General features: G+C 36.2%; 1 protein-coding gene and 1 long non-coding RNA gene across 6 annotated transcripts; one reads left to right on the forward strand and one right to left on the reverse strand.

The window, feature by feature from the left end:
- Positions 1 to 27,837: 27,837 nt before the first annotated feature.
- LOC146934850 (RNA demethylase ALKBH9B-like) lies at positions 27,838 to 37,446 on the reverse strand. Of its 4 annotated transcripts, XM_085750097.1 has the most exons (7): positions 37,335 to 37,436; positions 37,209 to 37,264; positions 36,023 to 37,122; positions 34,380 to 34,465; positions 33,930 to 34,240; positions 33,706 to 33,777; positions 27,838 to 28,110 (listed from the first exon to the last, which is right to left on the reverse strand). In XM_085750097.1, the coding sequence occupies exons 4-7, from the start codon at positions 34,434 to 34,436 to the stop codon at positions 28,107 to 28,109; spliced, it is 444 nt and encodes a 147-aa protein (XP_085606223.1). In that variant the 5' UTR covers positions 34,437 to 34,465; positions 36,023 to 37,122; positions 37,209 to 37,264; positions 37,335 to 37,436; the 3' UTR covers positions 27,838 to 28,106. The 4 variants fall into 4 exon arrangements, with proteins under 4 accessions (XP_085606223.1, XP_085606226.1, XP_085606225.1 ...); XM_085750100.1 differs by lacking the exons at positions 27,838 to 28,110; positions 33,706 to 33,777; positions 33,930 to 34,240; positions 34,380 to 34,465 and having other exon boundaries at positions 36,023 to 36,095; positions 36,919 to 37,122; positions 37,335 to 37,446; XM_085750099.1 differs by lacking the exons at positions 27,838 to 28,110; positions 33,706 to 33,777; positions 33,930 to 34,240; positions 34,380 to 34,465 and having other exon boundaries at positions 36,023 to 36,150; positions 36,919 to 37,122; positions 37,335 to 37,446.
- Positions 31,528 to 33,038, forward strand: LOC146934851 (uncharacterized). Of its 2 annotated transcripts, XR_015030056.1 has the most exons (4): positions 31,528 to 31,668; positions 31,746 to 31,818; positions 32,299 to 32,382; positions 32,807 to 33,038. It is a non-coding gene; the product is annotated as an uncharacterized LOC146934851 (long non-coding RNA). The 2 variants fall into 2 exon arrangements; XR_015030055.1 differs by having other exon boundaries at positions 32,299 to 33,038.
- Positions 37,447 to 72,089: the final 34,643 nt, after the last annotated feature.

Raw genomic sequence — 72,089 nt, forward strand, 5'->3', positions numbered from 1 at the left:
GTCGTAGTTATGTTGTTTACCTATCCAACGAATTGTCACATGCTAAGATTCAATGCAAATCGGCCACATTATGGCCTTCCTACTAAAAAAGGGTCGAAAACGAGTAATGTCCCAAATTAACGAGGAGATTTTCTTAACCTCCATTTTGGCTGAATTTTTAGAGAATGCAAAAATATCCCATTGAAGTCGTAGTTATGTTGTTTACCTATCCAACGAATTGTCACATGCTAAGATTCATTGCAAATCGGCCACATTATGGCCTTCCTAGTAAAAATGGGTCGAAAACGAGTAATGTCCTAAATTAACGAGGATATTTTCTTAACCTCCATTTTGGCCGAATTTTTACAGAATGCAAAAATATCCCATGGAAGTCGTAGTTATGTTGTTTACCTATCCAACGAATTGTCACATGCTAAGATTCAATACAAATCGGCCACTTTATGGCCTTCCTAGTAAAAATGGGTCGAAAACGAGTAATGTCCTAAATTAACGAGGAGATTTTCTTAACCTCCATTTTGGCTGAATTTTTATAGAATGCAAAAATATCTCATGGAAGTCGTAGTTATGTTGTTTACCTATCAAATGAATTGTCACACGCTAAGATTCAATGCAAATCGGCCACATTATGGCCTTCCTACTAAAAAAGGGTCGAAAACGAGTAATGTCCCAAATTAACGAGGAGATTTTCTTAACCTCCATTTTGGCTGAATTTTTAGAGAATGCAAAAATATCCCATGGAAGTCGTAGTTATGTTGTTTACCTATCCAATGAATTGTCACACGCTAAGATTCAATGCAAATCGGCCACATTATGGCCTTCCTACTAAAAAAGGGTCGAAAACGAGTAATGTCCCAAATTAACGAGGCGATTTTCTTAACCTCCATTTTGGCTTAATTTTAGAGAATGCAAAAATATCCCATGGAAGTCGTAGTTATGTTGTTTACCTATCCAACGAATTGTCACATGCTAAGATTCAATGCAAATCGGCCACATTATGGCCTTCCTACTAAAAAAGGGTCGAAAACGAGTAATGTCCTAAATTAACGAGGAGATTTTCTTAACCTCCATTTTGGCCGAATTTTTACAGAATGCAAAAATATCCCATGGAAGTCGTAGTTATGTTGTTTACCTATCCAACGAATTGTCACATGCTAAGATTCAATACAAATCGGCCACTTTATGGCCTTCCTAGTAAAAATGGGTCGAAAACGAGTAATGTCCCAAATTAACGAGGAGATTTTCTTAACCTCCATTTTGGCTGAATTTTTAGAGAATGCAAAAATATCCCATGGAAGTCGTAGTTATGTTGTTTACCTATCCAACGAATTGTCACATGCTAAGATTCAATGCAAATCGGCCACATTATGGCCTTCCTACTAAAAAAGGGTCGAAAACGAGTAATGTCCCAAATTAACGAGGAGATTTTCTTAACCTCCATTTTGGCTGAATTTTTAGAGAATGCAAAAATATCCCATGGAAGTCGTAGTTACGTTGTTTACCTATCCAACGAATTGTCACACGCTAAGATTCAATGCAAATCGGCCACATTATGGCCTTCCTACTAAAAAAAGGGTCGAAAACGAGTAATGTCCCAAATTAACGAGGAGATTTTCTTAACCTCCATTTTGGCTGAATTTTTAGAGAATGCAAAAATATCCCATGGAAGTCGTAGTTATGTTGTTTACCTATCCAACAAATTGTCACACGCTAAGATTCAATGCAAATCGTCCACATTATGGCCTTCCTACTAAAAAAGGGTCGAAAACGAGTAATGTCCCAAATTAACGAGGCGATTTTCTTAACCTCCATTTTGGCTTAATTTTAGAGAATGCAAAAATATCCCATGGAAGTCGTAGTTATGTTGTTTACCTATCCAACGAATTGTCACATGCTAAGATTCAATGCAAATCGGCCACATTATGGCCTTCCTACTAAAAAAGGGTCGAAAACGAGTAATGTCCTAAATTAACGAGGAGATTTTCTTAACCTCCATTTTGGCCGAATTTTTACAGAATGCAAAAATATCCCATGGAAGTCGTAGTTATGTTGTTTACCTATCCAACGAATTGTCACATGCTAAGATTCAATACAAATCGGCCACTTTATGGCCTTCCTAGTAAAAATGGGTCGAAAACGAGTAATGTCCTAAATTAACGAGGAGATTTTCTTAACCTCCATTGTGGCTGAATTTTTATAGAATGCAAAAATATCCCATGGAAGTCGTAGTTATGTTGTTTACCTATCCAACGAATTGTCACACGCAAAGATTCAATGCAAATCGGCCACATTATGGCCTTCCTACTAAAAAAGGGTCGAAAACGAGTAATGTCCCAAATTAACGAGGAGATTTTCTTAACCTCCATTTTGGCTGAATTTTTAGAGAATGCAAAAATATCCCATGGAAGTCGTAGTTATGTTGTTTACCTATCCAACGAATTGTCACACGCTAAGATTCAATGCAAATCGGCCACATTATGGCCTTCCTACTAAAAAAGGGTCGAAAACGAGTAATGTCCCAAATTAACGAGGAGATTTTCTTAACCTCCATTTTGGCTGAATTTTTAGAGAATGCAAAAATATCCCATGGAAGTCGTAGTTATGTTGTTTACCTATCCAACGAATTGTCACACGCTAAGATTCAATGCAAATCGGCCACATTATGGCCTTCCTACTAAAAAAGGGTCGAAAACGAGTAATGTCCCAAATTAACGAGGCGATTTTCTTAACCTCCATTTTGGCTTAATTTTAGAGAATGCAAAAATATCCCATGGAAGTCGTAGTTATGTTGTTTACCTATCCAACGAATTGTCATATGCTAAGATTCAATACAAATCGGCCACTTTATGGCCTTCCTAGTAAAAATGGGTCGAAAACGAGTAATGTCCTAAATTAACGACGAGATTTTCTAAACCTCCATTCTGGCCGAATCTTTAGAGAATGCAAAAATATCCCATGGAAGTCGTAGTTATGTTGTTTACCTATCCAACGAATTGTCATATGCTAAGATTCAATACAAATCGGCCACTTTATGGCCTTCCTAGTAAAAATGGGTCGAAAACGAGTAATGTCCTAAATTAACGACGAGATTTTCTTAACCTCCATTCTGGCCGAATCTTTAGAGAATGCAAAAATATCCCATGGAAGTCGTAGTTATGTTGTTTACCTATCCAACGAATTGTCACATGCTAAGATTCAATACAAATCGGCCACTTTATGGCCTTCCTAGTAAAAATGGGTCGAAAACGAGTAATGTCCTAAATTAACGAGGAGATTTTCTTAACCTCCATTTTGGCCGAATTTTTACAGAATGCAAAAATATCCCATGGAAGTCGTAGTTATGTTGTTTACCTATCCAACGAATTGTCACACGCTAAGATTCAATGCAAATCGGCCACATTATGGCCTTCCTACTAAAAAAGGGTCGAAAACGAGTAATGTCCCAAATTAACGAGGAGATTTTCTTAACCTCCATTTTGGCTGAATTTTTAGAGAATGCAAAAATATCCCATGGAAGTCGTAGTTATGTTGTTTACCTATCCAACGAATTGTCACACGCTAAGATTCAATGCAAATCGGCCACATTATGGCCTTCCTACTAAAAAAGGGTCGAAAACGAGTAATGTCCCAAATTAACGAGGCGATTTTCTTAACCTCCATTTTGGCTTAATTTTAGAGAATGCAAAAATATCCCATGGAAGTCGTAGTTATGTTGTTTACCTATCCAACGAATTGTCATATGCTAAGATTCAATACAAATCGGCCACTTTATGGCCTTCCTAGTAAAAATGGGTCGAAAACGAGTAATGTCCTAAATTAACGACGAGATTTTCTAAACCTCCATTCTGGCCGAATCTTTAGAGAATGCAAAAATATCCCATGGAAGTCGTAGTTATGTTGTTTACCTATCCAATGAATTGTCACACGCTAAGATTCAATGCAAATCGGCCACATTATGGCCTTCCTACTAAAAAAGGGTCGAAAACGAGTAATGTCCTAAATTAACGAGGAGATTTTCTTAACCTCCATTTTGGCCGAATTTTTACAGAATACAAAAATATCCCATGGAAGTCGTAGTTATGTTGTTTACCTATCCAACGAATTGTCACATGCTAAGATTCAATACAAATCGGCCACTTTATGGCCTTCCTAGTAAAAATGGGTCGAAAACGAGTAATGTCCTAAATTAACGAGGAGATTTTCTTAACCTCCATTGTGGCTGAATTTTTATAGAATGCAAAAATATCCCATGGAAGTCGTAGTTATGTTGTTTACCTATCCAACGAATTGTCACACGCAAAGATTCAATGCAAATCGGCCACATTATGGCCTTCCTACTAAAAAAGGGTCGAAAACGAGTAATGTCCCAAATTAACGAGGAGATTTTCTTAACCTCCATTTTGGCTGAATTTTTAGAGAATGCAAAAATATCCCATGGAAGTCGTAGTTATGTTGTTTACCTATCCAACGAATTGTCACACGCTAAGATTCAATGCAAATCGGCCACATTATGGCCTTCCTACTAAAAAAGGGTCGAAAACGAGTAATGTCCCAAATTAACGAGGCGATTTTCTTAACCTCCATTTTGGCTTAATTTTAGAGAATGCAAAAATATCCCATGGAAGTCGTAGTTATGTTGTTTACCTATCCAACGAATTGTCATATGCTAAGATTCAATACAAATCGGCCACTTTATGGCCTTCCTAGTAAAAATGGGTCGAAAACGAGTAATGTCCTAAATTAACGACGAGATTTTCTAAACCTCCATTCTGGCCGAATCTTTAGAGAATGCAAAAATATCCCATGGAAGTCGTAGTTATGTTGTTTACCTATCCAACGAATTGTCACATGCTAAGATTCAATGCAAATCGGCCACATTATGGCCTTCCTACTAAAAAAGGGTCGAAAACGAGTAATGTCCTAAATTAACGAGGAGATTTTCTTAACCTCCATTGTGGCCGAATTTTTACAGAATGCAAAAATATCCCATGGAAGTCGTAGTTATGTTGTTTACCTATCCAACGAATTGTCATATGCTAAGATTCAATACAAATCGGCCACTTTATGGCCTTCCTAGTAAAAATGGGTCGAAAACGAGTAATGTCCTAAATTAACGACGAGATTTTCTTAACCTCCATTCTGGCCGAATCTTTAGAGAATGCAAAAATATCCCATGGAAGTCGTAGTTATGTTGTTTACCTATCCAACGAATTGTCACATGCTAAGATTCAATACAAATCGGCCACTTTATGGCCTTCCTAGTAAAAATGGGTCGAAAACGAGTAATGTCCTAAATTAACGAGGAGATTTTCTTAACCTCCATTTTGGCCGAATTTTTACAGAATGCAAAAATATCCCATGGAAGTCGTAGTTATGTTGTTTACCTATCCAACGAATTGTCACACGCTAAGATTCAATGCAAATCGGCCACATTATGGCCTTCCTACTAAAAAAGGGTCGAAAACGAGTAATGTCCCAAATTAACGAGGAGATTTTCTTAACCTCCATTTTGGCTGAATTTTTAGAGAATGCAAAAATATCCCATGGAAGTCGTAGTTATGTTGTTTACCTATCCAACGAATTGTCACACGCTAAGATTCAATGCAAATCGGCCACATTATGGCCTTCCTACTAAAAAAGGGTCGAAAACGAGTAATGTCCCAAATTAACGAGGCGATTTTCTTAACCTCCATTTTGGCTTAATTTTAGAGAATGCAAAAATATCCCATGGAAGTCGTAGTTATGTTGTTTACCTATCCAACGAATTGTCATATGCTAAGATTCAATACAAATCGGCCACTTTATGGCCTTCCTAGTAAAAATGGGTCGAAAACGAGTAATGTCCTAAATTAACGACGAGATTTTCTAAACCTCCATTCTGGCCGAATCTTTAGAGAATGCAAAAATATCCCATGGAAGTCGTAGTTATGTTGTTTACCTATCCAACGAATTGTCACATGCTAAGATTCAATGCAAATCGGCCACATTATGGCCTTCCTACTAAAAAAGGGTCGAAAACGAGTAATGTCCTAAATTAACGAGGAGATTTTCTTAACCTCCAATTTGGCCGAATTTTTACAGAATGCAAAAATATCCCATGGAAGTCGTAGTTATGTTGTTTACCTATCCAACGAATTGTCACATGCTAAGATTCAATACAAATCGGCCACTTTATGGCCTTCCTAGTAAAAATGGGTCGAAAACGAGTAATGTCCTAAATTAACGAGGAGATTTTCTTAACCTCCATTGTGGCTGAATTTTTATAGAATGCAAAAATATCCCATGGAAGTCGTAGTTATGTTGTTTACCTATCCAACGAATTGTCACACGCAAAGATTCAATGCAAATCGGCCACATTATGGCCTTCCTACTAAAAAAGGGTCGAAAACGAGTAATGTCCCAAATTAACGAGGAGATTTTCTTAACCTCCATTTTGGCTGAATTTTTAGAGAATGCAAAAATATCCCATGGAAGTCGTAGTTATGTTGTTTACCTATCCAACGAATTGTCACACGCTAAGATTCAATGCAAATCGGCCACATTATGGCCTTCCTACTAAAAAAGGGTCGAAAACGAGTAATGTCCCAAATTAACGAGGAGATTTTCTTAACCTCCATTTTGGCTGAATTTTTAGAGAATGCAAAAATATCCCATGGAAGTCGTAGTTATGTTGTTTACCTATCCAACGAATTGTCACACGCTAAGATTCAATGCAAATCGGCCACATTATGGCCTTCCTACTAAAAAAGGGTCGAAAACGAGTAATGTCCCAAATTAACGAGGCGATTTTCTTAACCTCCATTTTGGCTTAATTTTAGAGAATGCAAAAATATCCCATGGAAGTCGTAGTTATGTTGTTTACCTATCCAACGAATTGTCATATGCTAAGATTCAATACAAATCGGCCACTTTATGGCCTTCCTAGTAAAAATGGGTCGAAAACGAGTAATGTCCTAAATTAACGACGAGATTTTCTTAACCTCCATTCTGGCCGAATCTTTAGAGAATGCAAAAATATCCCATGGAAGTCGTAGTTATGTTGTTTACCTATCCAACGAATTGTCACATGCTAAGATTCAATGCAAATCGGCCACATTATGGCCTTCCTACTAAAAAAGGGTCGAAAACGAGTAATGTCCTAAATTAACGAGGAGATTTTCTTAACCTCCATTTTGGCCGAATTTTTACAGAATGCAAAAATATCCCATGGAAGTCGTAGTTATGTTGTTTACCTATCCAACGAATTGTCACATGCTAAGATTCAATACAAATCGGCCACTTTATGGCCTTCCTAGTAAAAATGGGTCGAAAACGAGTAATGTCCTAAATTAACGAGGAGATTTTCTTAACCTCCATTGTGGCTGAATTTTTATAGAATGCAAAAATATCCCATGGAAGTCGTAGTTATGTTGTTTACCTATCCAACGAATTGTCACACGCTAAGATTCAATGCAAATCGGCCACATTATGGCCTTCCTACTAAAAAAGGGTCGAAAACGAGTAATGTCCCAAATTAACGAGGAGATTTTCTTAACCTCCATTTTGGCTGAATTTTTAGAGAATGCAAAAATATCCCATGGAAGTCGTAGTTATGTTGTTTACCTATCCAACGAATTGTCACATGCTAAGATTCAATGCAAATCGGCCACATTATGGCCTTCCTACTAAAAAAGGGTCGAAAACGAGTAATGTCCCAAATTAACGAGGAGATTTTCTTAACCTCCATTTTGGCTGAATTTTTAGAGAATGCAAAAATATCCCATGGAAGTCGTAGTTATGTTGTTTACCTATCCAACGAATTGTCACACGCTAAGATTCAATGCAAATCGGCCACATTATGGCCTTCCTACTAAAAAAGGGTCGAAAACGAGTAATGTCCCAAATTAACGAGGAGATTTTCTTAACCTCCATTTTGGCTGAATTTTTAGAGAATGCAAAAATATCCCATGGAAGTCGTAGTTATGTTGTTTACCTATCCAACGAATTGTCACACGCTAAGATTCAATGCAAATCGGCCACATTATGGCCTTCCTACTAAAAAAGGGTCGAAAACGAGTAATGTCCCAAATTAACGAGGCGATTTTCTTAACCTCCATTTTGGCTTAATTTTAGAGAATGCAAAAATATCCCATGGAAGTCGTAGTTATGTTGTTTACCTATCCAACGAATTGTCATATGCTAAGATTCAATACAAATCGGCCACATTATGGCCTTCCTACTAAAAAAGGGTCGAAAACGAGTAATGTCCCAAATTAACGAGGAGATTTTCTTAACCTCCATTTTGGCTGAATTTTTAGAGAATGCAAAAATATCCCATGGAAGTCGTAGTTATGTTGTTTACCTATCCAACGAATTGTCACATGCTAAGATTCAATGCAAATCGGCCACATTATGGCCTTCCTACTAAAAAAGGGTCGAAAACGAGTAATGTCCCAAATTAACGAGGAGATTTTCTTAACCTCCATTTTGGCTGAATTTTTAGAGAATGCAAAAATATCCCATGGAAGTCGTAGTTATGTTGTTTACCTATCCAACGAATTGTCACACGCTAAGATTCAATGCAAATCGGCCACATTATGGCCTTCCTACTAAAAAAGGGTCGAAAACGAGTAATGTCCCAAATTAACGAGGAGATTTTCTTAACCTCCATTTTGGCTGAATTTTTAGAGAATGCAAAAATATCCCATGGAAGTCGTAGTTATGTTGTTTACCTATCCAACGAATTGTCACACGCTAAGATTCAATGCAAATCGGCCACATTATGGCCTTCCTACTAAAAAAGGGTCGAAAACGAGTAATGTCCCAAATTAACGAGGCGATTTTCTTAACCTCCATTTTGGCTTAATTTTAGAGAATGCAAAAATATCCCATGGAAGTCGTAGTTATGTTGTTTACCTATCCAACAAATTGTCATATGCTAAGATTCAATACAAATCGGCCACTTTATGGCCTTCCTAGTAAAAATGGGTCGAAAACGAGTAATGTCCTAAATTAACGACGAGATTTTCTTAACCTCCATTCTGGCCGAATCTTTAGAGAATGCAAAAATATCCCTTGGAAGTCGTAGTTATGTTGTTTACCTATCCAACGAATTGTCACATGCTAAGATTCAATGCAAATCGGCCACATTATGGCCTTCCTACTAAAAAAGGGTCGAAAACGAGTAATGTCCTAAATTAACGAGGAGATTTTCTTAACCTCCATTTTGGCCGAATTTTTACAGAATGCAAAAATATCCCATGGAAGTCGTAGTTATGTTGTTTACCTATCCAACGAATTGTCACATGCTAAGATTCAATACAAATCGGCCACTTTATGGCCTTCCTAGTAAAAATGGGTCGAAAACGAGTAATGTCCTAAATTAACGAGGAGATTTTCTTAACCTCCATTGTGGCTGAATTTTTATAGAATGCAAAAATATCCCATGGAAGTCGTAGTTATGTTGTTTACCTATCCAACGAATTGTCACACGCAAAGATTCAATGCAAATCGGCCACATTATGGCCTTCCTACTAAAAAAGGGTCGAAAACGAGTAATGTCCCAAATTAACGAGGAGATTTTCTTAACCTCCATTTTGGCTGAATTTTTAGAGAATGCAAAAATATCCCATGGAAGTCGTAGTTATGTTGTTTACCTATCCAACGAATTGTCACACGCTAAGATTCAATGCAAATCGGCCACATTATGGCCTTCCTACTAAAAAAGGGTCGAAAACGAGTAATGTCCCAAATTAACGAGGAGATTTTCTTAACCTCCATTTTGGCTGAATTTTTAGAGAATGCAAAAATATCCCATGGAAGTCGTAGTTATGTTGTTTACCTATCCAACGAATTGTCACACGCTAAGATTCAATGCAAATCGGCCACATTATGGCCTTCCTACTAAAAAAGGGTCGAAAACGAGTAATGTCCCAAATTAACGAGGCGATTTTCTTAACCTCCATTTTGGCTTAATTTTAGAGAATGCAAAAATATCCCATGGAAGTCGTAGTTATGTTGTTTACCTATCCAACGAATTGTCATATGCTAAGATTCAATACAAATCGGCCACTTTATGGCCTTCCTAGTAAAAATGGGTCGAAAACGAGTAATGTCCTAAATTAACGACGAGATTTTCTTAACCTCCATTCTGGCCGAATCTTTAGAGAATGCAAAAATATCCCATGGAAGTCGTAGTTATGTTGTTTACCTATCCAACGAATTATCACATGCTAAGATTCAATGCAAATCGGCCACATTATGGCCTTCCTACTAAAAAAGGGTCGAAAACGAGTAATGTCCTAAATTAACGAGGAGATTTTCTTAACCTCCATTTTGGCCGAATTTTTACAGAATGCAAAAATATCCCATGGAAGTCGTAGTTATGTTGTTTACCTATCCAACGAATTGTCACATGCTAAGATTCAATACAAATCGGCCACTTTATGGCCTTCCTAGTAAAAATGGGTCGAAAACGAGTAATGTCCTAAATTAACGAGGAGATTTTCTTAACCTCCATTGTGGCTGAATTTTTATAGAATGCAAAAATATCCCATGGAAGTCGTAGTTATGTTGTTTACCTATCCAACGAATTGTCACACGCTAAGATTCAATGCAAATCGGCCACATTATGGCCTTCCTACTAAAAAAGGGTCGAAAACGAGTAATGTCCCAAATTAACGAGGAGATTTTCTTAACCTCCATTTTGGCTGAATTTTTAGAGAATGAAAAATATCCCATGGAAGTCGTAGTTATGTTGTTTACCTATCCAACGAATTGTCACATGCTAAGATTCAATGCAAATCGGCCACATTATGGCCTTCCTACTAAAAAAGGGTCGAAAACGAGTAATGTCCCAAATTAACGAGGAGATTTTCTTAACCTCCATTTTGGCTGAATTTTTAGAGAATGCAAAAATATCCCATTGAAGTCGTAGTTATGTTGTTTACCTATCCAACGAATTGTCACATGCTAAGATTCATTGCAAATCGGCCACATTATGGCCTTCCTAGTAAAAATGGGTCGAAAACGAGTAATGTCCTAAATTAACGAGGAGATTTTCTTAACCTCCATTTTGGCCGAATTTTTACAGAATGCAAAAATATCCCATGGAAGTCGTAGTTATGTTGTTTACCTATCCAACGAATTGTCACATGCTAAGATTCAATACAAATCGGCCACTTTATGGCCTTCCTAGTAAAAATGGGTCGAAAACGAGTAATGTCCTAAATTAACGAGGAGATTTTCTTAACCTCCATTTTGGCTGAATTTTTATAGAATGCAAAAATATCTCATGGAAGTCGTAGTTATGTTGTTTACCTATCCAACGAATTGTCACACGCTAAGATTCAATGCAAATCGGCCACATTATGGCCTTCCTACTAAAAAAGGGTCGAAAACGAGTAATGTCCCAAATTAACGAGGAGATTTTCTTAACCTCCATTTTGGCTGAATTTTTAGAGAATGCAAAAATATCCCATGGAAGTCGTAGTTATGTTGTTTACCTATCCAACGAATTGTCACACGCTAAGATTCAATGCAAATCGGCCACATTATGGCCTTCCTACTAAAAAAGGGTCGAAAACGAGTAATGTCCCAAATTAACGAGGCGATTTTCTTAACCTCCATTTTGGCTTAATTTTAGAGAATGCAAAAATATCCCATGGAAGTCGTAGTTATGTTGTTTACCTATCCAACGAATTGTCACATGCTAAGATTCAATGCAAATCGGCCACATTATGGCCTTCCTACTAAAAAAGGGTCGAAAACGAGTAATGTCCTAAATTAACGAGGAGATTTTCTTAACCTCCATTTTGGCCGAATTTTTACAGAATGCAAAAATATCCCATGGAAGTCGTAGTTATGTTGTTTACCTATCCAACGAATTGTCACATGCTAAGATTCAATACAAATCGGCCACTTTATGGCCTTCCTAGTAAAAATGGGTCGAAAACGAGTAATGTCCCAAATTAACGAGGAGATTTTCTTAACCTCCATTTTGGCTGAATTTTTAGAGAATGCAAAAATATCCCATGGAAGTCGTAGTTATGTTGTTTACCTATCCAACGAATTGTCACATGCTAAGATTCAATGCAAATCGGCCACATTATGGCCTTCCTACTAAAAAAGGGTCGAAAACGAGTAATGTCCCAAATTAACGAGGAGATTTTCTTAACCTCCATTTTGGCTGAATTTTTAGAGAATGCAAAAATATCCCATTGAAGTCGTAGTTATGTTGTTTACCTATCCAACGAATTGTCACATGCTAAGATTCATTGCAAATCGGCCACATTATGGCCTTCCTAGTAAAAATGGGTCGAAAACGAGTAATGTCCTAAATTAACGAGGAGATTTTCTTAACCTCCATTTTGGCCGAATTTTTAAAGAATGCAAAAATATCCCATGGAAGTCGTAGTTATGTTGTTTACCTATCCAACGAATTGTCACATGCTAAGATTCAATACAAAACGGCCACTTTATGGCCTTCCTAGTAAAAATGGGTCGAAAACGAGTAATGTCCCAAATTAACGAGGAGATTTTCTTAACCTCCATTTTGGCTGAATTTTTATAGAATGCAAAAATATTCCATGGAAGTCGTAGTTATGTTGTTTACCTATCCAACGAATTGTCACACGCTAAGATTCAATGCAAATCAGCCACATTATGGCCTTCCTACTAAAAAAGGGTCGAAAACGAGTAATGTCCCAAATTAACGAGGAGATTTTCTTAACCTCCATTTTGGCTGAATTTTTAGAGAATGCAAAAATATCCCATGGAAGTCGTAGTTATGTTGTTTACCTATCCAACGAATTGTCACACGCTAAGATTCAATGCAAATCGGCCACATTATGGCCTTCCTACTAAAAAAGGGTCGAAAACGAGTAATGTCCCAAATTAACGAGGCGATTTTCTTAACCTCCATTTCGGCTTAATTTTAAAGAATGCAAAAATATCCCATGGAAGTCGTAGTTATGTTGTTTACCAATCCAACGAATTGTGATATGCTAAGATTCAATACAAATCGGCCACTTTATGGCCTTCCTAGTAAAAATGGGTCGAAAACGAGTAATGTCCTAAATTAACGAGGAGATTTTCTTAACCTCCATTTTGGCCGAATTTTTAAAGAATGCAAAAATATCCCATGGAAGTCGTAGTTATGTTGTTTACCTATCCAACGAATTGTCACATGCTAAGATTCATTGCAAATCGGCCACATTATGGCCTTCCTAGTAAAAATGGGTCGAAAACGAGTAATGTCCTAAATTAACGAGGAGATTTTCTTAACCTCCATTTTGGCCGAATTTTTAAAGAATGCAAAAATATCCCATGGAAGTCGTAGTTATGTTGTTTACCTATCCAACGAATTGTCACATGCTAAGATTCAATACAAAACGGCCACTTTATGGCCTTCCTAGTAAAAATGGGTCGAAAACGAGTAATGTCCCAAATTAACGAGGAGATTTTCTTAACCTCCATTTTGGCTGAATTTTTATAGAATGCAAAAATATCCCATGGAAGTCGTAGTTATGTTGTTTACCTATCCAACGAATTGTCACACGCTAAGATTCAATGCAAATCAGCCACATTATGGCCTTCCTACTAAAAAAGGGTCGAAAACGAGTAATGTCCCAAATTAACGAGGAGATTTTCTTAACCTCCATTTTGGCTGAATTTTTAGAGAATGCAAAAATATCCCATGGAAGTCGTAGTTATGTTGTTTACCTATCCAACGAATTGTCACACGCTAAGATTCAATGCAAATCGGCCACATTATGGCCTTCCTACTAAAAAAGGGTCGAAAACGAGTAATGTCCCAAATTAACGAGGCGATTTTCTTAACCTCCATTTTGGCTTAATTTTAAAGAATGCAAAAATATCCCATGGAAGTCGTAGTTATGTTGTTTACCAATCCAACGAATTGTGATATGCTAAGATTCAATACAAATCGGCCACTTTATGGCCTTCCTAGTAAAAAGGGGTCGAAAACGAGTAATGTCCTAAATTAACGACGAGATTTTCTTAACCTCCATTCTGGCCGAATCTTTAGTGAATGCAAAAATATCCCATGGAAGTCGTAGTTATGTTGTTTACCTATCCAACAAATTGTCACATGCTAAGATTCAATGCAAATCGGCCACATTATGGCCTTCCTACTAAAAAAGGGTCGAAAACGAGTAATGTCCTAAATTAACGAGGAGATTTTCTTAACCTCCATTTTGGCCGAATTTTTACAGAATGCAAAAATATCCCATGGAAGTCGTAGTTATGTTGTTTACCTATCCAACGAATTGTCACATGCTAAGATTCAATGCAAATCGGCCACATTATGGCCTTCCTACTAAAAAAGGGTCGAAAACGAGTAATGTCCCAAATTAACGAGGAGATTTTCTTAACCTCCATTTTGGCTGAATTTTTAGAGAATGCAAAAATATCCCATTGAAGTCGTAGTTATGTTGTTTACCTATCCAACGAATTGTCACATGCTAAGATTCATTGCAAATCGGCCACATTATGGCCTTCCTAGTAAAAATGGGTCGAAAACGAGTAATGTCCTAAATTAACGAGGAGATTTTCTTAACCTCCATTTTGGCCGAATTTTTAAAGAATGCAAAAATATCCCATGGAAGTCGTAGTTATGTTGTTTACCTATCCAACGAATTGTCACATGCTAAGATTCAATACAAAACGGCCACTTTATGGCCTTCCTAGTAAAAATGGGTCGAAAACGAGTAATGTCCCAAATTAACGAGGAGATTTTCTTAACCTCCATTTTGGCTGAATTTTTATAGAATGCAAAAATATCCCATGGAAGTCGTAGTTATGTTGTTTACCTATCCAACGAATTGTCACACGCTAAGATTCAATGCAAATCAGCCACATTATGGCCTTCCTACTAAAAAAGGGTCGAAAACGAGTAATGTCCCAAATTAACGAGGAGATTTTCTTAACCTCCATTTTGGCTGAATTTTTAGAGAATGCAAAAATATCCCATGGAAGTCGTAGTTATGTTGTTTACCTATCCAACGAATTGTCACACGCTAAGATTCAATGCAAATCGGCCACATTATGGCCTTCCTACTAAAAAAGGGTCGAAAACGAGTAATGTCCCAAATTAACGAGGCGATTTTCTTAACCTCCATTTTGGCTTAATTTTAAAGAATGCAAAAATATCCCATGGAAGTCGTAGTTATGTTGTTTACCAATCCAACGAATTGTGATATGCTAAGATTCAATACAAATCGGCCACTTTATGGCCTTCCTAGTAAAAAGGGGTCGAAAACGAGTAATGTCCTAAATTAACGACGAGATTTTCTTAACCTCCATTCTGGCCGAATCTTTAGTGAATGCAAAAATATCCCATGGAAGTCGTAGTTATGTTGTTTACCTATCCAACAAATTGTCACATGCTAAGATTCAATGCAAATCGGCCACATTATGGCCTTCCTACTAAAAAAGGGTCGAAAACGAGTAATGTCCTAAATTAACGAGGAGATTTTCTTAACCTCCATTTTGGCCGAATTTTTACAGAATGCAAAAATATCCCATGGAAGTCGTAGTTATGTTGTTTACCTATCCAACGAATTGTCACATGCTAAGATTCAATGCAAATCGGCCACATTATGGCCTTCCTACTAAAAAAGGGTCGAAAACGAGTAATGTCCCAAATTAACGAGGAGATTTTCTTAACCTCCATTTTGGCTGAATTTTTAGAGAATGCAAAAATATCCCATTGAAGTCGTAGTTATGTTGTTTACCTATCCAACGAATTGTCACATGCTAAGATTCATTGCAAATCGGCCACATTATGGCCTTCCTAGTAAAAATGGGTCGAAAACGAGTAATGTCCTAAATTAACGAGGAGATTTTCTTAACCTCCATTTTGGCCGAATTTTTAAAGAATGCAAAAATATCCCATGGAAGTCGTAGTTATGTTGTTTACCTATCCAACGAATTGTCACATGCTAAGATTCAATACAAAACGGCCACTTTATGGCCTTCCTAGTAAAAATGGGTCGAAAACGAGTAATGTCCCAAATTAACGAGGAGATTTTCTTAACCTCCATTTTGGCTGAATTTTTATAGAATGCAAAAATATCCCATGGAAGTCGTAGTTATGTTGTTTACCTATCCAACGAATTGTCACACGCTAAGATTCAATGCAAATCAGCCACATTATGGCCTTCCTACTAAAAAAGGGTCGAAAACGAGTAATGTCCCAAATTAACGAGGAGATTTTCTTAACCTCCATTTTGGCTGAATTTTTAGAGAATGCAAAAATATCCCATGGAAGTCGTAGTTATGTTGTTTACCTATCCAACGAATTGTCACACGCTAAGATTCAATGCAAATCGGCCACATTATGGCCTTCCTACTAAAAAAGGGTCGAAAACGAGTAATGTCCCAAATTAACGAGGCGATTTTCTTAACCTCCATTTTGGCTTAATTTTAAAGAATGCAAAAATATCCCATGGAAGTCGTAGTTATGTTGTTTACCAATCCAACGAATTGTGATATGCTAAGATTCAATACAAATCGGCCACTTTATGGCCTTCCTAGTAAAAATGGGTCGAAAACGAGTAATGTCCTAAATTAACGACGAGATTTTCTTAACCTCCATTCTGGCCGAATCTTTAGTGAATGCAAAAATATCCCATGGAAGTCGTAGTTATGTTGTTTACCTATCCAACAAATTGTCACATGCTAAGATTCAATGCAAATCGGCCACATTATGGCCTTCCTACTAAAAAAGGGTCGAAAACGAGTAATGTCCTAAATTAACGAGGAGATTTTCTTAACCTCCATTTTGGCCGAATTTTTACAGAATGCAAAAATATCCCATGGAAGTCGTAGTTATGTTGTTTACCTATCCAACGAATTGTCACATGCTAATATTCAATACAAATCGGCCACTTTATGGCCTTCCTAGTAAAAATGGGTCGAAAATGAGTAATGTCCTAAATTAACGAGGAGATTTTCTTAACCTCCATTTTGGCTGAATTTTTAGAGAATGCAAAAATATCCCATGGAAGTCATAGTTATGTTGTTTACCTATCCAACGAATTGTCACATGCTAAGATTCAATGCAAATCGGCCACATTATGGCCTTCCTACTAAAAAAGGGTCGAAAACGAGTAATGTCCCAAATTAACGAGGAGATTTTCTTAACCTCCATTTTGGCTGAATTTTTAGAGAATGCAAAAAAATCCCATTGAAGTCGTAGTTATGTTGTTTACCTATCCAACGAATTGTCACATGCTAAGATTCATTGCAAATCGGCCACATTATGGCCTTCCTAGTAAAAATGGGTCGAAAACGAGTAATGTCCTAAATTAACGAGGAGATTTTCTTAACCTCCATTTTGGCCAAATTTTTACAGAATGCAAAAATATCCCATGGAAGTCGTAGTTATGTTGTTTACCTATCCAACGAATTGTCACATGCTAAGATTCAATACAAATCGGCCACTTTATGGCCTTCCTAGTAAAAATGGGTCGAAAACGAGTAATGTCCTAAATTAACGAGGAGATTTTCTTAACCTCCATTTTGGCTGAATTTTTATAGAATGCAAAAATATCCCATGGAAGTCGTAGTTATGTTGTTTACCTATCCAACGAATTGTCACACGCTAAGATTCAATGCAAATCGGCCACATTATGGCCTTCCTACTAAAAAAGGGTCGAAAACGAGTAATGTCCCAAATTAACGAGGAGATTTTCTTAACCTCCATTTTGGCTGAATTTTTAGAGAATGCAAAAATATCCCATGGAAGTCGTAGTTATGTTGTTTACCTATCCAACGAATTGTCACACGCTAAGATTCAATGCAAATCGGCCACATTATGGCCTTCCTACTAATAAAGGGTCGAAAACGAGTAATGTCCCAAATTAACGAGGAGATTTTCTTAACCTCCATTTTGGCTGAATTTTTAGAGAATGCAAAAATATCCCATGGAAGTCGTAGTTATGTTGTTTACCTATCCAACGAATTGTCACACGCTAAGATTCAATGCAAATCGGCCACATTATGGCCTTCCTACTAAAAAAGGGTCGAAAACAAGTAATGTCCCAAATTAACGAGGAGATTTTCTTAACCTCCATTTTGGCTGAATTTTTAGAGAATGCAAAAATATCCCATGGAAGTCGTAGTTATGTTGTTTACCTATCCAACGAATTGTCAAACGCTAAGATTCAATGCAAATCGGCCACATTATGGCCTTCCTACTAAAAAAGGGTCGAAAACGAGTAATGTCCCAAATTAACGAGGAGATTTTCTTAACCTCCATTTTGGCTGAATTTTTAGAGAATGCAAAAATATCCCATGGAAGTTGTAGTTATGTTGTTTACCTATCTAACGAATTGTCACAGGCTAAGATTCATTGCAAATCGGCCACATTATGGCCTTCCTAGTAAAAATGGGTCGAAAACGAGTAATGTCCTAAATTAACGAGGAGATTTTCTTAACCTCCATTTTGGCCGAATTTTTACAGAATGCAAAAATATCCCATGGAAGTCGTAGTTATGTTGTTTACCTATCCAACGAATTGTCACATGCTAAGATTCAATACAAATCGGCCACTTTATGGCCTTCCTAGTAAAAATGGGTCGAAAACGAGTAATGTCCTAAATTAACGAGGAGATTTTCTTAACCTCCATTTTGGCTGAATTTTTAGAGAATGCAAAAATATCCCATGGAAGTCATAGTTATGTTGTTTACCTATCCAACGAATTGTCACAGGCAAAGATTCAATGCAAATCGGCCACATTATGGCCTTCCTACTAAAAAAGGGTCGAAAACGAGTAATGTCCCAAATTAACGAGGAGATTTTCTTAACCTCCATTTTGGCTGAATTTTTAGAGAATGCAAAAATATCCCATGGAAGTCGTAGTTATGTTGTTTACCTATCCAACGAATTGTCACACGCTAAGATTCAATGCAAATCGGCCACATTATGGCCTTCCTACTAAAAAAGGGTCGAAAACGAGTAATGTCCCAAATTAACGAGGAGATTTTCTTAACCTCCATTTTGGCTGAATTTTTAGAGAATGCAAAAATATCCCATGGAAGTCGTAGTTATGTTGTTTACGTATCCAACAAATTGTCACATGCTAAGATTCAATGCAAATCGGCCACATTATGGCCTTCCTACTAAAAAAGGGTCGAAAACGAGTAATGTCCTAAATTAACGAGGAGATTTTCTTAACCTCCATTTTGGCCGAATTTTTACAGAATGCAAAAATATCCCATGGAAGTCGTAGTTATGTTGTTTACCTATCCAACGAATTGTCACATGCTAAGATTCAATACAAATCGGCCACTTTATGGCCTTCCTAGTAAAAATGGGTCAAAAACGAGTAATGTCCTAAATTAACGAGGAGATTTTCTTAACCTCCATTTTGGCTGAATTTTTAGAGAATGCAAAAATATCCCATGGAAGTCATAGTTATGTTGTTTACCTATCCAACGAATTGTCACATGCTAAGATTCAATACAAATCGGCCACTTTATGGCCTTCCTAGTAAAAATGGGTCGAAAACGAGTAATGTCCTAAATTAACGAGGAGATTTTCTTAACCTCCATTTTGGCTGAATTTTTATAGAATGCAAAAATATCCCATGGAAGTCGTAGTTATGTTGTTTACCTATCCAACGAATTGTCACACGCTAAGATTCAATGCAAATCGGCCACATTATGGCCTTCCTACTAAAAAAGGGTCGAAAACGAGTAATGTCCCAAATTAACGAGGAGATTTTCTTAACCTCCATTTTGGCTGAATTTTTAGAGAATGCAAAAATATCCCATGGAAGTCGTAGTTATGTTGTTTACCTATCCAACGAATTGTCACACGCTAAGATTCAATGCAAATCGGCCACATTATGGCCTTCCTACTAATAAAGGGTCGAAAACGAGTAATGTCCCAAATTAACGAGGAGATTTTCTTAACCTCCATTTTGGCTGAATTTTTAGAGAATGCAAAAATATCCCATGGAAGTCGTAGTTATGTTGTTTACCTATCCAACGAATTGTCACACGCTAAGATTCAATGCAAATCGGCCACATTATGGCCTTCCTACTAAAAAAGGGTCGAAAACAAGTAATGTCCCAAATTAACGAGGAGATTTTCTTAACCTCCATTTTGGCTGAATTTTTAGAGAATGCAAAAATATCCCATGGAAGTCGTAGTTATGTTGTTTACCTATCCAACGAATTGTCAAACGCTAAGATTCAATGCAAATCGGCCACATTATGGCCTTCCTACTAAAAAAGGGTCGAAAACGAGTAATGTCCCAAATTAACGAGGAGATTTTCTTAACCTCCATTTTGGCTGAATTTTTAGAGAATGCAAAAATATCCCATGGAAGTTGTAGTTATGTTGTTTACCTATCTAACGAATTGTCACAGGCTAAGATTCATTGCAAATCGGCCACATTATGGCCTTCCTAGTAAAAATGGGTCGAAAACGAGTAATGTCCTAAATTAACGAGGAGATTTTCTTAACCTCCATTTTGGCCGAATTTTTACAGAATGCAAAAATATCCCATGGAAGTCGTAGTTATGTTGTTTACCTATCCAACGAATTGTCACATGCTAAGATTCAATACAAATCGGCCACTTTATGGCCTTCCTAGTAAAAATGGGTCGAAAACGAGTAATGTCCTAAATTAACGAGGAGATTTTCTTAACCTCCATTTTGGCTGAATTTTTAGAGAATGCAAAAATATCCCATGGAAGTCATAGTTATGTTGTTTACCTATCCAACGAATTGTCACAGGCAAAGATTCAATGCAAATCGGCCACATTATGGCCTTCCTACTAAAAAAGGGTCGAAAACGAGTAATGTCCCAAATTAACGAGGAGATTTTCTTAACCTCCATTTTGGCTGAATTTTTAGAGAATGCAAAAATATCCCATGGAAGTCGTAGTTATGTTGTTTACCTATCCAACGAATTGTCACACGCTAAGATTCAATGCAAATCGGCCACATTATGGCCTTCCTACTAAAAAAGGGTCGAAAACGAGTAATGTCCCAAATTAACGAGGAGATTTTCTTAACCTCCATTTTGGCTGAATTTTTAGAGAATGCAAAAATATCCCATGGAAGTCGTAGTTATGTTGTTTACCTATCCAACAAATTGTCACATGCTAAGATTCAATGCAAATCGGCCACATTATGGCCTTCCTACTAAAAAAGGGTCGAAAACGAGTAATGTCCTAAATTAACGAGGAGATTTTCTTAACCTCCATTTTGGCCGAATTTTTACAGAATGCAAAAATATCCCATGGAAGTCGTAGTTATGTTGTTTACCTATCCAACGAATTGTCACATGCTAAGATTCAATACAAATCGGCCACTTTATGGCCTTCCTAGTAAAAATGGGTCAAAAACGAGTAATGTCCTAAATTAACGAGGAGATTTTCTTAACCTCCATTTTGGCTGAATTTTTAGAGAATGCAAAAATATCCCATGGAAGTCATAGTTATGTTGTTTACCTATCCAACGAATTGTCACATGCTAAGATTCAATGCAAATCGGCCACATTATGGCCTTCCTACTAAAAAAGGGTCGAAAACGAGTAATGTCCCAAATTAACGAGGAGATTTTCTTAACCTCCATTTTGGCTGAATTTTTAGAGAATGCAAAAATATCCCATTGAAGTCGTAGTTATGTTGTTTACCTATCCAACGAATTGTCACATGCTAAGATTCATTGCAAATCGGCCACATTATGGCCTTCCTAGTAAAAATGGGTCGAAAACGAGTAATGTCCTAAATTAACGAGGAGATTTTCTTAACCTCCATTTTGGCCAAATTTTTACAGAATGCAAAAATATCCCATGGAAGTCGTAGTTATGTTGTTTACCTATCCAACGAATTGTCACATGCTAAGATTCAATACAAATCGGCCACTTTATGGCCTTCCTAGTAAAAATGGGTCGAAAACGAGTAATGTCCTAAATTAACGAGGAGATTTTCTTAACCTCCATTTTGGCTGAATTTTTATAGAATGCAAAAATATCCCATGGAAGTCGTAGTTATGTTGTTTACCTATCCAACGAATTGTCACACGCTAAGATTCAATGCAAATCGGCCACATTATGGCCTTCCTACTAAAAAAGGGTCGAAAACGAGTAATGTCCCAAATTAACGAGGAGATTTTCTTAACCTCCATTTTGGCTGAATTTTTAGAGAATGCAAAAATATCCCATGGAAGTCGTAGTTATGTTGTTTACCTATCCAACGAATTGTCACACGCTAAGATTCAATGCAAATCGGCCACATTATGGCCTTCCTACTAATAAAGGGTCGAAAACGAGTAATGTCCCAAATTAACGAGGAGATTTTCTTAACCTCCATTTTGGCTGAATTTTTAGAGAATGCAAAAATATCCCATGGAAGTCGTAGTTATGTTGTTTACCTATCCAACGAATTGTCACACGCTAAGATTCAATGCAAATCGGCCACATTATGGCCTTCCTACTAAAAAAGGGTCGAAAACAAGTAATGTCCCAAATTAACGAGGAGATTTTCTTAACCTCCATTTTGGCTGAATTTTTAGAGAATGCAAAAATATCCCATGGAAGTCGTAGTTATGTTGTTTACCTATCCAACGAATTGTCAAACGCTAAGATTCAATGCAAATCGGCCACATTATTGCCTTCCTACTAAAAAAGGGTCGAAAACGAGTAATGTCCCAAATTAACGAGGAGATTTTCTTAACCTCCATTTTGGCTGAATTTTTAGAGAATGCAAAAATATCCCATGGAAGTTGTAGTTATGTTGTTTACCTATCTAACGAATTGTCACAGGCTAAGATTCATTGCAAATCGGCCACATTATGGCCTTCCTAGTAAAAATGGGTCGAAAACGAGTAATGTCCTAAATTAACGAGGAGATTTTCTTAACCTCCATTTTGGCCGAATTTTTACATAATGCAAAAATATCCCATGGAAGTCGTAGTTATGTTGTTTACCTATCCAACGAATTGTCACATGCTAAGATTCAATACAAATCGGCCACTTTATGGCCTTCCTAGTAAAAATGGGTCGAAAACGAGTAATGTCCTAAATTAACGAGGAGATTTTCTTAACCTCCATTTTGGCCGAATTTTTACAGAATGCAAAAATATCCCATGGAAGTCGTAGTTATGTTGTTTACCTATCCAACGAATTGTCACATGCTAAGATTCAATACAAATCGGCCACTTTATGGCCTTCCTAGTAAAAATGGGTCGAAAACGAGTAATGTCCTAAATTAACGAGGAGATTTTCTTAACCTCCATTTTGGCTGAATTTTTAGAGAATGCAAAAATATCCCATGGAAGTCATAGTTATGTTGTTTACCTATCCAACGAATTGTCACAGGCAAAGATTCAATGCAAATCGGCCACATTATGGCCTTCCTACTAAAAAAGGGTCGAAAACGAGTAATGTCCCAAATTAACGAGGAGATTTTCTTAACCTCCATTTTGGCTGAATTTTTAGAGAATGCAAAAATATCCCATGGAAGTCGTAGTTATGTTGTTTACCTATCCAACGAATTGTCACACGCTAAGATTCAATGCAAATCGGCCACATTATGGCCTTCCTACTAAAAAAGGGTCGAAAACGAGTAATGTCCCAAATTAACGAGGAGATTTTCTTAACCTCCATTTTGGCTGAATTTTTAGAGAATGCAAAAATATCCCATGGAAGTCGTAGTTATGTTGTTTACCTATCCAACAAATTGTCACATGCTAAGATTCAATGCAAATCGGCCACATTATGGCCTTCCTACTAAAAAAGGGTCGAAAACGAGTAATGTCCTAAATTAACGAGGAGATTTTCTTAACCTCCATTTTGGCCGAATTTTTACAGAATGCAAAAATATCCCATGGAAGTCGTAGTTATGTTGTTTACCTATCCAACGAATTGTCACATGCTAAGATTCAATACAAATCGGCCACTTTATGGCCTTCCTAGTAAAAATGGGTCAAAAACGAGTAATGTCCTAAATTAACGAGGAGATTTTCTTAACCTCCATTTTGGCTGAATTTTTAGAGAATGCAAAAATATCCCATGGAAGTCATAGTTATGTTGTTTACCTATCCAACGAATTGTCACATGCTAAGATTCAATGCAAATCGGCCACATTATGGCCTTCCTACTAAAAAAGGGTCGAAAACGAGTAATGTCCCAAATTAACGAGGAGATTTTCTTAACCTCCATTTTGGCTGAATTTTTAGAGAATGCAAAAATATCCCATTGAAGTCGTAGTTATGTTGTTTACCTATCCAACGAATTGTCACATGCTAAGATTCATTGCAAATCGGCCACATTATGGCCTTCCTAGTAAAAATGGGTCGAAAACGAGTAATGTCCTAAATTAACGAGGAGATTTTCTTAACCTCCATTTTGGCCAAATTTTTACAGAATGCAAAAATATCCCATGGAAGTCGTAGTTATGTTGTTTACCTATCCAACGAATTGTCACATGCTAAGATTCAATACAAATCGGCCACTTTATGGCCTTCCTAGTAAAAATGGGTCGAAAACGAGTAATGTCCTAAATTAACGAGGAGATTTTCTTAACCTCCATTTTGGCTGAATTTTTATAGAATGCAAAAATATCCCATGGAAGTCGTAGTTATGTTGTTTACCTATCCAACGAATTGTCACACGCTAAGATTCAATGCAAATCGGCCACATTATGGCCTTCCTACTAAAAAAGGGTCGAAAACGAGTAATGTCCCAAATTAACGAGGAGATTTTCTTAACCTCCATTTTGGCTGAATTTTTAGAGAATGCAAAAATATCCCATGGAAGTCGTAGTTATGTTGTTTACCTATCCAACGAATTGTCACACGCTAAGATTCAATGCAAATCGGCCACATTATGGCCTTCCTACTAATAAAGGGTCGAAAACGAGTAATGTCCCAAATTAACGAGGAGATTTTCTTAACCTCCATTTTGGCTGAATTTTTAGAGAATGCAAAAATATCCCATGGAAGTCGTAGTTATGTTGTTTACCTATCCAACGAATTGTCACACGCTAAGATTCAATGCAAATCGGCCACATTATGGCCTTCCTACTAAAAAAGGGTCGAAAACAAGTAATGTCCCAAATTAACGAGGAGATTTTCTTAACCTCCATTTTGGCTGAATTTTTAGAGAATGCAAAAATATCCCATGGAAGTCGTAGTTATGTTGTTTACCTATCCAACGAATTGTCAAACGCTAAGATTCAATGCAAATCGGCCACATTATGGCCTTCCTACTAAAAAAGGGTCGAAAACGAGTAATGTCCCAAATTAACGAGGAGATTTTCTTAACCTCCATTTTGGCTGAATTTTTAGAGAATGCAAAAATATCCCATGGAAGTTGTAGTTATGTTGTTTACCTATCTAACGAATTGTCACAGGCTAAGATTCATTGCAAATCGGCCACATTATGGCCTTCCTAGTAAAAATGGGTCGAAAACGAGTAATGTCCTAAATTAACGAGGAGATTTTCTTAACCTCCATTTTGGCCGAATTTTTACAGAATGCAAAAATATCCCATGGAAGTCGTAGTTATGTTGTTTACCTATCCAACGAATTGTCACATGCTAAGATTCAATACAAATCGGCCACTTTATGGCCTTCCTAGTAAAAATGGGTCGAAAACGAGTAATGTCCTAAATTAACGAGGAGATTTTCTTAACCTCCATTTTGGCTGAATTTTTAGAGAATGCAAAAATATCCCATGGAAGTCATAGTTATGTTGTTTACCTATCCAACGAATTGTCACAGGCAAAGATTCAATGCAAATCGGCCACATTATGGCCTTCCTACTAAAAAAGGGTCGAAAACGAGTAATGTCCCAAATTAACGAGGAGATTTTCTTAACCTCCATTTTGGCTGAATTTTTAGAGAATGCAAAAATATCCCATGGAAGTCGTAGTTATGTTGTTTACCTATCCAACGAATTGTCACACGCTAAGATTCAATGCAAATCGGCCACATTATGGCCTTCCTACTAAAAAAGGGTCGAAAACGAGTAATGTCCCAAATTAACGAGGAGATTTTCTTAACCTCCATTTTGGCTGAATTTTTAGAGAATGCAAAAATATCCCATGGAAGTCGTAGTTATGTTGTTTACCTATCCAACAAATTGTCACATGCTAAGATTCAATGCAAATCGGCCACATTATGGCCTTCCTGCTAAAAAAGGGTCGAAAACGAGTAATGTCCTAAATTAACGAGGAGATTTTCTTAACCTCCATTTTGGCCGAATTTTTACAGAATGCAAAAATATCCCATGGAAGTCGTAGTTATGTTGTTTACCTATCCAACGAATTGTCACATGCTAAGATTCAATACAAATCGGCCACTTTATGGCCTTCCTAGTAAAAATGGGTCAAAAACGAGTAATGTCCTAAATTAACGAGGAGATTTTCTTAACCTCCATTTTGGCTGAATTTTTAGAGAATGCAAAAATATCCCATGGAAGTCATAGTTATGTTGTTTACCTATCCAACGAATTGTCACATGCTAAGATTCAATGCAAATCGGCCACATTATGGCCTTCCTACTAAAAAAGGGTCGAAAACGAGTAATGTCCCAAATTAACGAGGAGATTTTCTTAACCTCCATTTTGGCTGAATTTTAGAGAATGCAAAAATATCCCATTGAAGTCGTAGTTATGTTGTTTACCTATCCAACGAATTGTCACATGCTAAGATTCATTGCAAATCGGCCACATTATGGCCTTCCTAGTAAAAATGGGTCGAAAACGAGTAATGTCCTAAATTAACGAGGAGATTTTCTTAACCTCCATTTTGGCCAAATTTTTACAGAATGCAAAAATATCCCATGGAAGTCGTAGTTATGTTGTTTACCTATCCAACGAATTGTCACATGCTAAGATTCAATACAAATCGGCCACTTTATGGCCTTCCTAGTAAAAATGGGTCGAAAACGAGTAATGTCCTAAATTAACGAGGAGATTTTCTTAACCTCCATTTTGGCTGAATTTTTATAGAATGCAAAAATATCCCATGGAAGTCGTAGTTATGTTGTTTACCTATCCAACGAATTGTCACACGCTAAGATTCAATGCAAATCGGCCACATTATGGCCTTCCTACTAAAAAAGGGTCGAAAACGAGTAATGTCCCAAATTAACGAGGAGATTTTCTTAACCTCCATTTTGGCTGAATTTTTAGAGAATGCAAAAATATCCCATGGAAGTCGTAGTTATGTTGTTTACCTATCCAACGAATTGTCACATGCTAAGATTCAATGCAAATCGGCCACATTATGGCCTTCCTACTAATAAAGGGTCGAAAACGAGTAATGTCCCAAATTAACGAGGAGATTTTCTTAACCTCCATTTTGACTGAATTTTTAGAGAATGCAAAAATATCCCATGGAAGTCGTAGTTATGTTGTTTACCTATCCAACGAATTGTCACACGCTAAGATTCAATGCAAATCGGCCACATTATGGCCTTCCTACTAAAAAAGGGTCGAAACACTACTACAGAAATTATTTTTTACATCAGTTGAAAATGACTTTTTACATCAGTTTGTAACCGATGTAAACTGATATGATGTGGTAAGTCCACATCCTTTCACATCAGGTTGCGACTGATGTGAAATCTTGAATTTCTACATCAGGTCCACTTGCACTGATGTAATAGACGCACTTTGAAATTTAACCCTACGGTTTTCACATCAGTTATACGTGGGGGACTGAAGTTAAATATGTATATTTCACATCAGTTTTCAAAATCACTGAAGTGAAATATTTTTTTATTTTTTTTTCTAATTTTTTTTAAATAGCTTATCAAATAAGCTTGACCCCTGCTTTTTTTTTTTATAGTAATAAATGAAAACAAATTATGGATAATTTTAATGCAAAAAAAAATTATATTATCTAATTGGATATTACATAATCAATCCTCAATTTTCCACTTCAATATTCCAATCTATAAAAGAGGCATATGAATACAATATAGCTAGAAATAATCCAATACAGAAATTTCAAACAAAAAAAAATCCACAGCAGAATCATCATTGTAAATACGCTAAAGTTCAGCTGCAAAAAGCATCTCATCTCATCTCAGTCGTAAGCATCAGCAATGTCTCATCTCAGAGCCACATCATAATCAATTTTCAGCTACAAAAAACAATCAATTGAAAAAGTTATCTCAACTGCAGAAACGCGCTTTTTTTTTTGAATCAGCAAAATATTATTACCAACAAGCCCGTGCGAGAAGCACTAATAAGCTCGGGTGGAAAAAAAACATAAATACAAGGGGAAATCGGTTGCCATCATTACCGGCTCGAACAAAAACCCCTTAAAAACCACCCCAAAACTAAAGAACACATGACTGGTCCTAAAAAGGCTACCTGCAGCAGCTAGATTGCATGCTGTCAAATAATCGACACATTTACGCAGTTTTGTATATCTGTGATTGTTGGACAAAAAATTCAACCGTTTAGATTTTTTCAAGCTCGATATTTTCATTGCAATTTGAATTGAAAATTTGAACAATTCAATCTCGATCCAACAGTCATAAATATTCGCCACTGCGTGAATGTGTCAAAATGTTTGACTGCAAGCAATCTGATTTCAATTTCTATTTTTTTTTTGACTATGATGAGCATGACATGTATAGAAACCATTTTTAAGCATAAACACCATAACTTTGATTAAAACAATCTACAATAATGTGGTTAATATCAACCAAATTACATAGTTTAAATATAACAAATAAAGTGAATCTATATCAAGAAAAGTACTTGCAAACAATATATCAAACTTGTAATGATCAACAGTATGTATAACAGTTTATTGTACTAAACAACATTCTTCAATTCATCCTTTCACAAACAAGCAATTTCAAAATGATTAGATTCCACTACAAGTCTCAACCCAAGCAATTCTAGCAGTGCTAAAAACACTGACCTCACAACCAAGTATTTATCACCTCAAAAATGAATATTTTTAGGTATAAAGCATCAACCTGAAAAAATAGAAGTCAATATATAACCCAGCTACATTCTAGCTTGGTACTAAAAAAATGAGAAATACAAGTTCTCACTCAGTTTAATATACACCACACTACACCATTTTTGACTTTACGCAACGAAACATTGGACAACGGCTCAAAAAGCGTGGCCTAAGCGTTTATAGGCGACGATTTTGTATGCGTTGATAAGTTGTTACAGGTTGTTCAGTAGGCAGAAAAATACCGTTGTCTATTCGTTTTATGCCACGGTTCGATTCGCGTGGGAGTTACCCAACCGTTGTCTATTCCTAATATGCTACGGTTATTTAACCGTGAATGTTTAAACCACTACTCAAAAGCGTGGTATTTTTTTATTCGAATGCAACATTTAAATATCCGTGGACTGACCTACCTCTAACCACGCTTTTATTGTATATTAGGCCACATTATCTTGCGTTGCCTTTAAAACTTCAAAAGCGTGGGCTAATGTCTAACCAGAAAAAATGTCCCTTCTCCATTTTTTTTTATTAAAATTTATTTATACTAATAAATAAATGGAATACATAAAAAAAAATTGGCTTGACTTTTTCTATCCTTTTTAACTTTCATTTAAATTATGTTATTTATTTTATAACATTATTTAAAATAAAAATTTAAATATGAGTTGAATCCTATTAAAATAGAAATAATCAACATTAGGATAAACAATCTAGGGTTAAATATGTTTTTGGTCCTTATAAAATTGAGAATTTTTATGTTTAGTTCTTACTTAATTTTAATAGCATTTTTAGTCCCTACAAAAAGAAAATTTTATGTAATTTTAGTCCTTTTAAAAACTAAATTTGTTTAATTGTCCTTGAATTCTTAAATTTTTGAAGGATTTTTTGGAGACATGTTTAGAACATTATAAAATGTTCATTTACTAAAAAATAGAATTTTTTAACATCAGAAGAAATAAATATGAATTTTTTTAAATGATAAAAGTTCAAGAAATGATTAACAAAAATCTGGACGTAAAAATCAAATTTTGAGTTAATATTTAGCAGAGGGACTTTTAATAATATTCTTAACAGGCTTACAAAAAATTGTTTAAAAATCCAAGAATTAAACAAATTTGGATTAAGAAGGGACTAAAATTAAGTAAGGACTAGATTTAAAAGGTCACAATTTTATAGGGATAAAAAACATATTTAACCCAACAATCTATAATAATAAAAATTCCTAAAAAAATCCGTAACAAAAATTCTTATCTTGATTTTTATTTGTCAAAATTATTTTATTCTCTTATTATAAGTGTAACAGAAAAATAGATAGATGGCCATATTAGTGTCTGCATATTCGCTAATCTATGTATACTAGCGGGAAGACAGACACTCACGTGTTCGTCTTTCGCTTTATATTGCGCTAACGCGTGTAGATTTTCAATGATATTTTATAGAAATTTTGCATGTTAATTATAAACGATATTTTATTTAGAATTTTTTTATGTAGATATAAATAATACGTATAGATATTTGTAACTTTGAAATGTAACAAACTTAATAAACCATATTTATATTTGTCAATGACAATATAAATATAACAAATATAACGAATTTTTTTTTAATAACATCAACAATATAGCATTATTATATCCTTAAAAAAAGGGTTAAATATGTTTTTGGTCCCTGTAAATATACCAACTTTTCGCTTTAGTTCCTAAAAAATTTTCCTTCAACTTTTAGTTCCTATAAAATTTTCAATCACTACATTTGGTCCCTATTTTTAAGTTAATTTTTGTATTTTTAATAAAATTGTGCAGAAATGTGTAGAATATTGTAAGACAAATTAAAAAAAATAGAATTATTTAACAAAACAAAAATTAAATATGAATTTTTAAATTCCAAAAATATAAAAATTCATATTAAATTCATGATTTCTTAAAAAATTCTAATTTTTTTTGGGAGAGATTTTTATAATATTTTGAATTTTTCTGCAAAATTTTATTCAAAAATTTGAATTCTACATATGAGGTTACCTTAATGGAGGGACCAAAAGTGAAGATGGAAAATTTTTGAGGGACTAAAAGTTGAAGAAATTTTTTAAAGGGACTACAATGAAAAGTTGACATATTAATAAGGACCTAAAACACATATAACCCTAAAATAAAAGGGTTAATGGTGCTTTACCCCCTGTAATATAGGTCATTTCCAGGATTACTCCCTGTATAAACACTTAAATGATAATTAAATAAATATAAGACTTGATAGATTAGTCTTTGCAGTTACACATTCTTAGAAAGAGCTTGCCGTCCATTTAAGTTCCATAAGACTTGATGGATTAGTCTCTATAGTTATGCGCACAAAGGATACTCGGTTTATACAAAAAAAATTGCTATTTTTATCAAACATAGTTAATATATCAAAAACATATTTAACCGTATAAATAATAATTAAATAATTACAATTACCAATTAGTTTATTAAAAAATAAAATAATTATCATTATCAATTATGTCACACGTATGGCTCCACATGACCACATGTTTAGCTTTTAGACCAAAAGCACTCCCACCATCACACGTGAAAGCTATAGACCACCAATTCCATTGTTTTTTTTGTTTGTTTCTTTTAGAAAAGCCAACCCCATTTATCTCTCTTTCAAAAACGAAAATTGATGGTTCTTTCACCTTCCCTTTTTAATGTCTCGTTCCAGGCAAGTAAATTAGATCTACAATGAAGCAAGGTTCTTTCTTTTCTTCCTTTTGTTTTATGGTTTGTTCTTCCTTCCGCTTTCCTCTGATTTGTTTTCATTGTTTGTAGATCTGTTTATCTTCCTTCCGGATTCATTCTCGCAGTCATCGTTATTCATTCTCGTAGTCACCGTTGATCAATGGTAAGTGACGTTACTTCATTAGATTTGTTCAGATTTCACTGTTAAACAAAAAGCCCCAATTTTTATCTAAAACCCTAACTCCTTTTCCTACAAATTCGACATTATGTGTAGTCTTGAAATACTTTTAACTCTTTGTTTTGTAAAATTTCGTTTTCCCTTGAATTTGGGTCTGTAATTGATAATTTTATCATGGCTTTATTTTTAAATTCAATCTGTTTATATATGTTTGGTATCATTTAATCATTAGTTGTTTGTCTCACTAGATCAAAGAAGCTAGATTGGTATTCAATAGTATATAGTGTTTCTGAGTGTATTTATATTGTTTATATAAACTTATATTGATCCTATTTTTCCTTGTTTTTTTTTATTATTATTGCAATTTATAAGTAAGTCATGGTTAAGCATAATAATGTTCTATTATTTCAAAATTGTTTTTCTCTTAATTTTCAAATTTTAATACTCAAACCTTAACATATACAGATACTACAAGTGCTAGATGGAATGCTGACTTAGTATTATTCATGTACACCAAAGCTGAACATATACTGGGGACTCAATAACACAGTTAAGCCTCTTTTGTTGTTTTATATTTCAGCTTTTATAGATGATTTAATAATTTATGTATGTGCGATGTTGTGCACGTGACTAGATTCAATAGCTAGTTGTTGCTTCTGCGTAAGTATGTGTGACTGAAGTTTTTCAAATCTAAACTTACATAGCTATGTTGGATATTGAAAGTAATTTATTTGGTAGTTATATGACTATATATATTTATTGCTACCAATCACATACTAGTCCTTGACCTCCATTGATGTTCTTCTATTTGACATTGTCATTATGTTGTAGACAAAGATTATGCAAAAACTCAGAAGATTGTTTGGAGAATTAAAGATAGGAGAAAATGTGATGAGTTTAATTGTTGAAAAGAGTACATTTTAGATTAATTTAATCTTACTCCAAATTGAGTTTTCATTTATTCCTCTTGCAGGATTTATTTTAGTTCAAGAAAGAATTTACTTCAACACTTCAAGAAGCCTTGAGCTCTAGAGAATGTTGAAAGTCTTAGATGTTGTTATAGTGTCAAAAATCTTATCTTTATGTGTTGTTATTTGGTGATAATTTAGATTTAAGATGTATCAACTTTAGTAGACATTTAGATGCTAATTTTGTACATGTACTTACAAAAGATTGTGTATTGATTTCAACTTCATTAATTTTAATTAATATATGTTTTGAAGTTGAAAAAAATCTAATTGTTGTGTGCATCTTTAAAATTGACAATTAGACTCTTGAAGAAATGTTGCTGAAGAAACAAGAATTGAGGGTGAAGTAGTGACATCCTGTATATAACTCATTAAGGGAAAAGTCAATTTTTTTTTATAAAAAATATATACCATTGGGCAACGGTTTTACATTGTGGTTAATAAAGAATCCGCGGCCTAAACTGACCTAGCATAACGGTGGCCAAAATACTAGGCGACAGTTTACAAGCGTGGAATAAAAGAAACCGTGGACTAAAATGGACTCATAAACCGTGGTCTTTTCCCAAGTTTTACTCAACGGTTTACGAACTAGTTGCCTAAAGTTAAAAAACCGTGGCTTATAGAATAGGCAACGGCCGTATATACCACGCCGATAAAACCGTGAGGTAAACGTTTATGCTACGGTTTTCGCACTTCAAGCCACGGTTTTGCAGCGTTGTGTAAAGCAAAAAATGGTGTAGTGCCAGCGCCTCTGGCTAACGACTTGAAGGTGCCAACACAGCCCCCATTTTAATGTAACATTAATGAACATTTTAACGCTGAACATACACGTCATGGACAAATCAATAACTTGTCGTTGGTGTTAATAGCCGAAAAAGGGAATATCTATCATATCAGTAAATACCTTTTTGTAGGAACTGCAGGTACGCAATGCTTAGCTACATCAGCTCCATTTCCATTTAAAACAAGTACAGATCTGTAGAAGTAAAAAATGATTATAAGATTTGGAATCGTCAATAACAATGGAAAATTGGTAAATAATTTAATCCAAATAAATCCGACGGCATGTAGCAACAGTTAAAAAACTAAATAGACATAGTAGTAGATAAATCAAGATTGAATACTTACCCTACTGGTAGAGGAATAGCAAACAAACCATCAAATTTACCAGCACCTGCAATCCTAAGGTTTGATCCAAAAAGTATGTCGCACTCACTTAGAAATGAGACAGTGCAAAATGGTCGAACAAAATCATGATTATCAATGTGTGGAGGTATGCAGTCCCCTTCTTCATACACATTCACGATACAACTATCTGGCACACAAGTAGTTGGAAGTACATGCCACTTGACTAGGCGTCGAATGATGACCTTGAAAAGATCAGGTAAAGGATCTATGGATGAATGGTGGAGAATACCATGTGGGTTACCATCCTTATCCTGTAACCAGAAAGTTAATTTTAGAAGTTATACATCCATTTATGAAGCTCATCAACCATAATAGTTTGCCGCAAACGATAGCTAAGTTTGATTCTTTCTAAAGAAAGAAATGTGAAGACATTATGTTAGAGAGACTAACCACTGCATAATTGTAACAGCACCCAAATTGGATAGTTTGGCGTCCCTTGCCCGGCATCCACTTTCTAGGAGCTAAGTATGTCCGGTCAGAAAAAGTTAAGAATCAACACCCATATAGTCAGTTCCTCAGAAATAATGCTATTTATCACATTATCAAATTGTCAAAGTAGTATAGCCAATTAGGGGAAAAACATTTATTTTTTGTTTTCGGTATCATATGGTGTGAAGTTTGCATATAAAATTTATAGACAAAGTGCAATGAATTTAAAGTATGGGCCCAACCATGCTTATTCTAAAATGATAAGATTTTTTCTCTTAAAAAAAAAAAGATTCTTTCACTATTTCCAAACCCATTGGCCTCATTAAGTTTTGGGCAGCGCTCAAAACTCTGGAAATATATGAAAGTTACTTCTATATAAATTTGGTATCTCCATGGCCAGTAGTCAAAGGGAAAGGGTCAGAGCATGTGGCTGATTGAGGCCCATTAAAGTGTTTTTGAGCGGGACAAGGTATTGCACACCTTTAGCAACTTCCTAACTGTTAGAAACCCAAAAAAGTATAGCTACCTAAGATATTTGTGAAGAGAGAGATGCTACCGTCAGTCACTTTGACACTCTCGGTTAGACACTCGCTTACATATTGGAACACGTCACACTTTTTTTAAAGGCAGTTACTTGTATACCGAGTCCCCAGGTTTAGCTCTTTTTTATTTTTCTTTTTATGTACAAAAAAAAAAAACTCCAAGTTCTGATAAACGTATGGCTTTTCGCTACTGTTCTGCGCAAGTACTCCATAGTTGCTGCAAGCTCAGAAGGAATCTGAACCGACATCACTTTTTTCAAATAAACTGTCTATCTCGCAAAAGTTCATCATATTCTCATGCCAATAACCTTGCTTTGCATCCAGTAAATTCAAAAACAAAATTAAAAATTATTAACACTCCAAATACCAAAAAAGAAAAATGAGAAACTCAAGTATTTCCTTTTTTTTAATGGTTGTATTCCCTTTCTGTGTTACCCAGAATTGGACGTGAGAAATTCAATGGGTTCAGCATACAAAGGAGATTTTTTATTTAAAAAAAATAAAAAAAATCGCTTAAGATGAGCTTCGTCTCATGTTGTTATGGACCTTCTTCTCCAGTTATTCCTTCTGCTGCAACCATGGACGAGATCGAAGAGGTTGGATTAAAGGTGTGTTTGGATCTGTGTGCAACACAGTTTTGAGAATATCATAATTAAAAAAATAAAACAGTAGTAAATTCATTAGACTTGTTTAGCCGGTAACCGGTTCAGGAGATAGAAAAGTAAATGACGTGTCGCCTATGCAAGGGAGAGTGACAGACCGCAACTGTTAGAGCAACTGCCCCTAGCATTGCTCTTTGTGAAGATATTTTATGAAGTAATATGACAAAGTGATATTTTGTGAAAATATGATTAGATATTTAAAACTTTTTCTAGTCTTCAAACTCAACATAATAATAATAATTAGGATCCTTTCATCCCATGTCCTTAAGGAACTAGTTAAGGAACTTATAAATACAAAATTTATATTAAAACTCATAAACAATTAATAAAAATATGTATATACATGAAAAAAGTTAAGAAAATAAAGTTGCTCAAACATGGTAAGAGATTAAGATGATACCTTTTTTTGCTGAACATCTTGTGGGGGAGGCCAGAACAATGAAGAAAATTGAAGACGGTCAATCCACCTTTCACTTGTAGCAGCCATAGAAGAAGTCGTCAAAAACTTTCAAGTCTTGAATCCTTTAGCTTCTGATTATATATGAAAAGCAATTTTATCCCAAATCCATCCAAAACATGATACCAATCAAGTATTAAATCATGTGTTACCAAGTTCCTCTTAGTATCCAATTCACCACCAATAATTCATCATCCACCATAAAAAAAATCATAAAACTTTCATTTGACAGAATAAGACAAACAAATGCATCTTATAGAAAATTGTAGTTATTTCACTACAACAGCTACTAGATTGAATCTGCAAACTTAAAACAATTTTTTTTTGTTATTGATTTCTAAATTTATTTTCACTGTTAAAAATGTTTATTTATTTTAAAAATTGAAATGATGAAGATAAGGATGAATCTGAAACAGAGTTCTGATAAACACAGCAAAATGAAATTTACAAAATATTAAAAAGCAAATATGTCAGATAAATATTCAAAAGCTTATAAAAAAACAATTAAGAAAATAAATAAATATATAACATCAAACATATATCTAACAAGACTCAGATTCATAATAAAAAAAATATGAAAAAATTAAAATTTCCATCAAAATCACTTAAGAAATTAACACATAACCTGAAAAGTCATGATTTAATTGTGTTAAAGAATATATATGTACCTGGTTAACTGTGAGTCGAGTTAATTAGTGGAGAAATAATGGAATTTAGTTGTTGAATTGGGAAGATGTTAGTGTGAAGAAACGTAGATCTAAGGATTGAGTTGCGAAAATTTCTGGAAAAAGAAGAACAAGAACGAACAGGATATACACATGACATGAACTACAATTTACCTCTGTCATGATCTCAGCTTCTTCTGCTTCTTTGAACTCGGTACGGATCTGGACGGTTTTCGCTTGATGAAGCTTTGAATTGGTTCGGATTCGTCCTCTCTGCTTGGTAGCGGTTGTTGTTTCAGTTGTTTTCTGTTCGGAAACGTCGTCGTCTACGAGAGGCGGTGGTGGAGGCTGAAATGGAACGGGGCTGAACACCAATCCCTAATTAACAATTAAATTGATCAATAAAAAAATAAAAATAAAATAAAGATAGGATTGAATTGAATTGAAATGAAGTGGTTGATTACGAGAAGCTTTCCGTAGGTTTGGTTGGCTCGATCGTCGGAGAGAGCGTCAACGGTGACTGGAAGGAAATTCAGAGTTAGAGAAGGGAATGAAGAGAGAGAGAAGAGAGAGAGAGATTATAGACTTACTTAGTTCACGATTGAGTTCGCAGAGAGTGAGTGAACGAAGAACGAAGAAGATATGAATATGAAGGGATAAGGTAAAGGTGAAAGTTTGCTTTTCCATCAGGCAATTCTTATCCACTGATGTGAAAAAAAATAGACAAAGCTTTCGCTCAAATTGCGAAAATGCCACCGCGTTTTTTTCCCTTCATTCCAATTATCCACTGATGTAAATGGTACATGCTATTAAGAATTCACCTCATGTGCATATGTCAACTGATGTAAAACCTCACAATGTGTATGTTTCCCTTCAGTTATTTTGCGACTGATGTGAAAACTAAAACCCCCATGATGTAATATATATATTTTGTAGTAGTGAAAACAAGTAATGTCCCAAATTAACGAGGAGATTTTCTTAACCTCCATTTTGGCTGAATTTTTAGAGAATGCAAAAATATCCCATGGAAGTCGTAGTTATGTTGTTTACCTATCCAACGAATTGTCAAACGCTAAGATTCAATGCAAATCGGCCACATTATGGCCTTCCTACTAAAAAAGGGTCGAAAACGAGTAATGTCCCAAATTAACGAGGAGATTTTCTTAACCTCCATTTTGGCTGAATTTTTAGAGAATGCAAAAATATCCCATGGAAGTTGTAGTTATGTTGTTTACCTATCTAACGAATTGTCACAGGCTAAGATTCATTGCAAATCGGCCACATTATGGCCTTCCTAGTAAAAATGGGTCGAAAACGAGTAATGTCCTAAATTAACGAGGAGATTTTCTTAACCTCCATTTTGGCCGAATTTTTACAGAATGCAAAAATATCCCATGGAAGTCGTAGTTATGTTGTTTACCTATCCAACGAATTGTCACATGCTAAGATTCAATACAAATCGGCCACTTTATGGCCTTCCTAGTAAAAATGGGTCGAAAACGAGTAATGTCCTAAATTAACGAGGAGATTTTCTTAACCTCCATTTTGGCTGAATTTTTAGAGAATGCAAAAATATCCCATGGAAGTCATAGTTATGTTGTTTACCTATCCAACGAATTGTCACAGGCAAAGATTCAATGCAAATCGGCCACATTATGGCCTTCCTACTAAAAAAGGGTCGAAAACGAGTAATGTCCCAAATTAACGAGGAGATTTTCTTAACCTCCATTTTGGCTGAATTTTTAGAGAATGCAAAAATATCCCATGGAAGTCATAGTTATGTTGTTTACCTATCCAACGAATTGTCACAGGCAAAGATTCAATGCAAATCGGCCACATTATGGCCTTCCTACTAAAAAAGGGTCGAAAACGAGTAATGTCCCAAATTAACGAGGAGATTTTCTTAACCTCCATTTTGGCTGAATTTTTAGAGAATGCAAAAATATCCCATTGAAGTCGTAGTTATGTTGTTTACCTATCCAACGAATTGTCACATGCTAAGATTCATTGCAAATCGGCCACATTATGGCCTTCCTAGTAAAAATGGGTCGAAAACGAGTAATGTCCCAAATTAACGAGGAGATTTTCTTAACCTCCATTTTGGCTGAATTTTTAGAGAATGCAAAAATATCCCATGGAAGTCGTAGTTATGTTGTTTACCTATCCAACGAATTGTCACACGCTAAGATTCAATGCAAATCGGCCACATTATGGCCTTCCTACTAATAAAGGGTCGAAAACGAGTAATGTCCCAAATTAACGAGGAGATTTTCTTAACCTCCATTTTGGCTGAATTTTTAGAGAATGCAAAAATATCCCATGGAAGTCGTAGTTATGTTGTTTACCTATCCAACGAATTGTCACACGCTAAGATTCAATGCAAATCGGCCACATTATGGCCTTCCTACTAAAAAAGGGTCGAAAACAAGTAATGTCCCAAATTAACGAGGAGATTTTCTTAACCTCCATTTTGGCTGAATTTTTAGAGAATGCAAAAATATCCCATGGAAGTCGTAGTTATGTTGTTTACCTATCCAACGAATTGTCAAACGCTAAGATTCAATGCAAATCGGCCACATTATGGCCTTCCTACTAAAAAAGGGTCGAAAACGAGTAATGTCCCAAATTAACGAGGAGATTTTCTTAACCTCCATTTTGGCTGAATTTTTAGAGAATGCAAAAATATCCCATGGAAGTTGTAGTTATGTTGTTTACCTATCTAACGAATTGTCACAGGCTAAGATTCATTGCAAATCGGCCACATTATGGCCTTCCTAGTAAAAATGGGTCGAAAACGAGTAATGTCCTAAATTAACGAGGAGATTTTCTTAACCTCCATTTTGGCCGAATTTTTACAGAATGCAAAAATATCCCATGGAAGTCGTAGTTATGTTGTTTACCTATCCAACGAATTGTCACATGCTAAGATTCAATACAAATCGGCCACTTTATGGCCTTCCTAGTAAAAATGGGTCGAAAACGAGTAATGTCCTAAATTAACGAGGAGATTTTCTTAACCTCCATTTTGGCTGAATTTTTAGAGAATGCAAAAATATCCCATGGAAGTCATAGTTATGTTGTTTACCTATCCAACGAATTGTCACAGGCAAAGATTCAATGCAAATCGGCCACATTATGGCCTTCCTACTAAAAAAGGGTCGAAAACGAGTAATGTCCCAAATTAACGAGGAGATTTTCTTAACCTCCATTTTGGCTGAATTTTTAGAGAATGCAAAAATATCCCATGGAAGTCGTAGTTATGTTGTTTACCTATCCAACGAATTGTCACACGCTAAGATTCAATGCAAATCGGCCACATTATGACCTTCCTACTAAAAAAGGGTCGAAAACGAGTAATGTCCCAAATTAACGAGGAGATTTTCTTAACCTCCATTTCGGCTGAATTTTTAGAGAATGCAAAAATATCCCATGGAAGTCGTAGTTATGTTGTTTACCTATCCAACGAATTGTCACACGCTAAGATTCAATGCAAATCGGCCACATTATGGCCTTCCTACTAAAAAAGGGTCGAAAACGAGTAATGTCCCAAATTAACGAGGAGATTTTCTTAACCTCCATTTTGGCTGAATTTTTAGAGAATGCAAAAATATCCCATGGAAGTCATAGTTATGTTGTTTACCTATCCAACGAATTGTCACATGCTAAGATTCAATACAAATCGGCCACTTTATGGCCTTCCTAGTAAAAATGGGTCGAAAACGAGTAATGTCCTAAATTAACGAGGAGATTTTCTTAACCTCCATTTTGGCTGAATTTTTATAGAATGCAAAAATATCCCATGGAAGTCGTAGTTATGTTGTTTACCTATCCAACGAATTGTCACACGCTAAGATTCAATGCAAATCGGCCACATTATGGCCTTCCTACTAAAAAAGGGTCGAAAACGAGTAATGTCCCAAATTAACGAGGAGATTTTCTTAACCTCCATTTTGGCTGAATTTTTAGAGAATGCAAAAATATCCCATGGAAGTCGTAGTTATGTTGTTTACCTATCCAACGAATTGTCACACGCTAAGATTCAATGCAAATCGGCCACATTATGGCCTTCCTACTAAAAAAGGGTGGAAAACGAGTAATGTCCCAAATTAACGAGGAGATTTTCTTAACCTCCATTTTGGCTGAATTTTTAGAGAATGCAAAAATATCCCATGGAAGTCGTAGTTATGTTGTTTACCTATCCAACGAATTGTCACACGCTAAGATTCAATGCAAATCGGCCACATTATGGCCTTCCTACTAAAAAAGGGTCGAAAACGAGTAATGTCCCAAATTAAAGAGGAGATTTTCTTAACCTCCATTTTGGCTGAATTTTTAGAGAATGCAAAAATATCACATGGAAGTCGTAGTTATGTTGTTTACCTATCCAACGAATTGTCAAACGCTAAGATTCAATGCAAATCGGCCACATTATGGCCTTCCTACTAAAAAAGGGTCGAAAACGAGTAATGTCCCAAATTAACGAGGAGATTTTCTTAACCTCCATTTTGGCTGAATTTTTAGAGAATGCAAAAATATCCCATGGAAGTTGTAGTTATGTTGTTTTCCTATCTAACGAATTGTCAAACGCTAAGATTCAATGCAAATCGGCCACATTATGGCCTTCCTACTAAAAAAGGGTCGAAAACGAGTAATGTCCCAAATTAACGAGGAGATTTTCTTAACCTCCATTTTGGCTGAATTTTTAGAGAATGCAAAAATATCCCATGGAAGTTGTAGTTATGTTGTTTACCTATCTAACGAATTGTCACAGGCTAAGATTCATTGCAAATCGGCCACATTATGGCCTTCCTAGTAAAAATGGGTCGAAAACGATTAATGTCCTAAATTAACGAGGAGATTTTCTTAACCTCCATTTTGGCCGAATTTTTACAGAATGCAAAAATATCCCATGGAAGTCGTAGTTATGTTGTTTACCTATCCAACGAATTGTCACATGCTAAGATTCAATACAAATCGGCCACTTTATGGCCTTCCTAGTAAAAATGGGTCGAAAACGAGTAATGTCCTAAATTAACGAGGAGATTTTCTTAACCTCCATTTTGGCTGAATTTTTAGAGAATGCAAAAATATCCCATGGAAGTCATAGTTATGTTGTTTACCTATCCAACGAATTGTCACAGGCAAAGATTCAATGCAAATCGGCCACATTATGGCCTTCCTACTAAAAAAGGGTCGAAAACGAGTAATGTCCCAAATTAACGAGGAGATTTTCTTAACCTCCATTTTGGCTGAATTTTTAGAGAATGCAAAAATATCCCATGGAAGTCGTAGTTATGTTGTTTACCTATCCAACGAATTGTCACACGCTAAGATTCAATGCAAATCGGCCACATTATGACCTTCCTACTAAAAAAGGGTCGAAAACGAGTAATGTCCCAAATTAACGAGGAGATTTTCTTAACCTCCATTTCGGCTGAATTTTTAGAGAATGCAAAAATATCCCATGGAAGTCGTAGTTATGTTGTTTACCTATCCAACGAATTGTCACACGCTAAGATTCAATGCAAATCGGCCACATTATGGCCTTCCTACTAAAAAAGGGTCGAAAACGAGTAATGTCCCAAATTAACGAGGAGATTTTCTTAACCTCCATTTTGGCTGAATTTTTAGAGAATGCAAAAATATCCCATGGAAGTCGTAGTTATGTTGTTTACCTATCCAACGAATTGTCACATGCTAAGATTCAACACAAATCGGCCACTTTATGGCCTTCCTAGTAAAAATGGGTCGAAAACGAGTAATGTCCTAAATTAACGAGGAGATTTTCTTAACCTCCATTTTGGCTGAATTTTTATAGAATGCAAAAATATCCCATGGAAGTCGTAGTTATGTTGTTTACCTATCCAACGAATTGTCACACGCTAAGATTCAATGCAAATCGGCCACATTATGGCCTTCCTACTAAAAAAGGGTCGAAAACGAGTAATGTCCCAAATTAACGAGGAGATTTTCTTAACCTCCATTTTGGCTGAATTTTTAGAGAATGCAAAAATATCCCATGGAAGTCGTAGTTATGTTGTTTACCTATCCAACGAATTGTCACACGCTAAGATTCAATGCAAATCGGCCACATTATGGCCTTCCTACTAAAAAAGGGTGGAAAACGAGTAATGTCCCAAATTAACGAGGAGATTTTCTTAACCTCCATTTTGGCTGAATTTTTAGAGAATGCAAAAATATCCCATGGAAGTCGTAGTTATGTTGTTTACCTATCCAACGAATTGTCACACGCTAAGATTCAATGCAAATCGGCCACATTATGGCCTTCCTACTAAAAAAGGGTCGAAAACGAGTAATGTCCCAAATTAAAGAGGAGATTTTCTTAACCTCCATTTTGGCTGAATTTTTAGAGAATGCAAAAATATCCCATGGAAGTCGTAGTTATGTTGTTTACCTATCCAACGAATTGTCAAACGCTAAGATTCAATGCAAATCGGCCACATTATGGCCTTCCTACTAAAAAAGGGTCGAAAACGAGTAATGTCCCAAATTAACGAGGAGATTTTCTTAACCTCCATTTTGGCTGAATTTTTAGAGAATGCAAAAATATCCCATGGAAGTTGTAGTTATGTTGTTTTCCTATCTAACGAATTGTCAAACGCTAAGATTCAATGCAAATCGGCCACATTATGGCCTTCCTACTAAAAAAGGGTCGAAAACGAGTAATGTCCCAAATTAACGAGGAGATTTTCTTAACCTCCATTTTGGCTGAATTTTTAGAGAATGCAAAAATATCCCATGGAAGTTGTAGTTATGTTGTTTACCTATCTAACGAATTGTCACAGGCTAAGATTCATTGCAAATCGGCCACATTATGGCCTTCCTAGTAAAAATGGGTCGAAAACGAGTAATGTCCTAAATTAACGAGGAGATTTTCTTAACCTCCATTTTGGCCGAATTTTTACAGAATGCAAAAATATCCCATGGAAGTCGTAGTTATGTTGTTTACCTATCCAACGAATTGTCACATGCTAAGATTCAATACAAATCGGCCACTTTATGGCCTTCCTAGTAAAAATGGGTCGAAAACGAGTAATGTCCTAAATTAACGAGGAGATTTTCTTAACCTCCATTTTGGCTGAATTTTTAGAGAATGCAAAAATATCCCATGGAAGTCATAGTTATGTTGTTTACCTATCCAACGAATTGTCACAGGCAAAGATTCAATGCAAATCGGCCACATTATGGCCTTCCTACTAAAAAAGGGTCGAAAACGAGTAATGTCCCAAATTAACGAGGAGATTTTCTTAACCTCCATTTTGGCTGAATTTTTAGAGAATGCAAAAATATCCCATGGAAGTCGTAGTTATGTTGTTTACCTATCCAACGAATTGTCACACGCTAAGATTCAATGCAAATCGGCCACATTATGACCTTCCTACTAAAAAAGGGTCGAAAACGAGTAATGTCCCAAATTAACGAGGAGATTTTCTTAACCTCCATTTCGGCTGAATTTTTAGAGAATGCAAAAATATCCCATGGAAGTCGTAGTTATGTTGTTTACCTATCCAACGAATTGTCACACGCTAAGATTCAATGCAAATCGGCCACATTATGGCCTTCCTACTAAAAAAGGGTCGAAAACGAGTAATGTCCCAAATTAACGAGGAGATTTTCTTAACCTCCATTTTGGCTGAATTTTTAGAGAATGCAAAAATATCCCATGGAAGTCGTAGTTATGTTGTTTACCTATCCAACGAATTGTCACATGCTAAGATTCAATACAAATCGGCCACTTTATGGCCTTCCTAGTAAAAATGGGTCGAAAACGAGTAATGTCCTAAATTAACGAGGAGATTTTCTTAACCTCCATTTTGGCTGAATTTTTATAGAATGCAAAAATATCCCATGGAAGTCGTAGTTATGTTGTTTACCTATCCAACGAATTGTCACACGCTAAGATTCAATGCAAATCGGCCACATTATGGCCTTCCTACTAAAAAAGGGTCGAAAACGAGTAATGTCCCAAATTAACGAGGAGATTTTCTTAACCTCCATTTTGGCTGAATTTTTAGAGAATGCAAAAATATCCCATGGAAGTCGTAGTTATGTTGTTTACCTATCCAACGAATTGTCACACGCTAAGATTCAATGCAAATCGGCCACATTATGGCCTTCCTACTAAAAAAGGGTGGAAAACGAGTAATGTCCCAAATTAAAGAGGAGATTTTCTTACCCTCCATTTTGGCTGAATTTTTAGAGAATGCAAAAATATCCCATGGAAGTCGTAGTTATGTTGTTTACCTATCCAACGAATTGTCAAACGCTAAGATTCAATGCAAATCGGCCACATTATGGCCTTCCTACTAAAAAAGGGTCGAAAACGAGTAATGTCCCAAATTAACGAGGAGATTTTCTTAACCTCCATTTTGGCTGAATTTTTAGAGAATGCAAAAATATCCCATGGAAGTTGTAGTTATGTTGTTTTCCTATCTAACGAATTGTCACAGGCTAAGATTCATTGCAAATCGGCCACATTATGGCCTTCCTAGTAAAAATGGGTCGAAAACGAGTAATGTCCTAAATTAACGAGGAGATTTTCTTAACCTCCATTTTGGCCGAATTTTTACAGAATGCAAAAATATCCCATGGAAGTCGTAGTTATGTTGTTTACCTATCCAACGAATTGTCACATGCTAAGATTCAATACAAATCGGCCACTTTATGGCCTTCCTAGTAAAAATGGGTCGAAAACGAGTAATGTCCTAAATTAACGAGGAGATTTTCTTAACCTCCATTTTGGCTGAATTTTTAGAGAATGCAAAAATATCCCATGGAAGTCATAGTTATGTTGTTTACCTATCCAACGAATTGTCACAGGCTAAGATTCAATGCAAATCGGCCACATTATGGCCTTCCTACTAAAAAAGGGTCGAAAACGAGTAATGTCCCAAATTAACGAGGAGATTTTCTTAACCTCCATTTTGGCTGAATTTTTAGAGAATGCAAAAATATCCCATGGAAGTCGTAGTTATGTTGTTTACCTATCCAACGAATTGTCACACGCTAAGATTCAATGCAAATCGGCCACATTATGGCCTTCCTACTAAAAAAGGGTCGAAAACGAGTAATGTCCCAAATTAACGAGGAGATTTTCTTAACCTCCATTTTGGCTGAATTTTTAGAGAATGCAAAAATATCCCATGGAAGTCGTAGTTATGTTGTTTACCTATCCAACGAATTGTCACACGCTAAGATTCAATGCAAATCGGCCACATTATGGCCTTCCTACTAAAAAAGGGTCGAAAACGAGTAATGTCCCAAATTAACGAGGAGATTTTCTTAACCTCCATTTTGGCTGAATTTTTAGAGAATGCAAAAATATCCCATGGAAGTCGTAGTTATGTTGTTTACCTATCCAACGAATTGTCACATGCTAAGATTCAATACAAATCGGCCACTTTATGGCGTTCCTAGTAAAAATGGGTCGAAAACGAGTAATGTCCTAAATTAACGAGGAGATTTTCTTAACCTCCATTTTGGCTGAATTTTTAGAGAATGCAAAAATATCCCATGGAAGTCATAGTTATGATATTTACCTATCCAACGAATTGTCACAGGCTAAGATTCAATGCAAATCGGCCACATTATGGCCTTCCTACTAAAAAAGGGTCGAAAACGAGTAATGTCCCAAATTAACGAGGAGATTTTCTTAACCTCCATTTTGGCTGAATTTTTAGAGAATGCAAAAATATCCCATGGAAGTCGTAGTTATGTTGTTTACCTATCCAACGAATTGTCACACGCTAAGATTCAATGCAAATCGGCCACATTATGGCCTTCCTACTAAAAAAGGGTCGAAAACGAGTAATGTCCCAAATTAACGAGGAGATTTTCTTAACCTCCATTTTGGCTGAATTTTTAGAGAATGCAAAAATATCCCATGGAAGTCGTAGTTATGTTGTTTACCTATCCAACGAATTGTCACACGCTAAGATTCAATGCAAATCGGCCACATTATGGCCTTCCTACTAAATAAGGGTCGAAAACGAGTAATGTCCCAAATTAACGAGGAGATTTTCTTAACCTCCATTTTGGCTGAATTTTTAGAGAATGCAAAAATATCCCATGGAAGTCGTAGTTATGTTGTTTACCTATCCAACGAATTGTCACATGCTAAGATTCAATACAAATCGGCCACTTTATGGCCTTCCTAGTAAAAATGGGTCGAAAACGAGTAATGTCCTAAATTAACGAGGAGATTTTCTTAACCTCCATTTTGGCTGAATTTTTATAGAATGCAAAAATATCCCATGGAAGTCGTAGTTATGTTGTTTACCTATCCAATGAATTGTCACACGCTAAGATTCAATGCAAATCGGCCACATTATGGCCTTCCTACTAAAAAAGGGTCGAAAACGAGTAATGTCCCAAATTAACGAGGAGATTTTCTTAACCTCCATTTTGGCTGAATTTTTAGAGAATGCAAAAATATCCCATATGGAAGTCGTAGTTATGTTGTTTACCTATCCAACGAATTGTCACACGCTAAGATTCAATGCAAATCGGCCACATTATGGCCTTCCTACTAAAAAAGGGTCGAAAACGAGTAATGTCCCAAATTAACGAGGAGATTTTCTTAACCTCCATTTTGGCTGAATTTTTAGAGAATGCAAAAATATCCCATGGAAATCGTAGTTATGTTGTTTACCTATCCAACGAATTGTCACACGCTAAGATTCAATGCAAATCGGCCACATTATGGCCTTCCTACTAAAAAAGGGTCGAAAACGAGTAATGTCCCAAATTAACGAGGAGATTTTCTTAACCTCCATTTTGGCTGAATTTTTAGAGAATGCAAAAATATCCCATGGAAGTCGTAGTTATGTTGTTTACCTATCCAACGAATTGTCAAACGCTAAGATTCAATGCAAATCGGCCACATTATGGCCTTCCTACTAAAAAAGGGTCGAAAACGAGTAATGTCCCAAATTAACGAGGAGATTTTCTTAACCTCCATTTTGGCTGAATTTTTAGAGAATGCAAAAATATCCGATGGAAGTTGTAGTTATGTTGTTTACCTATCTAACGAATTGTCACATGCTAAGATTCATTGCAAATCGGCCACATTATGGCCTTCCTAGTAAAAATGGGTCGAAAACGAGTAATGTCTTAAATTAACGAGGAGATTTTCTTAACCTCCATTTTGGCCGAATTTTTACAGAATGCAAAAATATCCCATGGAAGTCGTAGTTATGTTGTTTACCTATCCAACGAATTGTCACATGCTAAGATTCAATACAAATCGGCCACTTTATGGCCTTCCTAGTAAAAACGGGTCGAAAACGAGTAATGTCCTAAATTAACGAGGAGATTTTCTTAACCTCCATTTTGGCTGAATTTTTAGAGAATGCAAAAATATCCCATGGAAGTCATAGTTATGTTGTTTACCTATCCAACGAATTGTCACATGCTAAGATTCAATGCAAATCGGCCACATTATGGCCTTCCTACTAAAAAAGGGTCGAAAACGAGTAATGTCCCAAATTAACGAGGAGATTTTCTTATCCTCCATTTTGGCTGAATTTTTAGAGAATAAAAAAATATCCCATTGAAGTCGTAGTTATGTTGTTTACCTATCCAACGAATTGTCAAATGCTAAGATTCATTGCAAATCGGCCACATTATGGCCTTCCTAGTAAAAATGGGTCGAAAACGAGTAATGTCCTAAATTAACGAGGAGATTTTCTTAACCTCCATTTTGGCCAAATTTTTACAGAATGCAAAAATATCCCATGGAAGTCGTAGTTATGTTGTTTACCTATCCAACGAATTGTCACATGCTAAGATTCAATACAAATCGGCCACTTTATGGCCTTCCTAGTAAAAATGGGTCGAAAACGAGTAATGTCCTAAATTAACGAGGAGATTTTCTTAACCTCCATTTTGGCTGAATTTTTATAGAATGCAAAAATATCCCATGGAAGTCGTAGTTATGTTGTTTACCTATCCAACGAATTGTCACACACTAAGATTCAATGCAAATCGGCCACATTATGGCCTTCCTACTAAAAAAGGGTCGAAAACGAGTAATGTCCCAAATTAACGAGGAGATTTTCTTAACCTCCATTTTGGCTGAATTTTTAGAGAATGCAAAAATATCCCATGGAAGTCGTAGTTATGTTGTTTACCTATCCAACGAATTGTCACACGCTAAGATTCAATGCAAATCGGCCACATTATGGCCTTCCTACTAAAAAAGGGTCGAAAACGAGTAATGTCCCAAATTAACGAGGAGATTTTCTTAACCTCCATTTTGGCTGAATTTTTAGAGAATGCAAAAATATCCCATGGAAGTCGTAGTTATGCTGTTTACCTATCCAACGAATTGTCACACGCTAAGATTCAATGCAAATCGGCCACATTATGGCCTTCCTACTAAAAAAGGGTCGAAAACGAGTAATGTCCCAAATTAACGAGGAGATTTTCTTAACCTCCATTTTGGCTGAATTTTTAGAGAATGCAAAAATATCCCACGGAAGTTGTAGTTATGTTGTTTACCTATCTAACGAATTGTCACATGCTAAGATTCATTGCAAATCGGCCACATTATGGCCTTCCTAGTAAAAATGGGTCGAAAACGAGTAATGTCCTAAATTAACGAGGAGATTTTCTTAACCTCCATTTTGGCCGAATTTTTACAGAATGCAAAAATATCCCATGGAAGTCGTAGTTATGTTGTTTACCTATCCAACGAATTGTCACATGCTAAGATTCAATACAAATCGGCCACTTTATGGCCTTCCTAGTAAAAATGGGTCGAAAACGAGTAATGTCCTAAATTAACGAGGAGATTTTCTTAACCTCCATTTTGGCTGAATTATTAGAGAATGCAAAAATATCCCATGGAAGTCATAGTTATGTTGTTTACCTATCCAACGAATTGTCACATGCTAAGATTCAATGCAAATCGGCCACATTATGGCCTTCCTACTAAAAAAGGGTCGAAAACGAGTAATGTCCCAAATTAACGAGGAGATTTTCTTAACCTCCATTTTGGCTGAATTTTTAGAGAATGCAAAAATATCCCATTGAAGTCGTAGTTATGTTGTTTACCTATCCAACGAATTGTCACATGCTAAGATTCATTGCAAATCGGCCACATTATGGCCTTCCTAGTAAAAATGGGTCGAAAACGAGTAATGTCCTAAATTAACGAGGAGATTTTCTTAACCTCCATTTTGGCCAAATTTTTACAGAATGCAAAAATATCCCATGGAAGTCGTAGTTATGTTGTTTACCTATCCAACGAATTGTCACATGCTAAGATTCAATACAAATCGGCCACTTTATGGCCTTCCTAGTAAAAATGGGTCGAAAACGAGTAATGTCCCAAATTAACGAGGAGATTTTCTTAACCTCCATTTTGGCTGAATTTTTATAGAATGCAAAAATATCCCATGGAAGTCGTAGTTATGTTGTTTACCTATCCAACGAATTGTCACACGCTAAGATTCAATGCAAATCGGCCACATTATGGCCTTCCTACTAAAAAAGGGTCGAAAACGAGTAATGTCCCAAATTAACGAGGAGATTTTCTTAACCTCCATTTTGGCTGAATTTTTAGAGAATGCAAAAATATCCCATGGAAGTCGTAGTTATGTTGTTTACCTATCCAACGAATTGTCACACGCTAAGATTCAATGCAAATCGGCCACATTATGGCCTTCCTACTAAAAAAGGGTCGAAAACGAGTAATGTCCCAAATTAACGAGGAGATTTTCTTAACCTCCATTTTGGCTGAATTTTTAGAGAATGCAAAAATATCCCATGGAAGTCGTAGTTATGTTGTTTACCTATCCAACGAATTGTCACACGCTAAGATTCAATGCAAATCGGCCACATTATGGCCTTCCTACTAAAAAAGGGTCGAAAACGAGTAATGTCCCAAATTAACGAGGAGATTTTCTTAACCTCCATTTTGGCTGAATTTTTAGAGAATGCAAAAATATCCCATGGAAGTCGTAGTTATGTTGTTTACCTATCCAACGAATTGTCAAACGCTAAGATTCAATGCAAATCGGCCACATTATGGCCTTCCTACTAAAAAAGGGTCGAAAACGAGTAATGTCCCAAATTAACGAGGAGATTTTCTTAACCTCCATTTTGGCTGAATTTTTAGAGAATGCAAAAATATCCCATGGAAGTTGTAGTTATGTTGTTTACCTATCTAACGAATTGTCACATGCTAAGATTCATTGCAAATCGGCCACATTATGGCCTTCCTAGTAAAAATGGGTCGAAAACGAGTAATGTCCTAAATTAACGAGGAGATTTTCTTAACCTCCATTTTGGCCGAATTTTTACAGAATGCAAAAATATCCCATGGAAGTCGTAGTTATGTTGTTTACCTATCCAACGAATTGTCACATGCTAAGATTCAATACAAATCGGCCACTTTATGGCCTTCCTAGTAAAAATGGGTCGAAAACGAGTAATGTCCTAAATTAACGAGGAGATTTTCTTAACCTCCATTTTGGCTGAATTTTTAGAGAATGCAAAAATATCCCATGGAAGTCGTAGTTATGTTGTTTACCTATCCAACGAATTGTCACATGCTAAGATTCAATGCAAATCGGCCACATTATGGCCTTCCTACTAAAAAAGGGTCGAAAACGAGTAATGTCCCAAATTAACGAGGAGATTTTCTTAACCTCCATTTTGGCTGAATTTTTAGAGAATGCAAAAATATCCCATGGAAGTCGTAGTTATGTTGTTTACCTATCCAACGAATTGTCACACGCTAAGATTCAATGCAAATCGGCCACATTATGGCCTTCCTACTAAAAAAGGGTCGAAAACGAGTAATGTCCCAAATTAACGAGGAGATTTTCTTAACCTCCATTTTGGCTGAATTTTTAGAGAATGCAAAAATATCCCACGGAAGTTGTAGTTATGTTGTTTACCTATCTAACGAATTGTCACATGCTAAGATTCATTGCAAATCGGCCACATTATGGCCTTCCTAGTAAAAATGGGTCGAAAACGAGTAATGTCCTAAATTAACGAGGAGATTTTCTTAACCTCCATTTTGGCCGAATTTTTACAGAATGCAAAAATATCCCATGGAAGTCGTAGTTATGTTGTTTACCTATCCAACGAATTGTCACATGCTAAGATTCAATACAAATCGGCCACTTTATGGCCTTCCTAGTAAAAATGGGTCGAAAACGAGTAATGTCCTAAATTAACGAGGAGATTTTCTTAACCTCCATTTTGGCTGAATTATTAGAGAATGCAAAAATATCCCATGGAAGTCATAGTTATGTTGTTTACCTATCCAACGAATTGTCACATGCTAAGATTCAATGCAAATCGGCCACATTATGGCCTTCCTACTAAAAAAGGGTCGAAAACGAGTAATGTCCCAAATTAACGAGGAGATTTTCTTAACCTCCATTTTGGCTGAATTTTTAGAGAATGCAAAAATATCCCATTGAAGTCGTAGTTATGTTGTTTACCTATCCAACGAATTGTCACATGCTAAGATTCATTGCAAATCGGCCACATTATGGCCTTCCTAGTAAAAATGGGTCGAAAACGAGTAATGTCCTAAATTAACGAGGAGATTTTCTTAACCTCCATTTTGGCTAAATTTTTACAGAATGCAAAAATATCCCATGGAAGTCGTAGTTATGTTGTTTACCTATCCAACGAATTGTCACATGCTAAGATTCAATACAAATCGGCCACTTTATGGCCTTCCTAGTAAAAATGGGTCGAAAACGAGTAATGTCCTAAATTAACGAGGAGATTTTCTTAACCTCCATTTTGGCTGAATTTTTATAGAATGCAAAAATATCCCATGGAAGTCGTAGTTATGTTGTTTACCTATCCAACGAATTGTCACACGCTAAGATTCAATGCAAATCGGCCACATTATGGCCTTCCTACTAAAAAAGGGTCGAAAACGAGTAATGTCCCAAATTAACGAGGAGATTTTCTTAACCTCCATTTTGGCTGAATTTTTAGAGAATGCAAAAATATCCCATGGAAGTCGTAGTTATGTTGTTTACCTATCCAACGAATTGTCACACGCTAAGATTCAATGCAAATCGGCCACATTATGGCCTTCCTACTAAAAAAGGGTCGAAAACGAGTAATGTCCCAAATTAACGAGGAGATTTTCTTAACCTCCATTTTGGCTGAATTTTTAGAGAATGCAAAAATATCCCATGGAAGTCGTAGTTATGTTGTTTACCTATCCAACGAATTGTCACACGCTAAGATTCAATGCAAATCGGCCACATTATGGCCTTCCTACTAAAAAAGGGTCGAAAACGAGTAATGTCCCAAATTAACGAGGAGATTTTCTTAACCTCCATTTTGGCTGAATTTTTAGAGAATGCAAAAATATCCCATGGAAGTTGTAGTTATGTTGTTTACCTATCTAACGAATTGTCACATGCTAAGATTCATTGAAAATCGGCCACATTATGGCCTTCCTAGTAAAAATGGGTCGAAAACGAGTAATGTCCTAAATTAACGAGGAGATTTTCTTAACCTCCATTTTGGCCGAATTTTTACAGAATGCAAAAATATCCCATGGAAGTCGTAGTTATGTTGTTTACCTATCCAACGAATTGTCACATGCTAAGATTCAATACAAATCGGCCACTTTATGGCCTTCCTAGTAAAAATGGGTCGAAAACGAGTAATGTCCTAAATTAACGAGGAGATTTTCTTAACCTCCATTTTGGCTGAATTTTTAGAGAATGCAAAAATATCCCATGGAAGTCGTAGTTATGTTGTTTACCTATCCAACGAATTGTCACATGCTAAGATTCAATGCAAATCGGCCACATTATGGCCTTCCTACTAAAAAAGGGTCGAAAACGAGTAATGTCCCAAATTAACGAGGAGATTTTCTTAACCTCCATTTTGGCTGAATTTTTAGAGAATGCAAAAATATCCCATTGAAGTCGTAGTTATGTTGTTTACCTATCCAACGAATTGTCACATGCTAAGATTCATTGCAAATCGGCCACATTATGGCCTTCCTAGTAAAAATGGGTCGAAAACGAGTAATGTCCTAAATTAACGAGGAGATTTTCTTAACCTCCATTTTGGCTAAATTTTTACAGAATGCAAAAATATCCCATGGAAGTCGTAGTTATGTTGTTTACCTATCCAACGAATTGTCACATGCTAAGATTCAATACAAATCGGCCACTTTATGGCCTTCCTAGTAAAAATGGGTCGAAAACGAGTAATGTCCTAAATTAACGAGGAGATTTTCTTAACCTCCATTTTGGCTGAATTTTTATAGAATGCAAAAATATCCCATGGAAGTCGTAGTTATGTTGTTTACCTATCCAACGAATTGTCACACGCTAAGATTCAATGCAAATCGGCCACATTATGGCCTTCCTACTAAAAAAGGGTCGAAAACGAGTAATGTCCCAAATTAACGAGGAGATTTTCTTAACCTCCATTTTGGCTGAATTTTTAGAGAATGCAAAAATATCCCATGGAAGTCGTAGTTATGTTGTTTACCTATCCAACGAATTGTCACACGCTAAGATTCAATGCAAATCGGCCACATTATGGCCTTCCTACTAAAAAAGGGTCGAAAACGAGTAATGTCCCAAATTAACGAGGAGATTTTCTTAACCTCCATTTTGGCTGAATTTTTAGAGAATGCAAAAATATCCCATGGAAGTCGTAGTTATGTTGTTTACCTATCCAACGAATTGTCACACGCTAAGATTCAATGCAAATCGGCCACATTATGGCCTTCCTACTAAAAAAGGGTCGAAAACGAGTAATGTCCCAAATTAACGAGGAGATTTTCTTAACCTCCATTTTGGCTGAATTTTTAGAGAATGCAAAAATATCCCATGGAAGTTGTAGTTATGTTGTTTACCTATCTAACGAATTGTCACATGCTAAGATTCATTGAAAATCGGCCACATTATGGCCTTCCTAGTAAAAATGGGTCGAAAACGAGTAATGTCCTAAATTAACGAGGAGATTTTCTTAACCTCCATTTTGGCCGAATTTTTACAGAATGCAAAAATATCCCATGGAAGTCGTAGTTATGTTGTTTACCTATCCAACGAATTGTCACATGCTAAGATTCAATACAAATCGGCCACTTTATGGCCTTCCTAGTAAAAATGGGTCGAAAACGAGTAATGTCCTAAATTAACGAGGAGATTTTCTTAACCTCCATTTTGGCTGAATTTTTAGAGAATGCAAAAATATCCCATGGAAGTCGTAGTTATGTTGTTTACCTATCCAACGAATTGTCACATGCTAAGATTCAATGCAAATCGGCCACATTATGGCCTTCCTACTAAAAAAGGGTCGAAAACGAGTAATGTCCCAAATTAACGAGGAGATTTTCTTAACCTCCATTTTGGCTGAATTTTTAGAGAATGCAAAAATATCCCATTGAAGTCGTAGTTATGTTGTTTACCTATCCAACGAATTGTCACATGCTAAGATTCATTGCAAATCGGCCACATTATGGCCTTCCTAGTAAAAATGGGTCGAAAACGAGTAATGTCCTAAATTAACGAGGAGATTTTCTTAACCTCCATTTTGGCCAAATTTTTACAGAATGCAAAAATATCCCATGGAAGTCGTAGTTATGTTGTTTACCTATCCAACGAATTGTCACATGCTAAGATTCAATACAAATCGGCCACTTTATGGCCTTCCTAGTAAAAATGGGTCGAAAACGAGTAATGTCCTAAATTAACGAGGAGATTTTCTTAACCTCCATTTTGGCTGAATTTTTATAGAATGCAAAAATATCCCATGGAAGTCGTAGTTATGTTGTTTACCTATCCAACGAATTGTCACACGCTAAGATTCAATGCAAATCGGCCACATTATGGCCTTCCTACTAAAAAAGGGTCGAAAACGAGTAATGTCCCAAATTAACGAGGAGATTTTCTTAACCTCCATTTTGGCTGAATTTTTAGAGAATGCAAAAATATCCCATGGAAGTCGTAGTTATGTTGTTTACCTATCCAACGAATTGTCACACGCTAAGATTCAATGCAAATCGGCCACATTATGGCCTTCCTACTAAAAAAGGGTCGAAAACGAGTAATGTCCCAAATTAACGAGGCGATTTTCTTAACCTCCATTTTGGCTTAATTTTAGAGAATGCAAAAATATCCCATGGAAGACGTAGTTATGTTGTTTACCTATCCAACGAATTGTCATATGCTAAGATTCAATACAAATCGGACACTTTATGGCCTTCCTAGTAAAAATGGGTCGAAAACGAGTAATGTCCTAAATTAACGACGAGATTTTCTTAACCTCCATTCTGGCCGAATCTTTAGAGAATGCAAAAATATCCCATGGAAGTCGTAGTTATGTTGTTTACCTATCTAACGAATTGTCACATGCTAAGATTCACTGCAAATCGGCCACATTATGGCCTTCCTACTAAAAAAGGGTCGAAAACGAGTAATGTCCCAAATTAACGAGGAGATTTTCTTAACCTCCATTTTGGCCGAATTTTTACAGAATGCAAAAATATCCCATGGAAGTCGTAGTTATGTTGTTTACCTATCCAACGAATTGTCACATGCTAAGATTCAATACAAATCGGCCACTTTATGGCCTTCCTAGTAAAAATGGGTCGAAAACGAGTAATGTCCTAAATTAACGAGGAGATTTTCTTAACCTCCATTTTGGCTGAATTTTTATAGAATGCAAAAATATCCCATGGAAGTCGTAGTTATGTTGTTTCCCTATCCAACGAATTGTCACACGCTAAGATTCAATGCAAATCGGCCACATTATGGCCTTCCTACTAAAAAAGGGTCGAAAACGAGTAATGTCCCAAATTAACGAGGAGATTTTCTTAACCTCCATTTTGGCTGAATTTTTATAGAATGCAAAAATATCCCATGGAAGTCGTAGTTATGTTGTTTACCTATCCAACGAATTGTCACACGCTAAGATTCAATGCAAATCGGCCACATTATGGCCTTCCTACTAAAAAAGGGTCGAAAACGAGTATTGTCCCAAATTAACGAGGAGATTTTCTTAACCTCCATTTTGGCTGAATTTTTAGAGAATGCAAAAATATCCCATGGAAGTTGTAGTTATGTTGTTTACCTATCTAACGAATTGTCACACGCTAAGATTCATTGCAAATCGGCCACATTATGGCCTTCCTAGTAAAAATGGGTCGAAAACGAGTAATGTCCTAAATTAACGAGGAGATTTTCTTAACCTCCATTTTGGCCGAATTTTTACAGAATGCAAAAATATCCCATGGAAGTCGTAGTTATGTTGTTTACCTATCCAACGAATTGTCACACGCTTAGATTCAATGCAAATCGGCCACATTATGGCCTTCCTACTAAAAAAGGGTCGAAAACGAGTATTGTCCCAAATTAACGAGGAGATTTTCTTAACCTCCATTTTGGCTGAATTTTTAGAGAATGCAAAAATATCCCATGGAAGTTGTAGTTATGTTGTTTACCTATCCAACGAATTGTCACACGCTAAGATTCATTGCAAATCGGCCACATTATGGCCTTCCTACTAAAAAAGGGTCGAAAACGAGTATTGTCCCAAATTAACGAGGAGATTTTCTTAACCTCCATTTTGGCTGAATTTTTAGAGAATGCAAAAATATCCCATGGAAGTCGTAGTTATGTTGTTTACCTATCCAACGAATTGTCACACGCTAAGATTCAATGCAAATCGGCCACATTATGGCCTTCCTACTAAAAAAGGGTCGAAAACGAGTAATGTCCCAAATTAACGAGGAGATTTTCTTAACCTCTATTTTGGCTGAATTTTTAGAGAATGCAAAAATATCCCATGGAAGTTGTAGTTATGTTGTTTACCTATCCAACGAATTGTCACATGCTAAGATTCATTGCAAATCGGCCACATTATGGCCTTCCTAGTAAAAATGGGTCGAAAACGAGTAATGTCCTAAATTAACGAGGAGATTTTCTTAACCTCCATTTTGGCCGAATTTTTACAGAATGCAAAAATATCCCATGGAAGTCGTAGTTATGTTGTTTACCTATCCAACGAATTGTCACATGCTAAGATTCAATACAAATCGGCCACTTTATGGCCTTCCTAGTAAAAATGGGTCGAAAACGAGTAATGTCCTAAATTAACGAGGAGATTTTCTTAACCTCCATTTTGGCTGAATTTTTAGAGAATGCAAAAATATCCCATGGAAGTCGTAGTTATGTTGTTTACCTATCCAACGAATTGTCACACGCTAAGATTCAATGCAAACCGGCCACATTATGGCCTTCCTACTAAAAAAGGGTCGAAAACGAGTAATGTCCCAAATTAACGAGGAGATTTTCTTAACCTCCATTTTGGCTGAATTTTTAGAGAATGCAAAAATATCCCATGGAAGTCGTAGTTATGTCGTTTACCTATCCAACGAATTGTCACACGCTAAGATTCAATGCAAATCGGCCACATTATGGCCTTCCTACTAAAAAAGGGTCGAAAACGAGTAATGTCCCAAATTAACGAGGCGATTTTCTTAACCTCCATTTTGGCTTAATTTTAGAGAATGCAAAAATATCCCATGGAAGACGTAGTTATGTTGTTTACCTATCCAACGAATTGTCATATGCTAAGATTCAATACAAATCGGACACTTTATGGCCTTCCTAGTAAAAATGGGTCGAAAACGAGTAATGTCCTAAATTAACGAGGAGATTTTCTTAACCTCCATTCTGGCCGAATCTTTAGAGAATGCAAAAATATCCCATGGAAGTTGTAGTTTTGTTGTTTACCTATCCAACGAATTGTCACATGCTAAGATTCATTGCAAATCGGCCACATTATGGCCTTCCTAGTAAAAATGGGTCGAAAACGAGTAATGTCCTAAATTAACGAGGAGATTTTCTTAACCTCCATTTTGGCCGAATTTTTACAGAATGCAAAAATATCCCATGGAAGTCGTAGTTATGTTGTTTACCTATCCAACGAATTGTCACATGCTAAGATTCAATACAAATCGGCCACTTTATGGCCTTCCTAGTAAAAATGGGTCGAAAACGAGTAATGTCCTAAATTAACGAGGAGATTTTCTTAACCTCCATTTTGGCTGAATTTTTATAGAATGCAAAAATATCCCATGGAAGTCGTAGTTATGTTGTTTACCTATCCAACGAATTGTCACACGCTAAGATTCAATGCAAATCGGCCACATTATGGCCTTCCTACTAAAAAAGGGTCGAAAACGAGTAATGTCCCAAATTAACGAGGAGATTTTCTTAACCTCCATTTTGGCTGAATTTTTAGAGAATGCAAAAATATCCCATGGAAGTCGTAGTTATGTTGTTTACCTATCCAACGAATTGTCACACGCTAAGATTCAATGCAAATCGGCCACATTATGGCCTTCCTACTAAAAAAGGGTCGAAAACGAGTAATGTCCCAAATTAACGAGGCGATTTTCTTAACCTCCATTTTGGCTTAATTTTAGAGAATGCAAAAATATCCCATGGAAGTCGTAGTTATGTTGTTTACCTATCCAACGAATTGTCACATGCTAAGATTCAATACAAATCGGCCACTTTATGGCCTTCCTAGTAAAAATGGGTCGAAAACGAGTAATGTCCTAAATTAACGAGGAGATTTTCTTAACCTCCATTCTGGCCGAATCTTTAGAGAATGCAAAAATATCCCATGGAAGTCGTAGTTATGTTGTTTACCTATCCAACGAATTGTCACATGCTAAGATTCAATGCAAATCGGCCACATTATGGCCTTCCTACTAAAAAAGGGTCGAAAACGAGTAATGTCCTAAATTAACGAGAAGATTTTCTTAACCTCCATTTTGGCCGAATTTTTACAGAATGCAAAAATATCCCATGGAAGTCGTAGTTATGTTGTTTACCTATCCAACGAATTGTCACATGCTAAGATTCAATACAAATCGGCCACTTTATGGCCTTCCTAGTAAAAATGGGTCGAAAACGAGTAATGTCCTAAATTAACGAGGAGATTTTCTTAACCTCCATTTTGGCCGAATTTTTACAGAATGCAAAAATATCCCATGGAAGTCGTAGTTATGTTGTTTACCTATCCAACGAATTGTCACATGCTAAGATTCAATACAAATCGGCCACTTTATGGCCTTCCTAGTAAAAATGGGTCGAAAACGAGTAATGTCCTAAATTAACGAGGAGATTTTCTTAACCTCCATTTTGGCTGAATTTTTATAGAATGCAAAAATATCCCATGGAAGTCGTAGTTATGTTGTTTACCTATCCAACGAATTGTCACACGCTAAGATTCAATGCAAATCGGCCACATTATGGCCTTCCTACTAAAAAAGGGTCGAAAACGAGTAATGTCCCAAATTAACGAGGAGATTTTCTTAACCTCCATTTTGGCTGAATTTTTAGAGAATGCAAAAATATCCCATGGAAGTCGTAGTTATGTTGTTTACCTATCCAACGAATTGTCACACGCTAAGATTCAATGCAAATCGGCCACATTATGGCCTTCCTACTAAAAAAGGGTCGAAAACGAGTAATGTCCCAAATTAACGAGGCGATTTTCTTAACCTCCATTTTGGCTTAATTTTAGAGAATGCAAAAATATCCCATGGAAGTCGTAGTTATGTTGTTTACCTATCCAACGAATTGTCACATGCTAAGATTCAATACAAATCGGCCACTTTATGGCCTTCCTAGTAAAAATGGGTCGAAAACGAGTAATGTCCTAAATTAACGAGGAGATTTTCTTAACCTCCATTCTGGCCGAATCTTTAGAGAATGCAAAAATATCCCATGGAAGTCGTAGTTATGTTGTTTACCTATCCAACGAATTGTCACATGCTAAGATTCAATGCAAATCGGCCACATTATGGCCTTCCTACTAAAAAAGGGTCGAAAACGAGTAATGTCCTAAATTAACGAGAAGATTTTCTTAACCTCCATTTTGGCCGAATTTTTACAGAATGCAAAAATATCCCATGGAAGTCGTAGTTATGTTGTTTACCTATCCAACGAATTGTCACATGCTAAGATTCAATACAAATCGGCCACTTTATGGCCTTCCTAGTAAAAATGGGTCGAAAACGAGTAATGTCCTAAATTAACGAGGAGATTTTCTTAACCTCCATTTTGGCCGAATTTTTACAGAATGCAAAAATATCCCATGGAAGTCGTAGTTATGTTGTTTACCTATCCAACGAATTGTCACATGCTAAGATTCAATACAAATCGGCCACTTTATGGCCTTCCTAGTAAAAATGGGTCGAAAACGAGTAATGTCCTAAATTAACGAGGAGATTTTCTTAACCTCCATTTTGGCTGAATTTTTATAGAATGCAAAAATATCCCATGGAAGTCGTAGTTATGTTGTTTACCTATCCAACGAATTGTCACACGCTAAGATTCAATGCAAATCGGCCACATTATGGCCTTCCTACTAAAAAAGGGTCGAAAACGAGTAATGTCCCAAATTAACGAGGAGATTTTCTTAACCTCCATTTTGGCTGAATTTTTAGAGAATGCAAAAATATCCCATGGAAGTCGTAGTTATGTTGTTTACCTATCCAACGAATTGTCACACGCTAAGATTCAATGCAAATCGGCCACATTATGGCCTTCCTACTAAAAAAGGGTCGAAAACGAGTAATGTCCCAAATTAACGAGGCGATTTTCTTAACCTCCATTTTGGCTTAATTTTAGAGAATGCAAAAATATCCCATGGAAGTCGTAGTTATGTTGTTTACCTATCCAACGAATTGTCACGTGCTAAGATTCAATACAAATCGGCCACTTTATGGCCTTCCTAGTAAAAATGGGTCGAAAACGAGTAATGTCCTAAATTAACGAGGAGATTTTCTTAACCTCCATTCTGGCCGAATCTTTAGAGAATGCAAAAATATCCCATGGAAGTCGTAGTTATGTTGTTTACCTATCCAACGAATTGTCACACGCTAAGATTCAATGCAAATCGGCCACATTATGGCCTTCCTACTAAAAAAGGGTCGAAAACGAGTAATGTCCCAAATTAACGAGGAGATTTTCTTAACCTCCATTTTGGCTGAATTTTTAGAGAATGCAAAAATATCCCATGGAAGTCGTAGTTATGTTGTTTACCTATCCAACGAATTGTCACACGCTAAGATTCAATGCAAATCGGCCACATTATGGCCTTCCTACTAAAAAAGGGTCGAAAACGAGTAATGTCCCAAATTAACGAGGCGATTTTCTTAACCTCCATTTTGGCTTAATTTTAGAGAATGCAAAAATATCCCATGGAAGTCGTAGTTATGTTGTTTACCTATCCAACGAATTGTCACGTGCTAAGATTCAATACAAATCGGCCACTTTATGGCCTTCCTAGTAAAAATGGGTCGAAAACGAGTAATGTCCTAAATTAACGAGGAGATTTTCTTAACCTCCATTCTGGCCGAATCTTTAGAGAATGCAAAAATATCCCATGGAAGTCGTAGTTATGTTGTTTACCTATCCAACGAATTGTCACATGCTAAGATTCAATGCAAATCGGCCACATTATGGCCTTCCTACTAAAAAAGGGTCGAAAACGAGTAATGTCCTAAATTAACGAGAAGATTTTCTTAACCTCCATTTTGGCCGAATTTTTACAGAATGCAAAAATATCCCATGGAAGTCGTAGTTATGTTGTTTACCTATCCAACGAATTGTCACATGCTAAGATTCAATACAAATCGGCCACTTTATGGCCTTCCTAGTAAAAATGGGTCGAAAACGAGTAATGTCCTAAATTAACGAGGAGATTTTCTTAACCACCATTTTGGCTGAATTTTTATAGAATGCAAAAATATCCCATGGAAGTCGTAGTTATGTTGTTTACCTATCCAACGAATTGTCACACGCTAAGATTCAATGCAAATCGGCCACATTATGGCCTTCCTACTAAAAAAGGGTCGAAAACGAGTAATGTCACAAATTAACGAGGAGATTTTCTTAACCTCCATTTTGGCTGAATTTTTAGAGAATGCAAAAATATCACATGGAAGTCGTAGTTATGTTGTTTACCTATCCAACGAATTGTCACACGCTAAGATTCAATGCAAATCGGCCACATTATGGCCTTCCTACTAAAAAAGGGTCGAAAACGAGTAATGTCCCAAATTAACGAGGCGATTTTCTTAACCTCCATTTTGGCTTAATTTTAGAGAATGCAAAAATATCCCATGGAAGTCGTAGTTATGTTGTTTACCTATCCAACGAATTGTCACATGCTAAGATTCAATACAAATCGGCCACTTTATGGCCTTCCTAATAAAAATGGGTCGAAAACGAGTAATGTCCTAAATTAACGAGGAAATTTTCTTAACCTCCATTCTGGCCGAATCTTCAGAGAATGCAAAAATATCCCATGGAAGTCGTAGTTATGTTGTTTACCTATCCAACGAATTGTCACACGCTAAGATTCAATGCAAATCGGCCACATTATGGCCTTCCTACTAAAAAAGGGTCGAAAACGAGTAATGTCCCAAATTAACGAGGAGATTTTCTTAACCCCCATTTTGGCTGAATTTTTAGAGAATGCAAAAATATCCCATGGAAGTCGTAGTTATGTTGTTTACCTATCCAACGAATTGTCACATGCTAAGATTCATTGCAAATCGGCCACATTATGGCCTTCCTAGTAAAAAAGGGTCGAAAACGAGTAATGTCCTAAATTAACGAGGAGATTTTCTTAACCTCGATTTTGGCCGAATTTTTAGAGAATGCAAAAATATCCCATGGAGGTCGTATTTATGTTGTTTACCTATCCAACGAATTTTCACATGGTAAGATTCAATACAAATCGGTCACTTAATGGCCTTCCTAGTAAAAATGGGTCGAAAACGAGTAATGTCCTAAATTAACGAGGAGATTTTCTTAAGCTCCATTTTTGCTTAATTTTTAGAGAATGCAAAAATATCCCATGGAAGTCGTAGTTATGTTGTTTACCTATCCAACGAATAGTCACATGCTAAGATTCAATACAAATCGGCCACTTTATGGCCTTCCCGGTAAAAATGGGTCGAAAACGAGTAATGTCCTAAATTAACGAGGAGATTTTCTTAACCTCCATTCTTTCCGAATCTTTAGAGAATGCAAAAATATCCCATGGAAGTCGTAGTTATGTTGTTTACCTATCCAACGAATTGTCACATGCTAAGATTCAATGCAAATCGGCCACATTATGGCCTTCCTACTAAAAAAGGGTCGAAAACGAGCAATGTCCTAAATTAACGAGGAAATTTTCTTAACCTCCATTTTGGCCGAATTTTTACAGAATGCAAAAATATCCCATGGAAGTCGTAGTTATGTTGTTTACCTATCCAACGAATTGTCACATGCTAAGATTCAATACAAATCGGCCACTTTATGGCCTTCCTAGTAAAAAAGGGTAGAAAACGAGTAATGTCCTAAATTAACGAGGAGATTTTCTTAACCTCCATTTTGGCCGAATTTTTAGAGAATGCAAAAATATCCCATGGAAGTCGTAGTTATGTTGTTTACCTATCCAACGAATTGTCACATGCTAAGATTCAATACAAATCGGCCACTTTATGGCCTTCCTAGTAAAAAAGGGTCGAAAACGAGTAATGTCCTAAATTAACGAGGAGATTTTCTTAACATCCATTTTGTCCGAATTTTTAGAGAATGTAAAAATAAACCATGGAAGTCGTAGCTATGTTGTTTACCTATCCAACGAATTGTCACACGTTAAGATTCAATGCAAATCGGCCACATTATGGCCTTCCTAGTAAAAAAGGGTCGAAAACGAGTAATGTCCCAAATTAACGAGGCGATTTTCTTAACCTCCATTTTGGCTTAATTTTTAGAGAATGCAAAAATATCCCATGGAAGTCGTAGTTATGTTGTTTACCTATCCAACGAATTGTCACACGCTAAGATTCAATGCAAATCGGCCACATTATGGCCTTCCTACTAAAAAAGGGTCGAAAACGAGTAATGTCCCAAATTAACGAGGAGATTTTCTTAACCTCCATTTTGGCTGAATTTTTAGAGAATGCAAAAATATCCCATGCAAGTCGTAGTTATGTTGTTTACCTATCCAACGAATTGTCACATGCTAAGATTCAATGCAAATCGGCCACATTATGGCCTTCCTAGTAAAAAAGGGTCGAAAATGAGTAATGTCCTAAATTAACGAGGAGATATTCTTAACCTCGATTTTGGCCGAATTTTTAGAGAATGCAAAAATATCCCATGGAAGTCGTAGTTATGTTGTTTACCTATCCAACGAATTGTCACATGCTAAGATTCAATACAAATCGGCCACTTTATGGCCTTCCTAGTAAAAATGGGTCGAAAACGAGTAATGTCCTAAATTAACGAGGAGATTTTCTTAACCTCCATTCTGGCTGAATTTTTAGAGAATGCAAAAATATCCGATGGAAGTCGTAGTTATGTTGTTTACCAATCCAACGAATTGTCACACGCTAAGATTCAATGCAAATCGGCCACATTATGGCCTTCCTACTAAAAAAGGGTCGAAAACGAGTAATGTTCCAAATTAACGAGGAGATTTTCTTAACCTCCATTTTGGCTGAATTTTTAGAGAATGCAAAAATATCCCATGGAAGTCATAGTTATGTTGTTTACCTATCCAACGAATTGTCACATGCTAAGATTCAATACAAATCGGCCACTTTATGGCCTTCCTAGTAAAAATGGGTCGAAAACGAGTAATGTCCTAAATTAACGAAGAGATTTTCTTAACCTCCATTCTGGCCGAATCTTTAGAGAATGCAAAAATATCCCATGGAAGTCGTAGTTATTTTGTTTACCTATCCAACGAATTGTCACATGCTAAGATTCAATGCAAATCGGCCACATTATGGCCTTCCTACTAAAAAAGGGTCGAAAACGAGTAATGTCCTAAATTAACGAGGAGATTTTCTTAACCTCCATTTTGGCCGAATTTTTACAGAATGCAAAAATATCCCATGGAAGTCGTAGTTATGTTGTTTACCTATCCAACGAATTGTCACATGCTAAGATTCAATACAAATCGGCCACTTTATGGCCTTCCTAGTAAAAATGGGTCGAAAACGAGTAATGTCCTAAATTAACGAGGAGATTTTCTTAACCTCCATTTTGGCCAAATTTTTAGAGAATGCAAAAATATACCATGGAAGTCGTAGTTATGTTGTTTACCTATCCAACGAATTGTCAAATGCTAAGATTCAATACAAATCGGCCACTTTATGGCCTTCCTAGTAAAAATGGGTCGAAAACGAGCAATGTCCTAAATTAACGAGGAGATTTTCTTAACCTCCATTTTGGCCGAATTTTTAGAGAATGTAAAAATATCCCATGGAAGTCGTAGTTATGTTGTTTACCTATCCAACGAATTGTCACACGCTAAGAGTCAATGCAAATCGGCCACATTATGGCCTTCCTAGTAAAAATGGGTCGAAAACGAGTAATGTCCCAAATTAACGAGGCGATTTTCTTAACCTCCATTTTGGCTTAATTTTAGAGAATGCAAAAATATCCCATGGAAGTTGTAGTTATGTTGTTTACCTATCCAACGAATTGTCAAATCCTAAGATTCAATACAAATCGGCCACTTTATGGCCTTCCTAGTAAAAATGGGTCGAAAACGAGGAATGTCCCAAATTAACGAGGCGATTTTCTTAACCTCCATTTTGGCTTAATTTTAGAGAATGCAAAAATATCCCATGGAAGTCGTAGTTATGGTGTTTACCTATCCAACGAATTGTCACATCTAAGATTCAATACAAATCGGCCAATTTATGGCCTTCCTAGTAAAAATGGGTTGAAAACGAGTAATGTCCTAAATTAACGAGGAGATTTTCTTAACCTCCATTCTGGCCGAATCTTTAGAGAATGCAAAAATATCCCATGGAAGTCGTAGTTATGTTGTTTACCTATCCAACGAATTGTCACATGCTAAGATTCAATGCAAATCGGCCACATTATGGCCTTCCTACTAAAAAAGGGTCGAAAACGAGTAATGTCCTAAATTAACGAGGAGATTTTCTTAACCTCCATTTTGGCTGAATTTTTAGAGAATGCAAAAATATCCCATGGAAGTCGTAGTTATGTTGTTTACCTATCCAACGAATTGTCACATGCTAAGATTCAATACAAATCGGCCACTTTATGGCCTTCCTAGTAAAAATGGGTCGAAAACGAGTAATGTCCTAAATTAACGAGGAGATTTTCTTAACCTCCATTTTGGCCAAATTTTTAGAGAATGCAAAAATATACCATGGAAGTCGTAGTTATGTTGTTTACCTATCCAACGAATTGTCAAATGCTAAGATTCAATACAAATCGGCCACTTTATGGCCTTCCTAGTAAAAATGGGTCGAAAACGAGCAATGTCCTAAATTAACGAGGAGATTTTCTTAACCTCCATTTTGGCCGAATTTTTAGAGAATGTAAAAATATCCCATGGAAGTCGTAGTTATGTTGTTTACCTATCCAACGAATTGTCACACGCTAAGAGTCAATGCAAATCGGCCACATTATTGCCTTCCTAGTAAAAAAGGGTCGAAAACGAGTAATGTCCCAAATTAACGAGGCGATTTTCTTAACCTCCATTTTGGCTTAATTTTAGAGAATGCAAAAATATCCCATGGAAGTCGTAGTTATGTTGTTTACCTATCCAACGAATTGTCACATGCTAAGATTCAATGCAAATCGGCCACATTATGGCCTTCCTACTAAAAAAGGGTCGAAAACGAGTAATGTCCTAAATTAACGAGGAGATTTTCTTAACCTCCATTTTGGCTGAATTTTTAGAGAATGCAAAAATATCCCATGGAAGTCGTAGTTATGTTGTTTACCTATCCAACGAATTGTCACATGCTAAGATTCAATGCAAATCGGCCACATTATGGCCTTCCTACTAAAAAAGGGTCGAAAACGAGTAATGTCCTAAATTAACGAGGAGATTTTCTTAACCTCCATTTTGGCTGAATTTTTAGAGAATGCAAAAATATCCCATGGAAGTCGTAGTTATGGTGTTTACCTATCCAACGAATTGTCACATGCTAAGATTCAATACAAATCGGCCACTTTATGGCCTTCCTAGTAAAAATGGGTCGAAAACGAGTAATGTCCTAAATTAACGAGGAGATTTTCTTAACCTCCATTCTGGCCGAATCTTTAGAGAATGCAAAAATATCCCATGGAAGTCGTAGTTATGTTGTTTACCTATCCAACGAATTGTACATGCTAAGATTCAATGCAAATCGGCCACATTATGGCCTTCCTACTAAAAAAGGGTCGAAAACGAGTAATGTCCTAAATTAACGAGGAGATTTTCTTAACCTCCATTTTGGCTGAATTTTTAGAGAATGCAAAAATATCCCATGGAAGTCGTAGTTATGTTGTTTACCTATCCAACGAATTGTCACATGCTAAGATTCAATACAAATCGGCCACTTTATGGCCTTCCTAGTAAAAATGGGTCGAAAACGAGTAATGTCCTAAATTAACGAGGAGATTTTCTTAACCTCCATTTTGGCCAAATTTTTAGAGAATGCAAAAATATACCATGGAAGTCGTAGTTATGTTGTTTACCTATCCAACGAATTGTCAAATGCTAAGATTCAATACAAATCGGCCACTTTATGGCCTTCCTAGTAAAAATGGGTCGAAAACGAGCAATGTCCTAAATTAACGAGGAGATTTTCTTAACCTCCATTTTGGCCGAATTTTTAGAGAATGTAAAAATATCCCATGGAAGTCGTAGTTATGTTGTTTACCTATCCAACGAATTGTCACACGCTAAGAGTCAATGCAAATCGGCCACATTATTGCCTTCCTAGTAAAAAAGGGTCGAAAACGAGTAAAGTCCCAAATTAACGAGGCGATTTTCTTAACCTCCATTTTGGCTTAATTTTAGAGAATGCAAAAATATCCCATGGAAGTCGTAGTTATGTTGTTTACCTATCCAACGAATTGTCACATGCTAAGATTCAATGCAAATCGGCCACATTATGGCCTTCCTACTAAAAAAGGTTCGAAAACGAGTAATGTCCTAAATTAACGAGGAGATTTTCTTAACCTCCATTTTGGCCGAATATTTACAGAATGCAAAAATATCCCATGGAAGTCGTAGTTATGTTGTTTACCTATCCAACGAATTGTCACATGCTAAGATTCAATACAAATCGGCCACTTTATGGCCTTCCTAGTAAAAATGGGTCGAAAACGAGTAATGTCCCAAATTAACGAGGAGATTTTCTTAACCTCCATTTTGGCTGAATTTTTAGAGAATGCAAAAATATCCCATGGAAGTCGTAGTTATGTTGTTTACCTATCCAACGAATTGTCACATGCTAAGATTCAATGCAAATCAGCCACATTATGGCCTTCCTACTAAAAAAGGGTCGAAAACGAGTAATGTCCCAAATTAACGAGGAGATTTTCTTAACCTCCATTTTGGCTGAATTTTTAGAGAATGCAAAAATATCCCATTGAAGTCGTAGTTATGTTGTTTACCTATCCAACGAATTGTCACATGCTAAGATTCAATGCAAATCGGCCACATTATGGCCTTCCTACTAAAAAAGGGTCGAAAACGAGTAATGTCCTAAATTAACGAGGAGATTTTCTTAACCTCCATTTTGGCTGAATTTTTAGAGAATGCAAAAATATCCCATGGAAGTCGTAGTTATGTTGTTTACCTATCCAACGAATTGTCACATGCTAAGATTCAATACAAATCGGCCACTTTATGGCCTTCCTAGTAAAAATGGGTCGAAAACGAGTAATGTCCTAAATTAACGAGGAGATTTTCTTAACCTCCATTTTGGCCAAATTTTTAGAGAATGCAAAAATATACCATGGAAGTCGTAGTTATGTTGTTTACCTATCCAACGAATTGTCAAATGCTAAGATTCAATACAAATCGGCCACTTTATGGCCTTCCTAGTAAAAATGGGTCGAAAACGAGCAATGTCCTAAATTAACGAGGAGATTTTCTTAACCTCCATTTTGGCCGAATTTTTAGAGAATGTAAAAATATCCCATGGAAGTCGTAGTTATGTTGTTTACCTATCCAACGAATTGTCACACGCTAAGAGTCAATGCAAATCGGCCACATTATTGCCTTCCTAGTAAAAAAGGGTCGAAAACGAGTAAAGTCCCAAATTAACGAGGCGATTTTCTTAACCTCCATTTTGGCTTAATTTTAGAGAATGCAAAAATATCCCATGGAAGTCGTAGTTATGTTGTTTACCTATCCAACGAATTGTCACATGCTAAGATTCAATGCAAATCGGCCACATTATGGCCTTCCTACTAAAAAAGGTTCGAAAACGAGTAATGTCCTAAATTAACGAGGAGATTTTCTTAACCTCCATTTTGGCCGAATATTTACAGAATGCAAAAATATCCCATGGAAGTCGTAGTTATGTTGTTTACCTATCCAACGAATTGTCACATGCTAAGATTCAATACAAATCGGCCACTTTATGGCCTTCCTAGTAAAAATGGGTCGAAAACGAGTAATGTCCCAAATTAACGAGGAGATTTTCTTAACCTCCATTTTGGCTGAATTTTTAGAGAATGCAAAAATATCCCATGGAAGTCGTAGTTATGTTGTTTACCTATCCAACGAATTGTCACATGCTAAGATTCAATGCAAATCAGCCACATTATGGCCTTCCTACTAAAAAAGGGTCGAAAACGAGTAATGTCCCAAATTAACGAGGAGATTTTCTTAACCTCCATTTTGGCTGAATTTTTAGAGAATGCAAAAATATCCCATTGAAGTCGTAGTTATGTTGTTTACCTATCCAACGAATTGTCACATGCTAAGATTCATTGCAAATCGGCCACATTATGGCCTTCCTAGTAAAAATGGGTCGAAAACGAGTAATGTCCTAAACTAACGAGGAGATTTTCTTAACCTCCATTTTGGCCGAATTTTTACAGAATGCAAAAATATCCCATGGAAGTCGTAGTTATGTTGTTTACCTATCCAACGAATTGTCACATGCTAAGATTCAATACAAATCGGCCACTTTATGGCCTTCCTAGTAAAAATGGGTCGAAAACGAGTAATGTCCTAAATTAACGAGGAGATTTTCTTAACCTCCATTTTGGCTGAATTTTTAGAGAATGCAAAAATATCCCATTGAAGTCGTAGTTATGTTGTTTACCTATCCAACGAATTGTCACAGGCTAAGATTCATTGCAAATCGGCCACATTATGGCCTTCCTAGTAAAAAAGGGTCGAAAACGAGTAATGTCCTAAATTAACGAGGAGATTTTCTTAACCTCGATTTTGGCCGAATTTTTGGAGAATGCAAAAATATCCCATGGAAATCGTAGTGATGTTGTTTACCTATCCAACGAATTGTCACATGCTAAGATTCAATACAAATCGGTCACTTAATGGCCTTCCTAGTAAAAATGGGTCGAAAACGAGTAATGTCCTATACTAACGAGGAGATTTTCTTAACCTCCATTTTGGCTTAATTTTTAGAGAATGCAAAAATATCCCATGGAAGTCGTAGTTATGTTGTTTACCTATCCAAGGAATTGTCACATGCTAAGATTCAATACAAATCGGTCACTTAATGGCCTTCCTAGTAAAAATGGGTCGAAAACGAGTAATGTCCTAAACTAACGAGGAGATTTTCTTAACCTCCATTTTGGCTTAATTTTTAGAGAATGCAAAAATATCCCATGGAAGTCGTAGTTATGTTGTTTACCTATCCAACGAATTGTCACATGCTAAGATTCAATACAAATCGGTCACTTAATGGCCTTCCTAGTAAAAATGGGTCGAAAACGAGTAATGTCCTAAACTAACGAGGAGATTTTCTTAACCTCCATTTTGGCTTAATTTTTAGAGAATGCAAAAATATCCCATGGAAGTCGTAGTTATGTTGTTTACCTATCCAACGAATTGTCACATGCTAAGATTCAATACAAATCGGTCACTTAATGGCCTTCCTAGTAAAAATGGGTCGAAAACGAGTAATGTCCTAAATTAACGAGGAGATTTTCTTAACCTCCATTTTGGCTTAATTTTTAGAGAATGCAAAAATATCCCATGTAAGTCGTAGTTATGTTGTTTACCTATCCAACTAATTGTCATATGCTAAGATTCAATACAAATCGGCCACTTTATGGCCTTCCTAGTAAAAATGGGTCGAAAACGAGTAATGTCCTAAATAAACGAGGAGATTTTCTTAACCTCCATTTTGGCTGAATTTTTATAGAATGCAAAAATATCCCATGGAAGTCGTAGTTATGTTGTTTACCTATCCAACGAATTGTCACACGCTAAGATTCAATGCAAATCGGCCACATTATGGCCTTCCTACTAAAAAAGGGTCGAAAACG

This window comes from Medicago sativa, chromosome 3 (assembly GCF_051527215.1).
Source record: "Medicago sativa cultivar Bolivia chromosome 3, Bolivia_mono, whole genome shotgun sequence".
Taxonomy (NCBI): domain Eukaryota; kingdom Viridiplantae; phylum Streptophyta; class Magnoliopsida; order Fabales; family Fabaceae; genus Medicago; species Medicago sativa.

Excerpts from the sequence above, each read along its gene's own strand:
- LOC146934850 (XM_085750097.1), bottom strand. The coding sequence starts at position 34,436 with ATGCCGGGCAAGGGACGCCAAACTATCCAATTTGGGTGCTGTTACAAT. Across the intron at positions 34,241-34,379 it reads GCTGTTACAATTATGCAGTG|GATAAGGATGGTAACCCACA; the intron begins GTTAGTCTCTCT and ends TTCTGGTTACAG. Across the intron at positions 33,778-33,929 it reads GCTATTCCTCTACCAGTAGG|ATCTGTACTTGTTTTAAATG; the intron begins GTAAGTATTCAA and ends TTACTTCTACAG.